At 40.6% G+C, this 52,996-nt stretch overlaps 2 protein-coding genes across 7 annotated transcripts; one reads left to right on the top strand and one right to left on the bottom strand.

The window, feature by feature from the left end:
- The first annotated feature begins 311 nt into the window (after window positions 1-311).
- POGZ (pogo transposable element derived with ZNF domain) lies at window positions 312-48,385 on the top strand. 6 transcript variants are annotated; one of them, XM_057551698.1, is made up of 19 exons: window positions 312-516; window positions 16,677-16,801; window positions 17,789-17,947; window positions 26,408-26,583; window positions 27,518-27,626; window positions 28,872-29,156; window positions 29,264-29,455; window positions 32,252-32,358; window positions 33,070-33,407; window positions 33,802-33,956; window positions 38,387-38,487; window positions 39,019-39,165; window positions 42,611-42,745; window positions 42,862-43,034; window positions 43,193-43,333; window positions 43,832-43,888; window positions 44,088-44,200; window positions 44,453-44,477; window positions 44,610-48,385. In XM_057551698.1, exons 2-19 carry the CDS (start codon window positions 16,678-16,680, stop codon window positions 46,279-46,281), a joined length of 4,209 nt encoding a protein of 1,402 aa, XP_057407681.1. In that variant the 5' UTR covers window positions 312-516; window position 16,677; the 3' UTR covers window positions 46,282-48,385. The 6 variants fall into 6 exon arrangements, with proteins under 6 accessions (XP_057407681.1, XP_057407690.1, XP_057407678.1 ...); XM_057551695.1 differs by having other exon boundaries at window positions 313-516; window positions 29,237-29,455; XM_057551707.1 differs by lacking the exon at window positions 17,789-17,947.
- Window positions 48,386-49,682: 1,297 nt separating this feature from the next.
- On the bottom strand, window positions 49,683-52,101 carry PSMB4 (proteasome 20S subunit beta 4). Its single transcript, XM_007178051.2, has 7 exons — window positions 51,920-52,101; window positions 51,466-51,672; window positions 51,056-51,202; window positions 50,808-50,889; window positions 50,290-50,406; window positions 49,999-50,087; window positions 49,683-49,801 (listed from the first exon to the last, which is right to left on the bottom strand). Exons 1-7 carry the CDS (start codon window positions 52,057-52,059, stop codon window positions 49,789-49,791), a joined length of 795 nt encoding a protein of 264 aa, XP_007178113.1. The 5' UTR covers window positions 52,060-52,101; the 3' UTR covers window positions 49,683-49,788.
- Window positions 52,102-52,996: the final 895 nt, after the last annotated feature.

Here is a 52,996-nt window from a genome sequence, read left to right as displayed (position 1 = left end):
ATTTTTCATTTCATTTTTAAAAATTATTTATTTATTTATTTATTTATTTGCAGGCCCAGACAAACTTGACTGGAAAAGAAGCCCGGGCAGGGGTTAGGATGAGCACATGACGTGCGACGCGCTCCAACCAATTGAAAAACCACGAAAGGGGGAGGGCGGAAGTGACGAGCCGTATCCCTCCGCGGGGCGAGAGGGTCGGTGGGGGGAGTCAGCGTCTCTCTCCCCCGCGCCAGCTCCCGTACACGGAGCCGCATTCCTTGGCCCCCCCGCCCCCCTCCCTCGGGGCCCCCCCGCCCCCCTCGGGAAAAAAATCCACCCCAAATCACTCGAACCCGAGGGAGGTTTCCTTTCACCCTCGGGGAGACGAGCTTTCAACGGTTCCCTCTTCTCCGTCTCCCCCCAAGCCCCCGTCCCCTCCCCTGCTCCCACCCCCTTCTGCCGGCGCCGGGTGCAAGGTCCCTTTAAGGCGACGGCGCCTTCCTCGGGTCAGACTACCGGCGGCGACGACCACGGGAGGTGAGTGAGCGAGCGAGCTTTCTCTCTCCCCACCCCCCTTCTCCCGGGGGTTCCGTTATCTTTTCGTTCGGCGAGGCGTTCCGAGGCGAGACAATGAGAGGGGGATGGGGCGGGAGCGCGAGGGGTGGGGGCGGGGGCCCGGTGGCGCGCGCCCCCGCCCCCCTCGCGTGGCGGCGCGGCCCGTGGCGGCGGCGGCGGGCGTGGGGTGCGGCGCGCGAGCGCGTGTGTGAGTGCGTGCACCCCGGGAGCCGCGCGGCGGGCCGGGCAGGCCCCTGTCTGCCTGCCGGTCGCCCCCGGCGCCCACAGCGGCGCGCGCGCGCGCACTCGCGGTCCACGGCCCCGCACACACCCGACGTCCACACGCACACCCGGCGCGAGGCGTCTCGGAGGAGTGGGCGGGCGCGGGCGCGGGCGGCGGCCCGCTGGGGAAGAGGCGGGGGCGCGGGCGGCGGCGAGACGGCGGGGCGCGGCGGGAGGGGAGGGCGAGGCCGCGCAGGGGAGGCGGGCGGGAGGGGCGGTGGGCCGACGTCCCCCGGGGGTGGGGATGGTGCTCGGCCGTCCCCGCGCCACCCCCGCCGGGGAACGAGTGGGGCGCTCTTTTTGAGCGCGAGGAGGGAAATGAGTGATTGCTTAGTCTCTCCCTTGCGTTATGTAATCCCCGCTCGGGCGTATAGTACACCCGAAGCCTTAGTGCACCGCAGTTTACAAAGTCTCCTCCCCCGGCTCTAAAATTTTGGGGTGGCGCCGTGATTTATAAAATGGGATGTGGCGGAAAAAAGCTTTATTTTCGTATGGTTATATCCTGCCGCGGTGGGCGCCATGTTTATCCCAGGGACTATTTTCTCTAGATTCTTAGCACCTTCTGAAAAAGAGTGATGTCGTTGATCCACCTGCTTTCTCTCCATTCTGCGAGTTGTCCTAATTTCCTCTTCTGTCAGACGCGGGATTCCCTCAAATTGTTAATAATACTGGACGTTTCTCTCATTGTCTTGGATGTTTTCAGCTCAGAAAAAGGTAGAGCTGGAAAGAGTAAGTCGTTTAGCCCAAATCTCTTTTTCGAGATGGAAATTGAGGTACAGGTGTCCTATCGGAACAGCCATCAGTCTGTTGCAGTCTGTGGCCCAGCCTTCTGCACTCTTTTAGAGACCTCCCACCGCAGCTCAAAACCCCACAGAAGTACAATTTCACTTTCAAAGGAATTTTCCCATCTAGATGAAGGGAAACGGCAGGGCCGGGGGGCTGCTTCTTGGCGAACGACATTGAATTTTGAGACCCCTTGCTTTTGGAACTGGGAATTGGGCTTTGAACTACTTAGCACAATCGTTCTTAACTTCGCGGTGCATAAAAAGTACCTTGAAGATCTCTAAAAGTGCGGTTTGGGGGGCCTCATCCCCAAGCTTTTTTGGATGGGATGGGGAGAGGGGTATCATCTCTACATTTTTAATCTGCAGTCCTTCAGCTGAGACTGATTAAGGTAACCACCATATTGAGAGTTATTGATCCAGCATAAAGGTGCTCAAACTATAATCTTTGAACACTTAAGTGGCAATCTATGCCCTTGATTTCCTTCCCCTTTCGTATATTATGGTTACAGTGTACCAGCTATGCTGATGTATCTCAAACTAAAGGAACTAACAGAATGAAGACTCTTGGGATGAACAGAATTTTGTTAGTTTCCACCCCCACCTTGAACCAGTGGTATAATCTAGAAAAGCAGTTCCCAAAATGTGGTCTGCTGACCCCTGGGGATCCCCTCAGGCCCATTCAGGAGAGCTTCGAGGTCATAACTGTTTTCAAAATAATACTGAGACACTTTATCTTTTTCACTGACATCTGCACTTATGATCCAAAAGCAACACTTAATAAAACGACTGCAGGAAACTCTATACTTACTTGAGAATGTCTTTGATGAAGCAGTAAAAATAATTAGTTTTATTAAATTTCAACCTTTTAGTACATGTCTTTTTAATTTATAAGAATCTATGACCATCCATGTACAATGCCTGGTGTCAGTCTATTTATCTCTTGTAAAAATAAAATACAGTGTGTGTGTGTGAAAAAAAAAAAGAGAATCTATGACCAAATGGGAAGTGTGCCTGAAGCACTTACACTGCTTGCTGAGGTAGGTCTTGGTCATAAGGAAAGGCATTTGTGAGATATAGTTCTGAGTTGCTTGTTTCCTGGAACAGCATTTTTACTTGAAAGAACGACTGATAAACTACAGTTTTTAACACTTAAGTGTTTGCGGATGTTTTCTTGAAAAAAGTGTGAGCTTGTCACTTCAAGGAAAACAATTGACAGTATTTGTTCCCAGTGATAAAAATTTGAGAGTGAAAATTAGAATTTTTAAAAAGTTGATATCTCAAGCTTAACTTCCTGGTACTTGACTTTTCTTATAACGTCAGTTTTAATGATTATGATTTTTTTTTTAATTTTGTATGATGAAATGTGTCAACAGTTGGAAGATAGGCGTAATTCAGTAAATCTGTATTTTCCAAATGACCATTGCATGATGTTTGAAAGTCACCATGAGTAAGAAATCATTTCAAAATTTAAGGTACATCAATGGATTTTAACATAACATTCATTGATAGGGTTTCAGATTCCAAGATGCAATTATCCTTTAAGAAACTATCATTTGTCTAGTTTTAGTACTATATCAATATACAAACTATCTGAAAAGGTTTTTAGGATACTTTTCCCTTTTTCTATCTGTGTGACAGCAGATCTTCGTTATATACTTAACCAAAACAACATAGAACCACAGACTCAATGCAGAAGCAGTTAGGAGAATCAAACTCTTCTATTAACCTAGACATGAAAGATTTGCAAAAACGTAAAACATTATTTCACTCTTTGGGGGAAAAATAGTAATTTTTAATTGAAAGTGTTATTTAGGTTAACATGTAATGGGTTTGTTTTTGAATATACTGATAAGTATTTACATTTTTTACGTTTTAATTTCTAATGTAAATATCAAAAGGTAAAGTCCACATAAAAAAAAGCTCTTTGGGATCCTTAATAATTTTAAGAATGTAAAGGGGTCCCGAGACCAAAAACTGGGTCTGTCCTATCCTTCTGCTCCTGAGATCATCCAAATCTGTCTCCGTATAGAAACTTCCGGAGAATTCAGAAATGTTGGACTTAATAATGGAAGAGGCAGTGACTTGGGGAAGAATTCCAGAGCAAAAAAAGCTTAGTAAATATCCCAGCCAGGATTCAAACCAGCTGTAACCTAGGGCAAGTTACTCTCTAAACCTCGTTTTGACCTCATCTGTAAAATGTATTACTTAGGGTATATAGTGAGAATTAATTGTAATAATGAATGTAAAGTGCATAATAATGCCTGTTACTATATCATAGTAAAATAAAGTGTATTCCAGATAATGTTTCAGTCTTTATTCTCCATATATATGTGTTTTTGTTGAAAGTGGAGATTTCTGATTTAAATTACAAACCCTAGAGCTGGTGGTATCTTTGTCATAATATCAGTATGGTAAGACTTTGATAGATTCTTTGGCAATCTGGTTTGTGATAATAAGCCATATTCACAAAAACGTATTTTTACATGTAACTCCGGAGGAGAGGAGAAAGGACTAATGTTTTGCTAGTATTTGGCAGAGTTAAATGAAATTGAGTAGAAATGGAATTTAGACAACATACAACTATCAGTGAAGAACTTTTCTTGGGAGAAGAACTGAATATTGTACCCTTTAAAAATAGGAAACTTAACTGCTCACTTTAGTTGTTTTAGTAAAGAGCCCATAATGAATATATTTGGGTCCTTCTTGATAGGAGATTTGCTGCCAGATAAGTGGAAAGTATTTTAAGTTTGCGAATTTTAGGCAGATTATTAAGACTACTTAAGAACCCATTGTGAATATTATATGTGAGGTTCTACAGCAGTTCCTGTGAGGGACAAAATGGGCCATGCGGAAGACTGGGGAAATAAACGCTTCTTATTACAAGTTTAACAATAATTAGTTTTATAGCCATACTAAGTATTCAGCCCTGTAGGTTTTCTGGAATTAATCCCTTTTAAAGTCAAAAATTGAAGTAACTTGAATACTGACTGTTTTGAGGATTATTATTGTTTATTTCTCACTCAGGAGCAAGAGAGTGGTATTCTTAAATTTTTTGTTTAAGACATTTTTTCTGTTTCAAATGTTCTTTTTATCTTGATTTATGGGTGGGTATGCGCTAGCAGTGAATTGAAAATGTTAGATACTGAATTCTTCATTCCTGGAGTTTACTTTAGAGCTATAAAAGAACCAGACAAATTAAAGGAATTCAATGCTTCAAGAGCCAAATCTGTCTGGAGAGTTTTGGTAGAAAACATGTTTTCCTAATCTTATTTGAGGTGAAGATAGGTAGACATTTCTGCCCATTAAATACTTCAGAAGTAGACTGACAGTTGTAACTGAGGGATTCTTTTTGCCGCTTTTAAATAAGATTGTATAAAGGGTCTCTTTGTATCTTGCTTTTCAGTTATGTAGGCTTTTACTGACTAGCTGATTTTATAGGACCTGAGTATAAGGTAGACTACCATATTTGCCGGCATTTAAGATACAATTCAGTCCTCCCTAGAACGGTATGTATCTGGTACACCCATATTATGGATGGAAAGATGAATGCCAAAGACTTAAAGACTGTGGGAATCACTAATAGTCCTGTGTGAGTTGCAGTGTTGAGTAAAACCTACTGAGTGCACGAAAATCATATTACCAGTGTAATTACTGCTACAAAATACAGAAACCAGATAGGTTACCAAGATGTCAGATAATCATGATGCGTTGATTAACGGAAGACGGCAGTGTTCATGTCATCTTACAGTACCTCCTTGGTAACCTGTATAACTCAACTTCGATTTATTTTTTCTAACATTTAATTATTGTGCAACATCTTTAGAAATGTGTATATATAATCTATGTGAAAATTGCTCCTAGAAATGAGAACGAGTTTACAGAAAATTCAACCCAAGAGGCTACCAGTTTGATTTGGTAAATGGCAAAAAGAAAATGGCAGAATATAGTAGAACAAAATATCACAACCAAGATATGAGTAGGTAGTTTTCCCCTGTTACTTTTTTCTTTTTTCTTTTTAAATTTCAGCGTTATTGAGGTGTAATTGACGTATAAAATTGTATAATGTTAAACTGTACATCATGGTGATTTCATATACATAAATATTGTGAAAGGATTCCCCCCATTCAGTTAATTAACACATCCATCACCTCACATATTTATCTTGTGTGTATGTGAACTCTACTCTTTTAGCAAATCTCAATTATAGTGTTATCAAGTATAGCCACCATACTTTATGTTAGATTCTCAGACCTTGTTCATCTGATCCCAACTTTTTATTTTAAGAAAATTTCATGCATGTAAAAAAGGTGAAAGAGTACTACAAGGAGTATCTACAATGAACCCACCACCTAGACACAATGATTTTTTTTTCATAAATTTATCCATTTATTTATTTTTGGCTGCGTTGGGTCTTCATTGCTGTGTGCGGGCTTTCTCTAGTTGTGGTGAGCGGGGGCTACTCTTCACTGCGGAGCTTGGGCTTCTCTTGTTGCGGAGCACAGGCTCTAGGCGCACGGGCTTCAGTACTTATGGCTCGTAGGCTCTAGAGCACAGACTCAGTAGTTGTGGTGCACTTGCTCCGCGGCATGTGGGATCTTTCCGGACCAGGGCTCCAACCCACATCCCCTGGATTGGCAGATGGATTCTTAACCACGGCGCCATCAGGGAAGTCCCGACACAACCTTTTTTTTTTTTTTTAATAAATTTATTTATTTATTTATTCATTTCTGGCTGTGTTGGGTCTTTGTTGCTGTGCGAGGGCTTTCTCTAGTTGTGGCAAGCGGGGGCCACTCTTCATCGCGGTGCGCGGGCCTCTCACTATCGCGGCCTCTCTTGTTGCGGAGCACAGGCTCCAGACGCGCAGGCTCAGTAATTGTGGCTCACGGGCCCAGTTGCTCCGCGGCATGTGGGATCTTCCCAGACCAGGGCTCGAACCCGCCTCCCCTGCATTGGCAGGCAGACTCTCAACCACTGCACCACCAGGGAAGCCCCCGACACAACCATTTTTAATGTTGGCATATTTGACGTCTGTAAGAAAACGCCAAAATATATATTTGCTGCACCACCTGAAAGTCACAGTCATGATACTTCCACTGAACACTTCATGCATTTGCTAAGAATAAATACGTTCTCCTACATAACTCTAATACCACTATTCTTTCTAAGAAAATTAAAAATCATTTCCAAATATCATCGTATCTAGTCTATATTCAAATGTTCCAGTTCTCCCCAATATGTCATTTATAGCTTTTTTATGAACCAGAATCCAGTAAAGGTTTACATGTTGCCTTTTGTTATATCGCTTTAGTTTCTTTCAGTCTGGTTTAGTCTTCTCACTCTGTGTGTGGGCATTCATGTATACATGTGTGTGTGAGATTGACATTTTTAAACTGTTAGTAGTTTTATAAAATATTCCATATTCTGTACTTGTCTGGTTATTTCCTTTTAGAATGTCCCACTTTTTGGATTTATCTCATTATTTCCTTGAGGTGCTACTTAACTTATTCCTCTACTGCTGTGTTTCCTAAAAACTGGAAGTTAAATTTAAGTGCTTGATTTGATTCAGGTTAAACATTATTGTCAATAGCTTTTGTTTGTTTGTTTACAAAAGAACAAGCCACAGACCAAACAGCTGATGACAGAGTTTGGATTATTGACTAACATTTTTCTATTTAAACTTATTACTGTCTTAACTTTTGGCTTTGAGACATAGAGCTACTTCCGTAATTTTAAGTTCAAGCATAACAATAGGACTTTGAGAAGGACCGCAGAAATAAGTTTGCATCGTGTCATTTTGGTTCACTGCTCTCTGGAAAGTTGAAGAGGCAATAAGAGCTGATATATTTAGCAAAAGCAACCCACAGAGGAATAGTAAAGGGCACAACCAGAAATTTTAGAAATGGAGATTTTGGGACTTTGGGAAATTATTTTCACAAAGATTATTTACCAGTTAATACTGATAGTAACCATAGATTTACAGAATTAACATCATAATGCTTAAGTTTTATAAGGAGAAATTACGTACTTAGGCAGCAACAAGTTTCACAGGTAGATCATTATAGGGTGAAACAAACTAGATGTATATGAGTTTTATAAAAATGTTTTTACTGTGTTAAGATGTAACCATTTGAACAATTCATAGGGATCTTGTTCTCATCTCTTCTGTTGCAGAGAGGATAAATTATTTTAAAAAGAAATGAGAAAATTAACATAACATTGTAAGTCAACTATACTTCAATTAAAAAAAAAAGAAATGAGAGTTCTTTATGCATAGAACGTGGGATGATTTTTAAAAAAAATTTTCCCCTTCAGAACATGGATTCAGTTTGATCAGGGTTTCTCAATCTTGGCACTATTAACATTTTGTGCCAGATAAGTCCCCATCTGTCTCATGCATTGTAGGATGTTTAGTAGCACCCCTGGCCACTTGCCACTAGATAGATGCCAGTAGCACCCTTCCCCAACCCCACTCCTAGTTATGACTACCGAAAATGTCTCCAGACATTGCTGTATGTCTTCTGGGGGCAGATTATCCCTGTTTGAGTATTACTGAGTTGGATAAAAGCCACTGGCATATGTGGATTCCTTAATGATCTAGGTTTCCCTTTATATAACCTATGTACAGCCGTGGAACACAGTTCCCTTCTGCAGATATGCTGCACAGCTTGGACTGTGCTTAGTATATGTTGGAGAACACTGGAATATGATGACATTTTTTAGCTCTATTGGAAATTTTATTGAAGCTAGAAATGAGCTCTTCATTTGTAAGGTGTAGGTCTTTTGCTTTATCTCATCCCCCTCCCACCTCCCAGTTTGCTTGGAAAAGAACCTTATTAGCTATGTGTTATGGGTAAAGTTTTTGTTAGGAGTAGTTGAGAAATTTGATACCTTTAAGGTGATCTGTTTATATCTTGGCATTCAAGAAAAGACAGTCTTTAAAAAAATAGTTACTGGGGACTATATTTAATATTTTGTAATAACCTGTAAGGGAAAAGAATCTGAAAAAGAATATATATATATTATACATATGTATATTACATACATATGTATTATATATTTTATATATATGTATGTATAACTGAATCACTTTACTGACACAACATTGTAAATCAGTTGTACTTCAGTTTAATAAATAAATAAGAAAGACATGGTTCCTGCCTTCTCAAATATTTCAGTCTAGTAGTTAAGGCAAGAATGTTAAATTGAGTATCTTATACGTTAGTTAAATATGAATGTTCCTGTTGTTTCAGAGTATCAACTGAGGGCCCCAAACTAGGAGTCATAGGAGCTAAGCAACCCTACATTATGAAGTATGTTACGGGGACTTCCCTGGCAGTCCAATGGTTAAGACTCCATGCTTCCAATGCAGAGGACGTGGGTTCGATCCCTGGTCAGGGAACTAAGATCTCGCATGCCCTGTGGCGTGGCAATAAATAGGTAGATAGATAGTAAGTTACAAGACCATCTCTGCAGGACTTGTAAATTGGGTAAGTCAGAAGCTACTTAGGCTAGTGTTTGGAAAATTCGCCATTTCTTTGGAAGTTAAACATACACTTACCCTATGGCCCAGAAATTCCTCTCCTAGTTATTTATCCAAAATAATGAAAACATATGCACATACAAAGACTTGTGCCCAAATGTTCATAGCAGGTTTATTCATAATAGCCTGAAAAATTGAAAACAACTATCTGTCAACATGTGGATGGATAGTTTATCCATAAATGGAGCACACTACTCAGTAATAAAAAATGAACAAACTACTGAAAAATGCAACAAAACATAGATGATTATGTTAAGGTAATGAAGGCAGCCTCAAAAAAAGTTACTTGCTAAAGGGCTTGGTTAAACTACATGTGTCCTCTTTGTTAATCTTTGATTGTTCTTAAAAAAATTTTTTTTAACTATATGTAAATTCTGCCAGTGAGGAAAATGATGTAGGCAACTTGTTAGGGGAAGGGAAAGGTTGGAAAAAGAGTGGAAGTAATGAGAATTAGTTAATAAAGTTTAAAAGATTGAAACATCTCAAGTAAGAATCTCAGGAGAAAATAGAAATTTGTTTTCAGTTTCTAAGACAAGTCTTATTTGTAGATTTGGAATTTTTCTGCCAAATGACATAGAAGTGAAATTGAAGGTAGCTGACTAATAGTTGGGGGTTGATATGGAGATAATTTTATGTTTAAAATGAGCAGAGGGACATCCCTGGTGGTCCAGTGGTTAAGAGTCCGCCTTCCGATGCATGGGACATGGGTTCGATCCCTGGTCTGGGAACTAAGATCCCACATGCTGCAGAGCAACTAAGCATGTGCACTCTAGAGCCTGCGTGCATCACAGCTAGAGAGCCCATGTGCCGCGGCTACTGAGCCCACACACTCTAGAGCCCGCGCGCCACAACTAGAGAGAAGCCCACGCACCGCAACGAAAGATCCCGCGTGCCGCAACTAAGACCCGATGCAGCCAAATAAATACATTTTTTTTTTTTTAAATGAGCAGAAAAGTCACTAGCATCTAGACTGCGATCTTGGAATGTCATTCCACACCAAAAGAAATCAGGGCTCCTTAGAGAAATGGCTGATTCTAGGTCTGGGGCAAGAATGTATGAGATGAGCCTAAAACTTATAGCCAGGATTTTATCAAACACAAGGGTTGTGTCAGAAGGACTCAGGAGCTAACTGAGAAGTTCCCAGTAGCCAAAATAGGACACTTTGAGTATCAATAAGGATAGCTGCAGTGGATCAAAACATATCAAATATGTTTAAATTGATATGTCATATGATGTGATATAATGATAGTTTAAGAACAAGCTTATTGGACTTCCCTGGTGGTGCAGTGGTTAAGAATCCGCCTGCCAATGCAGGGGACACGGGTTCAAGCCCTGGTCCGGGAGGATACCACATGCCACAGAGCAACTAAGCGCGTCTGCCACAACTACTGAGCCTGCATGCCACAGCTGCTGAAGCCTGTGTGCCTAGAGCCCGTGCTCTGCAACAAGAGAAGCCACCGCAAGAAGTCCGTGCACCATGACGAAGAGTAGCCCCGGCTCACCGCAACTAGAGAAAGCCGTGTGCAGCAACAAAGACCCAACATAGCCAAAAATAAAATTAATTAATTAATTAATTAATTATAAAAGAACAAGCTCATTGGTCACTTTGAGGAAATGCTAGTGAAACAGATCATTATTTTGAAAACTGGTAAATAAAGGGAAAGAAGCAAGATGGAAAGAGTCGAGACTTTTACTGTATGAACTGCACCACTGGGTAACCAAATAGTAGATACGTTTTGTTTTTTTTTTAAATCAAGGTGTTTCAGTTAATAAAAGGGAATGATAGATTTAGAATGACTAGTTCTAGGCATTGAGCCTGGATGGAAGGATTCCTGATGGAAGAAAATCCTGCCCTTGTGAGTAGTCTTGGGGGAGAAAAATGTTAAACCTGTATCTAATCATGTCTCTAGATACAGCTATCAATTTCAGGATATACAGAGGCCAGAGGCATATATTAAATGCCATGTGTATGTAATCAACAATATCCAGATTGTAGAAACTGCAAGAGGTGACCTGGTTCTTCAACAAATAAATTACAGGGGGGGGGGGAAGATGAAGGAAGATCTATAAATTAAAAGAGACCTAAGAAACTTATCAAATAATCATAATATGTGGACCTTATTTGAATCTAAACCAAACAAACTTTAAGAAATACGGTATTTAGTTAAGACATCGAAGCAACCTAAATGTCTATCAACAGAGGAATGGGTAAAGAAGATGTGGTACATATATACAATGGAATATTACTCAGCCATAAAAAAAGAACGAAATAATGCCATTTGCAGCAACATGCATGGACCTAGAGATTATCATACTAAGTGAAGTAAGACAGAGAAAGACAAATATGTGATATCACTTATTTGTGGAATCTAAAAAATGTTACAAATGAACTTATTTACAAAACAGAAGCAGACTCACAGACTTCAAGAACAAATTTTTGGTTACCAAAGGGGAAAGGTGGGGGGAGGGATAAATTAGGAGTTTGGGATTAACATATACACACTACTATATATAAAACAGATAATCAACAAAGACCTACTATATAGCACAGGAAACTCTACTCAGTATTCTGTAATAACCTATATGGGAAAAGAATCTGAAAAAAAATGGATATATGAATATGTATAACTGAATCACTGCTGTACACCTGAAACTAACACAGTATTGTAAATTAGCTATATTCCAATATAAAATAAATTTAAAAAGAAATATGGCGTTTGAGAGAATCTGAGATTTCAGTGTTGACTAGATATTTGATATTAAGAGACTATAAATCTTTTAGGCATATTAATGGTACTATGATTTATCTATTTATTTATTTTAAAATTTGGCCATGCAGCTTGTGGGATCTCAGTTCCCCAACCAGGGATCAGACCCAGCCCCAGCAGTGAAAGCACCGCGTCCTAACCACTGAATGACCAAGGAATTCTCTATGATTTTTTTTTTTTTTTTTTTGGCACATGATCTTTTCAAGTCCTTATCTTTTAGAGCTACATAATAAAATATTTATAAATATGATATTAGAGATTAGTTTCAAAATAATATGAAGGAGAGAGGGCATAGATGAAACAAGATTGGTTGATAATTTTTGAAGCTGGGTGATGGATACATGTCTACTCTTGTATATAATTTTTTCTTTTGGCCCCAATCAAGGATCAAACCCAGGCTCCCTGAAGTGGAAGCATGGAGTCCTAACCACTGGACTGCCAGGGAATTCCCTACTCTTGTATATAATTAAAATTGATATCTCATTTTAAGAATAGCAGAAAAGGAATCACTACAGTCTTGATTCAGAGATTCATAGTTGTAATATGATGAAAGTTTGCCCCTTTACTTGGTTACAGTATATGATTCTCAAATTTACTACCTGTGCAAGTTTTTCTCTTGATGTAGCATGGTGTTCCCTATGTGCTGGCCTTTAATTTCTGAAATTCAGGTTTTTACCTGGCACTTTTTCAGAAGAAATGAAAATGTCCCAAAATTGAGTAAGGATTGAAGCTCAATGTAAGTTTTTTGGTTTTGTTATTTATTTATTTTTTTATTTGGCTGCGTCTGGACTTAGTTGCAGTATGTGGGATCTTTCCTTGTGGCCTACAAGTTTCTCTCTAGTTGTGGTGTGCGGGCTCTAGAGTGTGCAGGCTCAGTAGTTGTGGCGCACGGGCTCTAGAGCATGCAGGCTTAGTAGTTGCAGCTGCGGGCTTAGTTGCCTTGTGGCATGTGGGATCTTAGTACCCTGACCAGGAATCGAACCCGCGTCCCCTACATTGGAAGGCGGATTCTTTTTTTTCTTTTTTATAAATTTATTTATTTTATTTTTGGCTGTGTTGGGTCTTCGTTGCTGCGTGTAGGCTTTCTCTAGTTGCTATGAGCGGGGGCTACTCTTCATTGCGGTGCGTGGGCTTCTCATTGCGGTGGCTTCTCTTGTTGCGGAGCACAGGCTTTAGGTACGCGGGCTTCAGTAGTTGTGGCACGCGGGCTCAGTAGTTGTGGCTCACGGGTTCTAGAGTGCAGGCTCAGTAGTTGTGGCGCACAGGCTTAGTTGCTCCGCGGCATGTGGGATCTTCCCGGACCAGGACCCGAACCCTGCATTGGCAGGCGGATTCTTAACCACTGGACCACCAGGGAAGTCACTGTTTGTTTTTGCATGTGAGATGTATTCCAAGCCCATGAGTACGTTTATCCTTTATAGCAAAATAATAGGGAAGAGAGGGGAAAATTCCAGAGTTTTTTTTTCTTGTGAGAAATTAAGTTGAAGGTTTGGTGTAGAAAGAAGTTAAACATGAGTAGACTGATAGTTTGGGAAGATTTATATACTTTAGTACTACATATTTAGTAATTCCTGTCTTCTTTGATCAAAAATAGTTGAAAGGTGGTTATAGGCCATGGATCACTTGGAATACCGCAGAGAATGATGGTGTTCCTTGAGCGTCTTGGTAGAGATATTAAATATAGCATTTCATTATATTAACGAAGAGTCCTTTTTTTAAATTAATTAATTTATTTATTTATTTATTCATGGCTGTGTTGGGTCTTCGTTTCTGTGCGAGGGCCCCCTCCAGTTGTGGCAAGTGGGGGCCACTCTTCATCGCGGTGCGCGGGCCTCTCATTATCGCGGCCTCTCTTGTTGCGGAGCACAAGCTCCAGACGCACAGGCTCAGTAGTTGTGGCTCACGGGCCCAGTTGCTCCGCGGCATGTGGGATCTTCCCAGACCAGGGCTCGAACCCGTCTCCCCTGCATTGGCAGGCAGTCAACCACTGCGCCACCAGGGAAGCCCGAAGATTCCTTTTTGATAGCTGGAAAACTACTGAAGGGTGCTAAATTTGCATTTTTCATTTTTAAAGTTTACAAGGAATTTAATTCAGGTTGATACCTCTATTGTGGCATGGCCCATCTTTTCAACAGAGTTAATTTTTCGACCCTGAGCTATAGATGCTGAAATGAAAGGAATGATCACATTCTGAGATAGAAGAGTCTAGATCAGAAATAAGGACTATTTGGAAAACTTGTTTTCAGTGTCTTTCAGAGATATTTTGGTGTGAGTCATAAAATATGCTGAGTCAGCCGATTCATTATTTTCTGAGTTGTCAGACCTTGTTGGTTAACTGTCTTCTCCCTTGTAAAAACCTTGAAAAATATTTTCTAAGTGTAATTTTCTTTCCATTTTGAATCTTTTAATTTACATTGGTTGTCTTGGCAGAGCTTATATCTGAGGAGTTACTTTTCTTTCTCACTTGGTAAAAAGTAGTTAGGACATAAACATTCTTCTTTGCCATTGTTTCACATCTGCCTTTTCCACTCTGTTTCTTAGAATACCTTGTTCATGGTAGGAATAACATAATTTGACTCCCGTCAGATGGAAGAATCTTTCATTATTAATCTTCATTGTTTGACAGGATAAAACATGAACTCAGTCTCTTATGATACTATAAATAGTTGAGGTAAAAGACCAGCCTTTGGATGTGCTATTAAAATATTCATAAGCGTGACATTGAAAACCACAATTTGCATTCAGATAGCTCTGCTTATTCCCAAGGAAAGTTTTCTACAGATTGCTCAACGTATGTATGGAGAGTTTGCTTGCAGCTGGTCACAGCTGAAAGAAGGTCCTTGAAAACCATCTGCAGAGGTTATCCACAGTTTATATTCATTCTGCTGGATGTTTGATAGTATGTATTAATTGTCTGTTGGCTGTGGGCTCTAAGAAAGTTACACAGCAAAGAACAATAGTATAAAATTAAGCAGTTAGAAAAGAGTTGTTTAGAATGTTACCTCTTTCAGTGGAACTAGACTGGAAAATACAAAAGTGTGTTGTGTAGTCTTTACTCAAAGAATGCCTTTGATATGGATTTGGCTTCTTTTTAATTTGGTTTCTGGCTAGCATTGTCTTTTGTATATGTAAATTAAATACGAAACTAAGAAAATTTAAGTTGACACTTCAGAGCTTTTTCTTACTCTGCTCATACCTTCTCTCCTTTGTGGTTTTGGTTTGGGAACACAGAAATAATTAAAATAGAATATTAAGAGACCAGTTAGAATCAAATGAAGCACTTTACCCATTAAACTGTGGGCACTTGACTAGCCAACTTACTGCGGCATTGCTGGAATATTTTAAATTTTCAAGGGGACAACGCCATCTGTTGGGCATCTTGCAAACTAATACTATCAAATTGTAGGGACCTAACTATTTAAACACAAAGGTTAGGTTGGTTGTTTTGTTTTGGTTTTGCTTTAGGGGTGTGGTGAAGAAATTTCTGAGATACTAAGGGCACCGAGAGTCCTTGCCTTAAAAGTTTTGTTTGAACATTGAGCAGTAATGCTACTCCCATTCCAAGACAAAGAAATTGACCTTTAGTCAACTAATACTGGAGAACAGCATAGTAATAATAACTTTGTTTGCATTGCAAAGATGAATGTAATTTAAGCAGTGTTTAAGCAGTGTTTTCAAATTAAAGGCTGACTCCCAAAATCATGGTGGAATTTAAGGTAGTAGTTGGGTTGGAATTAGATTGTGACAACTGAGGTTCTCACTTAAGTGCAAAAAGGCTCAGTAATCAAGATAAAATAGTATTTTAATGTATCATTTTTATGCTATTATTTTTATTTTATTTACATTTAAATTTCACCAAACATAGAGCTCAAGTATATCCTGGCCCTTTGTTCAGATTTTTGAAATAAAGATTAATGGACAGACAGCTTTAAGGATGCAATGTATTTAACATTGCACAATATATTACATGATTAGAGAAAATTTAGAGGGTGGTATAACTATATACCTTTATACATTTAGTAGCACAAATATAGGGACAAGCCATGCAGTTGAGGAAAAACCCATTAAGGACTGAACAGAGAGGTCTTGGTTGCTGACAGAATCTCCACTTGACTTCAGACTTGAGACAAACCAAGGAGTCTATCAGTATACGAAAACCACTGAGTTCAGAACGGTAAGAACAGGATAGATATTAAGGAACTGGCCCTTGCCAATTAGGATTGTGAGGGCCAGTCTGAAGCAAGCAGGGTTGGCTGGAGGCTGGAAATGTTGCAGCTCAAGTCCAGAATCAGTAGAACAGCAGTCTAGAGACAGAATGGTTAGCGCTTTCTTCAAAACTTCCCGGTTTTTCGAACAAGTTCCTAGGGTGCTTTCCTCAAACAGCAAATGTATCATTTTTTAAAGCTCAATATTAATGCAAAAAATTTCATAATGAGCAAAATATCAATTTTAAATAAAGCAGGATTTGACCCTCCACTTGCATGATTCGCCTCACCCTAATCCCAGCCCTGGGTATTATAGATTACATTTTTATAACCCTAATTATTAAATAATTTGCTGTGGACTCTTCCACATTAATTTTTTTTTTTTCAAGAATAAAAGTTATACTTCTGGAACCTTGGAAATGGGGGGAGGTTAGGGGAAATGGTAGAGGGAGCACAAGGGAGTAGGTTACCAATAGATTCAGGAATCTGATTCCATATTTTGTATAAAACTATTTCTCCCATTCTGAGGTCAATATCTTATTCAATCTTCTTTTTCTTTTAGCATGGCGGACACCGACCTCTTTATGGAATGTGAGGAGGAGGAGTTGGAGCCATGGCAGAAAATCAGTGATGTCATTGAGGATTCTGTAGTTGAGGATTATAATTCAGTGGATAAAACTACTACAGGTAACAAAAATTCTTTTGCTCTTAGATCATTGTTATATTGACTGAATTGAATGGCATTTTTGTTAAGAAAGTGTGAGGTGGAAGAAGACTTGAAGAATCCAGGGTTGCTTCACTGTGGCACTGGTGCTACCTTTTTCCCCCATGCTCTGGTCTGTAAGTGCTTTGGTTTCCTTGTACATAAAGCTAGAAACACTATATTTAATAAATTGAAAACATTGAGAATTGGATTAACCAATGTTTATCAAACACATAAGCAATCCTCTTACCAAATGATGTATGAACAAGAATGCAAAGGTGTGTGTCAGTGCTCATTTATATACCCAGTCAAAAACAGGTTCCCATAGTCTTGGGGAATTTTTTGTTTGTTTTACTTGAACTTGGTTTCCTTTGTGAGCTGAGCAGAATTTGCTTCGTGTCTGCCTCCATGGACAGTTTACAAACTTAGGCTTGTTAGCTTCTCTTTCAAAAAGGTGATGTTGCAGGGTCAAATTCTAGATTGCCCTGAATTCAGAAACTGAGTGGTAGTTCTTTTCCCCTCTAAATTGTATCTGTTGCTCTTTTTATTTTTTTATCTTTCCTGCCTTGAGAACTGAAGATGGCATTGGTTTGGGCTGAAACAGGACAGTTCAGGGTCTTGTGGACGGCTTACTAATGCATGGTTATGAATACCAGTAGTGGAGATAATAAGCCTTTGAGTTCTAGAGGTTTGCTTGTGCTATATAAGCAAAACAGTAAAATCCGGGTTCAGTGAGCTTGTAATCTAACTTAATTAACCAGGAAATGTGAGACAAAGAAGAAGGCATTGTGTCTAATTTGTGGTGTGAGGGACACATAGGAGAAATCAGATGAACAGTTGGATTTACGAATAAAGCAGGAAAGTTTTTGGGTATAGAGACCCACAGTAAGATGAAAAGAGAAGATTAGAACAGTATCCTTTAGTGTCATCTGTCCCTGTCTCCAAGTGACTGTGCCTCCCCTTCCCCACAGTTTCTGTGAGCCAGCAGCCTGTCTCGGCTCCAGTGCCCATCGCTGCCCATGCTTCTGTTGCTGGGCACCTGTCTACATCCACCACCGTTAGTAGCAGCGGGGCACAGAACAGCGACAGTACAAAGAAGACTCTTGTCACACTAATTGCCAACAACAATGGTAAGTGGGATTATTGGGAAATTCTTCCTGGGCTAGAGGGGTGAGAGACTAAAAAAGGTCTTAGGAACAGCTGTACCTGTTCAGTTTTAGGTACTGATGTGGTTCTGCTGGTGTTGGAGTGAATTTAGTACTGATTCTCTGATATGGAAGTAAGTGGTGCTGTTCCTTCTGAGTTAGTGCTGAATCGATGCTAGTGCTTCAAGTCAGAGGGCAGCTGATTCTTTTTGCTGATAACTTCTAGGAAAGAAAATGTAAGCCCCAAATTCCTAACTATTAAAGAGATGTGGGGGGGGGGGTTGTTTGATTGTTTATATTTTTTAATTAGAAGAGCCCCACTAGTCTGCTAAGAATTGTCCGAGAGCAGCCTTGTTCCATATTTTCTTTGGCAGATTCATTTGGTTATTGGTTCCTGGGTATGAAAAATAGGACAGCGTTGTTGTCTACCTGAAAGAATGGTGAAAGAGAAGTGTTTTTTAATGAGTTTATTGACTAGAGAAGTTTCGTAGTATTGGTTTCTGTTTCGTTTCTGATGACTGTTTCTACATTCTGAAAGTGAGTTACTGGCAAGTTATGACTCAAGATTCATGTGTAGAATAAGCACCTTCATAGAATCATTGCATTGCTATAAAAGACTTTTTTTTTTTTTTTTTTTTTTCCACACACACACACTGTATTTTATTTTTACAAGAGATAAATAGACTGACACCAAGCATTGTACATGGATGACCACAACAAAAGCAACAATGATTGCAATTACCAAACATGAAACACACTCATACTATGTAAAAGACTTATTTTTACGTATTTTATTTCCTTTAGCTTTATTAATACAAGGATAATATGTGCATTGTAGAAAAAGTGGACAGTAAAAAAAAAAAAAGAAAACAATTTTTAACTGTAATCTCACTACCTGGAGATAACTATTTGTAACTTACTCTGTACATATATGTACTATTATGTACATCTGTATGCTATGTGCAGTGATTCACTTTTTATAAAAATGGATCCATACAGATTGTACTTGCTTTTTTTCCTTAATATATAGTGAATATCTTCTCATTTTAATAAATCTTTTTGTAACATTTTGATGACTATCTCCCGTTGTTTGGTTAACTGTTATTAGCAATAGGTTGTAAAGGAGTGTACTATTACTTTAAAGGGCTATTGTGAACATCTCTGTCTCTCTTGTCTCTCTTGTCTTTTCTCACATCCATAGTTCTGAGAATACATTTCTAAGTGTCAAATTGTTGGATCAAAGGTTATCACAATTTTTAAGGATTTTGATCAATGTTTTTCCTGGATTGGCCATCTAGAAATGTTGTATCCATTTACATTTCCATTAGAAGTGTACCTGGTGTTCTTAGTGTTGGATGTAACCATTTACCTCCCTTATTGTTGGACATTTACTACAATCCCATTTTTTTGTGTTTACAGACAGTGCTGCAGTGAACATTCTCAGGCATTGTATCTGTGCCCGCTGTGTAAGCATATCTGTAATATAAAGTGAGATTGCTGGGTCAGGCATTTAAAATTTGTTAGTGTCAAATTGCCATAATAGATTGCTCTACATAAGTGGATACTGAAAAAATAAAATTTTTTAAATTAATTAATTAATTTATTTATTTATTTTGGCTGTGCTGGGTCTTTGTTGCAGCTCACGGGCTCTTCGGTGCGGTGTGCGGGTTTAGTTGCGGTATGTGGGAAGTTGTGGTGCACGGGCTCCCTAGTTGCCATGCGCAGGCTCTAGAGCACGTGGGCTCAGTAGTTGCAGCGCACAGGCTTAGTTGCAGTATGAGGGATCTTAGTTCCCCGACCAGGGACTGAACCCAGGCCCCCTGTATTGGGAGCTCAGAGTCTTAACCACTGGACTACCAGGGAAGTCCCTGAAAAAATAATTTTTATCACATGGAAAATCCTTAAAATTTTTTTAAACTTATAGTGACCCTCATATATATAAAGATGAGGAACCTCTATCTAGAGATTTTCTCATTTTTACAGATGTAGAAACCAAGGCGTGGAGAGTCTAAATAATGTACTTAAGGTCAAATAGTAAGTGACTAAACTGGATTTGAATTACTTAGACTGCAAAACTTGTGGCCTTCCCACCGTATTATACTACTTTCCTATGTTTCTCTTAAAATAAGCTGTCAAAGTGCTATTAGCAACCAGTTTAGCTAAATTTTTCTTTGATCCCCGTGTTCCAAGGCCCATGATGAGCATCTCATGACACACTGATGTGACCTACTCTCTTTGAATGGACCCTTGATTCCTGTGGCCTGTGTACAAAAATTTTTTGAAATATGAAAATGGATTTTATTTACTTTAGAAAGCTCTAGTATTCAAATTAAAATGTTAACCTGTATTCATGGTTTAAAAAAAAAAAAGGGTATAGACTGGTAACCACAGTTACGTATGTCTTGTGTGTTCATCCAAAAATTCTTTCATGCTGGGAGTTCCCCGGTGGTCAAGTGGTTAGGACTCCGTGCTTTCACTGCCGAGGGCCCGGGTTCAATCCCTGGTTAGGGAACTGAGATCTATAGGCCATGGGGTGCGGGCAAAAAAAAAAGGGGGCTCAAAACTTCTTTTATGCGTAGATAAGCACACAGTTGTGTGACTTTCTAAAATCAGATACTCTTGAAATGCCAGCGTTATTCATTATAGCCCAGAATTGGAAACAACCTAAGATGTTGAATGAATAAGCAAAATGTGGGACTTCCCTGGTGGCGCAGTAGTTAAGAATCTGCCTGCCAGTGCAAGCGACATGGGTTCGATCCCTAACTAAGCCCGTGCACCACAACTACTGAGCCTGCGCTCTAGAGCCCGAGAGCGACAACTACTGAGCCCGAGTGCCAGAACTACTGAAGCCTGTGCGCCCAGAGCCCGTGCTCCGCGACAAGAGAAGCCACCGCAATGAGAAGCCCGTGCACTGCAACGAAGAGTAGCCCCCGCTCGCCACAACTAAAGAAAGCCCGCGCGCAGCAACGAAGACCCAACGCAGCCAAAGATAGATAGATAGATAGATAGATATCAAATAGGCCACATATATGACCCCATTATTATGAAATGCCCATAATAGACAAATGTGTAGAGACAGAAAGTTAGATTGTTGGTTACCAGGGCTGGGGGGAGGAGAATGGGGAATAACTGCTAATGGGTATAAGGTTTCTTTTTGAGGTGATGAAAATGTTCTGGAATTAAATAGTGGTGATGATTGCACAAATCTTGTGAATATACTAAAAGCCTCTAAATTGTACACTTTAAATGGGTGATAAAATATGTGTGGTATGTGAATTATATCTCAATAAGGCTTTTTTCTTTTAACGAAGTGTTAGGAATAAAATTTTAGAACATTTTTACTATTATTTTTGCTGTTCTTCAGAATCTACCACTCAGCATTTAGAAATTATTCGTATGGTTCTGACTGATCATATGTTTGCATTGGAAAGGAACATTATGAAGTGAAATGAACCACTGCTTAATTCTGAGCTGTGAATGATATGAATTTAATGTTATAAATTTTTTACTGTAATTATGATTTTCAATTCCTGTTTGGTCCATTTCAACTCCATTTAGCCCTCTTATTTCTGGGGTTTAAGGCTGTGTAAGTGAACTTAAAAGAATGAAGAAAAAAAAATCAAGACCTTCAGATTTGTAAAACAAACAGAACATGTTGTGAGAGAAGCTGCTGAATCTTCTATTATTTAATCAGTTTATGGCTGTGGTACCTAGATTATTTGAGAGCAAACTTACAGGTAGGGGATTGGTCAGATAATTCTTTTAAAGGCTTTTTTAAGTCTCAGGGTTCTAACTGCCTCTTTCATTCTCTGGAAATGGAACTTCGTAAGACCTTTGAATTGTCAGAATTTCTTTTAGGAAAGACTTAATAAGAATGCAGAAATCATTAAAAACAACTCATTTGTTAGAATTGGAATTATTATAATTCATTAGAATTATTAGAATGAATTTATAGAATACATTAAATAAATATTTACTCAGTGTGACTTTAATTTATCCAGTGTGACTTGCCGTGTGCTAGTTTTTGCTTTCAATTGAATTGTAAACCTAGTCTAGGCTTAGAAACCTACTTTTTTATTTGCACTTTATTTTTGGAAAGGTCCTAACAATCCACCAAAATTCAAACATGACCCTGATGTCAGAGAGAATATTTGCAGAAAATGCTTATGTTAACATTCTTTATAGTAGTAGAGTATGTGTAGATTTCATGAACAAGGCCTGTCTTTTGAGACTTGCTAATGCTGGTTGATTTCACATAAATGCAAAAAATTTTCCATCCTTCCCTTCCTATATTTAGTTGAGATGTTGAGTCAGTGATTATCTTAAGAATTCTTAGGCTTAGATAAATAACAGATAATTTATTTTCTTTTACCCTAGCAGTTAAAATAGTGAATAGAAAATACGTGTTTTTGCTTAGTCAATATTTTTCAACCAGAAATTGCAAAGGAGTTAAAAAAGAGATGGATGGGGAACCTATAGATTAAAAGAGATTGAAGAGGTATGTCATCAGTTATACTTTATGAACCCTTTTGTAACCTAATTCAAACAAAAAAATGAAATTTTCAATTTGAATTCTAACTGGGTATTTGATATTAAAGAATTATTCATTCATTCATTCATTTATTGCCGCACAGTGCGGCATGTGGGGTCTTAGTTCCCCCACCAGGGATGGAACCCGTGCCCCCTGCAGTGGAAGCGCAAAGTCCTAACCACTGCCAAGGAAGTGCCAAGGAAGCTCCCAAGAATTGTTGTATATATTTAACTTTATTGAGGTATAATTGACAAATAAAATTGTAAGATATTTAATGTGTACATTGTGATTTGGTATATGTATGCATTGTGCAAGGATTCCCACTATCTAGTTAATTAACACATCCATCACCTCACATATTTATCCTTTTTTGGGGGTAGGGATAGGGGCTAGTGAGAACATTTAAGTTCTATTCTCTCAGCAAACTTCAATTATGTCATACAGTATTATCCACTATAGTTACAGAATTATTATAATATCTTTTAGGAGTGATAATGGTGTTGATATTTCCTCTTTTTTAAAGTCCTTATCTTTTAGAGATATATACTGAAATATTTATAGATGAAATGATATGATCCGAAGCTTGTATCAACATAATATGGGAGCTGGTAAGAGAATGGGAAGTATAGATGAAACAAGATTGGCCTTAAGTTGATAATTATTGAAGCAGGTATAGGTACATAGAGATTTATTATAGTGTTCTATTTTTATATGTATTTGAACATCTCCATAATAAAATATTTAAGTTAAAAATATATATACAGGGCTCCCCTGGTGACGCAGTGGTTGAGAATCTGCCTGCCAATGCAGGGGACACGGGTTCGAGCCCTGGTCTGGGAAGATCCCACATGCCGCGGAGCAACTAGGCCCGTGAGCCACAATTACTGAGCCTGCACGTCTGGAGCCTGTGCTCCGCAACAAGAGAGGCCGCGATAGTGAGAGGCCCGCGCACCGCGATGAAGAGTGGCCCCTGCTCGCTGCAACTAGAGAAAGCACTCGCACAGAAACGAAGACCCAACACAGCCATAAATAAATTTAAAAAAATATATATATAGGGCTTCCCTGGTGGCGCAGTGGATAAGAATCTGCCTGCCAATGCAGGGGACACAGGTTCGATCCCTGGTCCTGGAAGATCCCACATGCCATGGAGCAACTAAGCCCATGCGCCACAACTACTGAGCCTGCTTGTAGTGCCTGCAAGCCACAACTACTGAACACCGTGTGCCTAGAGCCCGTGCTCCGCAATAAGAGAAGCCACCGCAGTGAGAAGCCCGTGAACCACAACGAAGAGTAGCTCCTGCTCACCACAACTAGAGAAAGCCCACATGCAGCAACAAAGACCCAACACAGCCAAAAAAAAATTAAAAAAAAAAAAATTAAAAAAAAAAATATATATATATATAGAGAGAGAGAGTCAATAAATTGGCAGTATAATTAGCATAGCTAGAATTTGGAATTTTTTATCTGTCAACATCTATAATTACTAGTCTGCTGGCGCAGTAACTATGAGGGTCTAGTCCACTGATGGACTCTCAGTTTCTGGGAGAACATGGGACAATCCAAGGTTGGCCCATTAATAGCCACCTGTATACCCACTTTGGTGGTCTAGCTCTGTAGCTAACTGTAGTGACACCATTTGTCAAGTGGAACTTAAAGCTTCAGAGGAGTCCATCCCATTCTGGTGATTTGAGGTAAAAAGTTGCAGTTTTTGCTTGAATCTTTGATTTAGGTATTGGGTTGGCCAAAAAGTTCCTTTGGTTTTAAAATAAAAATAAAAGACACACTTTTCATTTTCACCAAGAACTTTATTGAACAACGTATTCACCGTTTTGTTCCACTACCTTCTGCCATTTTTCAGGCAACTTCATAATTCCATCTTCCCAAAACTTTTTATCTTTTTGAGCAAAGAACTGTTCCAGATGCCTTTTACAGTCTTCCAGGGAATTGAAATTTTTTCCATTAAGAGAATTTTGTAAAGACTGAAATAAATGGAAATCTGAAGGTGCAATGTCTGGTGAATACAGTGGATGAATCACAACTCCCCAGCCAAGCTGTAACAGTTTTTGCCTGGTCATCAAAGAAACATGCGGTCTTGTATTATCCTGATGGAAGATTATGCATTTTCTGTTGACTAATTGTGGACACTTTTTGTCGAGTGCTGCTGTCAGTTGGTCTGATTGGGAGCAGTACTTGTTGGAATTAATCGTTTGGATTTCCAGAAGGAGCTCATAACAGAGGACTCCTTTCCAATCCCACCATATACACAACATCACCTTCTTGAGATGAAGACCGGCCTTTGCTGTGGTTGGTGGTGGTTCCTTTCACTTGCCCCATGATCTCTTCCATTCCACATTATTGTACAATATCGACTTTTCATCGCCCATCACAATTTTTCAGTTTTAAAAACAAAATATTTTTGTTGCATTTAAGTAGAGAATCGCATGCAGAAATAAGGTCAAGAATTTTTTTCGCCTAACTTATGTGGAACCCAAACATCAAAGTGATTAACATAACCAAGCTGGTGCAAGTGAATTTCAGTGCTTGATTCAGATATTTTGAGTATGTCGGCTATCTCCCGCGTGGTATAACGTTGATTGTTCTCAGCTAATGTCTGGATTTGAACGCCGTCAACTTCAGCTGGGCTACACAGCCGTGGAGCATTGTCCAGCGAGAAATCTCCAGCACGAAACTTCGCGAACCACTTTTGACACGTTTGATCAGTCACGATACCTTCTCCATACACTGCACAAATCTTTTTTTGCATATCAGCGTTTTTACCTTTCTTGAAATAATAAAGCATAATATTGACAAAAATGTAAATTTTTTTCTTCCATCTTCAGTATTAAAATGACTACACAAAAAGTCAACAGTCTTGATAAGTTTTTTTTTTAATGCATGCTGATATGACAGCTGTCACAATACAGTCTAACAAAATTGTTTTGAATGAAGTTAAAGACAACTAAGTGCTACTAGAGCCATCTTACAGAAAAAAAGAACGTGCTTTTTGGCAAACCCAATATTTTGGCTCTCTGAAATAGAATTTCTGTTTTGGAGTATTCTTTGTAAATCAGGAAACTTAGTATAAATGATTTTTTAGCCAATTGTAGCAAATACAGGACTTAAAAACATTACAGAATTACTTTTAACACACATGAAAAAGAATTTAAAATATTTCAAAAAAATTAGCCAGTTTTTTAATATTTATGATATTTGTTACTATTTATTAATGAATGAATCTTCTTAAGTCATATCAGTTTTACTTGGTGTTGATTAGTTTTGGCCAGGTCTTTTCTTTATCAGTTCTGATGACATAAAGAAGGTAGCCTGTCAGTCTCTGTGTTCCCATACCTACAAAAGACAATGGATGTTTAGAGAATCTGTTACATTTCTGAGATTTGACGTGCTAGGAAGAGATCCCATTTTTTAGATTCTGTGTACTTGCTGAATTAATGTTTGTAGATGAATATTCCTCTTTTTAAAAGATAAGGTGGATTAGCTAACAACAAATTACATTCTGATAAAATAGGTTTTTACCTAGTTAAAATGTGGGGAAGGAACTTACATGTTACTTTGTTTTGCTGATTTGGTATGGGGAGATTATTTGTGGTCACTTAAATCATCAGAGTCAAAGTGATAGCCATATAGAAGTCTTACTGTGTGTGTTAAGACATCCCTAGTTAAGATATATGGGGAAGATTTTAGTGAACTTTCCCTTGCTGTGTATTTTTCTGTTAGTTGTAGCTTTGGGTGGAGCTTAAATATTTGGTAAGTTTGGTGACATTAAACCTGAGGTGAGTGACAGTCTTGGATATCTTGATATATGGGGACACCATTTCTTATCTAAGACCATTGTGTTGCTTATAATGGTGGGTTTGTTTTCTCTTACATTGTTTTTTTTTTCCTCTTCCTTTTAGCTGGCAATTCTTTGGTCCAACAAGGTGGACAGCCGCTCATCCTAACCCAGAATCCAACCCCAGGTCTGGGTACAATGGTTACTCAACCAGTATTGAGGCCTGTCCAGGTCATGCAGAATGCCAATCATGTGACTAGTTCCCCTGTGGCCTCACAACCAATATTCATCACTACACAGGTAAGTAGGACTCTGAATTCTACTGAATTCAGACATGGTAGAGGAGAGAAAGACTATGGGAACCTTTGAAGGCTCTGACTTAAGAGTCTTTAGCATCATTAGAAATGGTTCTAAGTCCTGTCTTTTGATTTGGCTTTCTCATTTGCTAGTTTTTAATTTGATGCTGACTTTAGTAGAAAGCCCAGCATAGCGTACAGCTGGGTAATCGCCTCTTTATACCCCTGGAGGGCTATTAAGTAATTTGATTGAGGTCTAGGCAGGAAAGAGTGGGAAGCTTGCATTAGGAAGCCTTAACACTTGGTCCTCAAGGGTTCTCACCCTTTACTTGGGCTATTTTTCTTAAAATGGGGTAAGTTAGTTGACTTATGGAGATATATATGCAAGATTGGTGAAGTGCAGGGAGATCTTTGGAAGAGAAGGAAGATGACTTATTTGATAAAAATGTGAATTGGAGTTGAAAGCCTAATGCTGGTGTGGAATGTAAAGGCAAATGCTTTTTTCTGCCTTGTCTAACAAATTTCCCAGAGGTATATGGCCTTTGAAGTGGACTTTGGGAACAGTTTCTTACAATTGTTTGTATGTTGAATCACTCCAGTGAATACTGTTAGTGTCATTTTTTTGCATTCTATGCCTTTAGCAATTGAGGGGCCAGTTTGTGGATGAGTTTTTTTAAGCTGAGGTTCTCTTAAGACAAGAAGTAGGTTTTCATTTTTGTTCGTATGTACCAAAGCTCATTCTCCAGTTTTAATATTTGCCACTCAAAAGTTTGCCAGAAGTCCAAAATTTCTCCATCTCAGTCATTTAAAAGTTCTAGTTCTAGAGGAGAGAATCATTAGGTAAGGGTGTGGGCATTTTTTTGGATATAGGTCTTAATGCAGTCTCTGCTAGTGTTAGCTGATCTCCATGTTAAAGATCATTTTGCTTTTTAATGCAGGGATTTCCTGTAAGAAATGTCCGGCCTGTACAAAATGCAATGAATCAGGTTGGGATTGTGCTGAACGTACAGCAAGGCCAAACAGTTAGACCAATTACACTAGTCCCAGGTAAGGAAAAATGTCTACTCATTTGGAATAAACTAGCATCCAGAAGACTTGTTTTTGTTGTCTCAAAATACTCAAGGTCATTTAAAAAGTGTATTTAAGGGAAATCTAAAACTACAAAAATCATATTGATTGAAGCCCCATTTTTAAAAAACTCTCTAACCTTTGGCCAGGGTGGTGGTTTTTATTTTTCTTTTTAACTTTTTACCACCCTTCACAAGGCAATAAAACAGGGTTTATATAGTTATTTTTCTGTTTCTGCTGTTTTATTCAGCTATTAAGTTTGTTATCCTGAAGAACTATTATTAATGCAAACTCCCAAATTCTGTATTCCTTATAAGTCTGCTCACTTACATGGTGGGATTATAAACTTATTTTGCTTTACTTTTATAGCATAGATTTGGAATATAAATTAAACAAATGGCATATCCTTTGAGGATAAATATTGCCAATGACTAGTTGTTTTTTTTTTAAGAAACCAAATTGAAAGATAATTTTTAAAAATCTTGTAATTTTCCCCCAGTTCTATATTTAGTGTCTATAAGCTTACTACAATTCAGACCAAAAAAGAGTATCTTGATTTAGTTGTAGTAAAGGTATCTCTGTAGCTTGTCTTCCTAAGTTTTTGTTGTTGTTCTCAGAGCCCATAGGGGTTTTTGGCCTTCAGTCTCATGAGCTTATCCTATCTAGTTCTGATATTTCTTAAATGTTTGCCAGTGAAATTGTCTATAGTTGAGCCAGGAGACTCACCTTTGGGACGTCCTAGTAGAATGGCATAGTCTGTCTTCTATTTGAATTTGTATAAGAGAATGAAAGACTCCTTTAGTATTCTGAGAAAGATCACTTTTTTCAGAACCAGCTCTGCCTCTGCCCTTTGGCCTGTATATACCCATACTGCTTCCCACTCTATACCTATTATTCTCTTCCAATAACAAAGGTCAAGCTACTCATTATTGTATTCTTGGAATAGAAAAGGCAGTGTGGTAAGGTGTTTTGGGAGGAGTTGATGGGACTCTTCTTTAACTTTAATGTTTTCAGGGCTGATTACTGAGGCTAACTTGTTTTATCAGTTTGTGATACCTGTTGTCTTAGACATTAGAATCTATGCTACCCTTGGGAACCTGACAGTCACCAATCAGTTTGGGGATATAATCTTTTCCTATTCCAGTATTTCCAGTAAAGACAGGGGGAATGTATTATAGGTGAGCTCGTTGACCAAGATTTGGTATTTTTGTCTCTCTTTTGAAGCCCCAGGTACCCAGTTTGTTAAGCCGACAGTTGGAGTCCCACAAGTGTTCTCTCAGATGACCCCTGTGAGGCCAGGCTCCACGATGCCTGTGCGGCCCACCACCAACACCTTCACCACCGTCATCCCAGCCACTCTCACCATTCGAAGCACCGTCCCACAGTCCCAGTCCCAGCAGACCAAGTCCACTCCCAGCACTTCTACCACTCCCACCGCCACACAGCCGACCTCATTGGGGCACCTTGCTGTTCAGCCTCCAGGCCAATCCAGCCAGAATCCCAAACTAGGTGAGGCTTGGGAAGAGGAGATGGCAGAGCTGGGATGGGTGGTGGGTGGAGAACAGATGATTATCACTTGGCCAACAAAGCTCCCTCCTTCCCTTCTCCACCTGCAGTGAGCATTGCCAGCTTTGTCACTGTGAAGCGACCTGGGGTTACAGGTGAAAATAGCAATGAAGTGGCCAAACTGGTGAATACCCTTAACACCATCCCTTCCCTGGGCCAGAGTCCTGGGCCAATGGTGGTATCCAACAACAGCTCTGCCCATGGCTCTCAGAGAACCAGCGGGCCTGAGTCTTCAATGAAAGGTACGATAACCAGAAAGACTCTGGGCAGCCAATCATTCAAAAACATTAATAAAGTATTTGTTGTATCAGAACTCTATACTATGAAATAGAGAAATAAAATAAGGTATAGTTGCTATAGTCTGTTCTCACAGAAACTTTAGTGTAGTAAAGAGGATTGCCACTTGTGAAAAGTGTAACTGAATCAGCCAGAAGGAATTTTGTGTTAATTGTTCTTTGGAGATTAGTAAAATGGATTGGTTGATCAGAGATCAGTGGGATAATCAAAAGATAGTTCATGGAGGAGGTGGATTTCTTAACAAGATTTTATTTTATTTTATTTTATTTTTTTTAATTTATTTATTTTTGGCCGCATTGGGTCTTCATTGCTGCGCACGGGCTTTCGCTAGGTGCGGCGAGTGGGGACTACTCTTCATTGCGGTGCACAGGCTTCTCATTGCAGTGGTTTCTCTTGTTGCGGAGCACGGGCTCTAGGCGCACGGGCTTCAGTAGTTGTGGCACGTGGGCTTAGTTGCTCCACGGCATGTGGGATATTCCCAGACCAGGGATCGAACCCGTGTCCCCTGCATTGGCAGGCAGATTCTTAACCACTGCGCCACCAGGGAAGTCCCTGAACAAGCTTTTAAGGTTGAGATTTGGTAGAGAGGTTTTCAGATGGAGAAGGATATGAGCATAAGGATTTTCAACGGTCTGGAGCAGGGCTTGACAAACTTTTTCTGTAAAGGACCAGATAGTAAATATTTTAGGTTTTATGTACAATATAGTCCCTGTCACAACTGCTTAACTCTGCCATTGTGGTACAAAAGCAGCCACAGACAATATGTAAATAATTGAGCTTGACTCTACTCCACTAAAACTATTTATGGATTCTGAATTTTGAATTTAATTTTCATGTGTCAGAAGATCATTTCTTTTGCTTTTATTTCAACCCTTTAAAAATGTGAAAACCTTTAACAAATGGTGTTGAGAAAACTGGATATCCCCATGCAAAAAAAATGAAGTTGAACCCTTTACCATACATCATATTACAAAAACTAACTCAATGAATTAAAGACCTAAACAAAAGAACTAAAACCATAAAACTCTTAGAAGAAAGCATAGGGGAAAAGCTTTATGACAGTGGGTTTGGCAATGCTTTCTTGCATATGATACCAAAAGCATAAGCAACAAAAGAAAAAATAGATAAATGGGACTACATCAAAATTTAAAACTAGGGCATCAAAGGATTAGCGTTAGGGAGAGTGAAAAGGCGACCCACTAAATGGGAGAAAATATCTTTAAATCATATATCTGATAAGGGCTTAATATCCAGAATATATAAAGAACTAATACAGCTCAACCAACAACAAAAGAACAAACAATCTAATTAAAAAATGGGCCAAGGAGCTGAATAGAGATTTCTCAAGATACACAGATGGCCATTAAGCACCCAAAAAGATGCTAAACATCACTCACTAATCATTACAGAAATGCACATCAAAATTACAATAAGATACCGCTTCACACCCATTAGGATAGCTCTTATCCAAAAAACCGAAAATAATAAGTGTTGGTGAGGATGCAGAGAAATTGGAACCCTCGTGCGTCGCTGGTGGGGATGTAAAATGGGGTGATGGTCCCTCCAAAAATGAGACATGAAATTACCATATGTTCCAGCATTCCACTTTGGAGTATATACCCAGAAGAATTGAAAATAGGGACCCAAACAGATATTTGTACCCCCATGTTCACAGCAACATTTTTCACAATAGCCTAAAGGTGGAAGCATCCCAGATGTCCACCAGCTGATGAATGGATAAACAAAATATGGTATATACATACAGTGGTATATTGTTCAGCCTTAAAAAGGAAAGAAATTCTGACACATGCTACAACACTGATTAACCTTGAGGACATTATGCTAAATGAAATAAGCCAGACACAAGAGGACAAATACTGTATGAGTCCACTTACATGAGGTACCTAGAGTAGTCAGACTCACAGAGACAAGAGAGAATGGCGGTTGCTAGGGTCTAGGAGGAGGGGACAATGCGGAATTATTTAATGGTGTAGAGTTTCAAGTTTTGCAAGATGAAAGGAGTTTTGGAGATTGCTTGCACAAAAATGTGAATGTCCTTAACTGAACACTTAAAAATGGTTGAGGAGGGACTTCCCTGGTGGCACAGTGGTTGAGGGTCCGCCTGCCAGTGCGGGGGACACGGGTTCGGGCCCTGGTCTGGGAAGATTCCACATGCCGTGGAGCAGCTGAGTCCGTGTGCCACAACTGCTGAGCCTGTGATCTGGAGCCCACGTGCCACAACTACTGAAGCCCTCGCGCCTGGAGCCCATGCTCCGCAACGGGAGAGGCCACTGCAGTGAGAGGCCTGCGCACCGCAACAAGGAGTAGCCTCCACTTGCCGCAACTGGAGAAAGCCCCACGCAGCAACGAAGACCCAACGCAGCCATAAATAAATAAATAAATTTAAAAAAAAAATGGTTGAGGAAACTTTTAAGTATCTATTACCACAATTAAAGAAAAATCTTATATAACCACCACAACAACAAAAAATGTAAAAGCCGTTCTTAGTTCATGAGCCAAACAGAAACTGGCAGCTGGCTGGATTTGGTCTACTAGCTGTGATTTGCTGTCCCCTGGCCTAGAGTTAGAAGAATGGTAGAAGGAATATGCCTCATAGCAATTTCTCATGCTTGCTTACCAACCTTAATATACCCCTCAGGAAGTGTTTAACCTTTTTCCAAAAGGCCAGTAGTCTTTTTCCAGTATCATCTTATTAATCTTATTGATGTTCTCACTTCCAGTGACCTCTTCCATCCCAGTGTTTGACCTCCAGGATGGTGGACGGAAGATATGTCCACGGTGTAATGCTCAATTCCGTGTTACTGAAGCTTTGAGAGGTCACATGTGTGTAAGTGATATCACCTGTGATGGAGATTCAGCTTAAATGGCTACCACTCACTGTATACCTCCTGTAGTGTAGTGTTGGGAGCTTGTGAAGCAAGGGCTCTGAAATGACTTGGAAGCTTTTTAAAGGGTTACTCTCTTTTGGCCTGTTTTAGAATGAGCTCAGAAATGTGATAGGATATATTTAAAGACCCTCAAATATATCAGAACATATGTGACCTTAATTCCATAGTTCGTAGATTTTGAACTGCACAGGAGGACAGGCCAAGTTGGCCTCAGTCCATTTTCTATTTATTGTGTCATCGGATGAATCAGGAGCTATTAACCAATTTCTAATTCTAGTCTTTTCATTTTTGATATTAGTCCAGATGCAAAAGTTGGGACTTCTTCCTACCAGGGAGCTCAGAGCCAGGTTATGCTAGTGAGTGGTTAAAGGATCTAAGACAGGAAGAAGTACAAAGTGTGGTGTTTGGAGTGGCATATGGCTGTAAACACACACACACACACACACACACACACACGCACGCACGCACACACACACACACACACACACAAAAGAGTGAAACCTGGAAGCATTTTAGAAAACTGCAGGGTGAAAGCTGGATGAGAATACCTAGAACCAAACAGTTACCAAGGAATGTTAGTGAAGTTGAGGAGTTAGCACATCTCAGCCCCCAGGAGAACCAGGATGATCAGATGTCTTCTTTCTTTATAGTACTGTTGCCCAGAAATGGTTGAATACCAGAAGAAAGGAAAGTCTCTGGATTCAGAACCCAGTGTCCCATCAGCAACAAAGCCCCCATCCCCTGAGAAAACAACTCCTGTTGCTTCCACTCCCTCTTCTACACCTATTCCTGCTCTGTCACCACCTACCAAAGTACCAGAGCCAAATGAGAATGTGGGTGATGCCGTCCAGACCAAGCTCATTATGCTAGTAGATGACTTCTACTATGGACGGGATGGTGGCAAAGTAGCCCAGCTCACAAACTTCCCTAAGGTCGCCACATCTTTCCGATGCCCACATTGTACCAAAAGGCTAAAAAACAACATTCGGTGAGTGTTGAAGAGCCTTGGAGCTCACCTTGGATAAGTGAAATCTGAAAGCTTCTTACATGTTTAAGTCTTTCTGTTTGGAGAATGGCCCTAATTATTATCCTTTCTTGCTAAGGATTATCATTAAATCAATAACTAGTACTATAGAAAGAGATATTGTGGTAATAAATAAAAGATAACTTTGGGTAGAGTGAGACCAGTGCATCTCCTTCCCCAGAAAAGTTTCGAGAACTATCTTAATTTCTGGGCTCAGAAGATGTCACAAAAAGAGGAAGTTGGGTGGGAGGGTGGAGGGGGAAACATGTAATGTCTGTTCTGTGATTCCGCTGGTACATTTCTCCAAGGCTTCTGATCTTTTATGTTGTCTGTACTTTTCCTTTGTGCCATGCTACAGATTTATGAACCATATGAAACATCACGTAGAACTTGATCAGCAGAACGGTGAGGTGGATGGTCATACTATCTGCCAGCACTGTTATCGTCAGTTTTCCACTCCCTTCCAGCTCCAGTGCCACTTGGAAAATGTTCATAGTCCCTATGAATCAACTAGTAAGTTTGGAAATTCTTAAACTCCAGGGGTATACTTAACTTTTCATTCAATGAATGGCACTGGGGGGAGCCCATTATGTTTATTTATATGTGGGTAACAGTGTCGAGGAAATTCTTTGCATATTCGTAGTCAGTTTCTTACTTCACTTACCCTATTATCTTACAAGCCTGACTTCTATTCTGTTCAAGCATGAGTCAAGTTCAGTGCTTGATTCTAAATTAAGGGGCTTTGGTTCAGGACCACTGTAGAGAGGTATATGTAAAGAGTTTATTACCTAGATCCTTTTATAGAAGAAGCAGGCACCTGTATTTGGGTCTCCATTTTAGTTAGTACCCTCATAGGCTTTATGAAGGATAAAAGATAATGTTACAGAGTACTTTACCATTAAGACAGTGCTTTCATGAAATATAAGATGAGTTGGAGTGTTAGCTACACTGTACATCTTACAGATGAGAAACACAGGCTGAATACAAGCCCAGAAACATTTAGTCATTTGCTTAAGAGCATACACTTCTAATATGGTGAAATTGTGAGGATTTGAGTCCAGTCTTCTAGAATATTTCCTTTGTCCTTTAAGGGATTTCTAGTTTTGTTGAAGAGACAAAAATTATTTAACTACAGGAAAATGTGAGAACAAGACAATATATTTGCTGTAATCATATGCATTGTATGATACCAGTGATAGGTGAAATAGTTCAGAGAAGGGAAAAGATCCTTGTGGATTTCACAGAAAGTAATGCATAAACTTTTAGGGTCTTTAAATACACGAAGGATTTAGATGGAAAGTAGTAAGAAAAGATTTTAGGTGATGGGAAACAGCATGAGGAAACACATAAAGACAGAAATTTTTGCTGCAAATTAAAAATCTTGACTGAAGATGGATTAAATGTTAAGGACATCTATTATTATATCATTTAACTGAAAAGACTCAAGGTGGAGTAAGCTTCAAGCCCAGAACGCGAGTCTTGTACTTTTCAACAGTTCTCTTGTCTCTGGCTCATAGCAGGATGGCTGTGTTAGTCTCAGGAATACAATCGGATGTAAAATTGTGCAGATGAAGAAGAGACCATATCTTCCTGTGTCTTTTCTAAGTCTGTTTCTTACAAGACAGAATTGTTTTCCCTTTATATCTCCTTAGCCTTGGTCATATTGTCAGGGGAAATGGGATTGCCATGAGTGGCTCAAACTAGTGCTGGTTCACAGAAATATAATGAGTTACATATGTAATTTTAAATTTTTAGTAGTCATTTGAAATAAAAATTTTTTAAAGGTGAAATTAATTTTAATAGTTATTTTATTTAACTCAAAATAGCCAAAATAAAATCATCTCAGCATGTAATCAGAATTTTTAAATTAATGAAATATTTACCTTTCTTTTTTTTTTCTTTTTTTTCTTTTTAAATCTGGTGTGTATATCACACCACAGCAAATCTCAGTTTGGGCTAACCACATTTCATGTCTTCACTAGCCACATGTTACTGGTGGTTACCATATTAGACCGTGGAACTTTGGGCTAATCATTTGTGAGTAGAGTAGATCCTGGAATCAAACATCATAACACTACAGTGTAGTGGCAGAGTAGCCAACTTGGTCTAGGTTAGGACCCAGAATTCTTCACTGTCAGTCATGGGAAGCCCAAATAACTCATCTGAATCTCCCAGTGAAAACATCTACTTTTGTACAGAATCTGGTGGGGTGTGTTTTTGTTATTCCACTTATATATGTACTGTACATAAAAAGATAAGTTTTTCCTAATGGGAAACAGTGCAGCACCTCATCAATCTTTTTCTCTTGGCTTACCACTCTTTTATCCTTGACTATATATGAGTGTCTTATGACTTAAAATTTACACTGATGAAAAACCTGAGAAATTGTTGATCCAAACAGGTAAATACCATTTCTGTACTTTAGTATATATCAATCTTATTCTTGGATTCTTTTATAATTCCCCCCCCCCTTTTTTTTTTTTTATAACTCCCTTTTTTGCATCCATGGCAGATCCTTCGTGAAAGTAACTTATTTTTTTGTGTTAATATTTTGAGACCAATTGTTTTCTTTTTAGTTTTGAAAATTTTTTTTCCTTTTATTTTCTGAAGTGTTTTTAAACTAAATTATAGACATAATGATATTTCACTCCTAAATACTTCATTATGTATCTCTGAAAAGTAAGGACATTTTAAAATACATAGCCATAGTATGTTTGTCAAGACATAACAGAACTCATCATAAATGTTTAATATCATGTATCTTCATTTTCAAGTTTCCTGAATTGTCTCCAAAACATCAATGGATTATTATATTTAATTATGGTAACAGTATAATTTTTAATAGCATTATGTCTTTCTTCACACTTGTTTAAGGACAATAAGGAAGAGGTAGGGTTGAGGGAAGGATACTTCAGGGTGATTAATCATGTTCAGGTGTCGGGAGGGTCCTACGTGGAAAAAGACTGAAGAAAGGGAGAACCACTTGCTTGATAAAGTCATGGGATACGTGGAATGATGAGATCGGATGAGCCTTAGAAAGGCATAAGGAATCTGTCCTTCCAAATTTGGAAAACAGGAAGCAGAAGCTGTAGTAGTTCATGCCTGTTTTCTCAAAGCAGGAGACTGTGGTAGGTGTTAGGGAGATGAGAGTGATAGTGCTGGGAGGGACAGTGTTAGGATAGCCACTTTGGAAAATCAGTTAATTCTTCCTCTTAGATCTTTTTTGACATCAACTCCAATAGGTATGAAAGGTTACTAGAGATCTCTTAAATCCACTGATGCCTTTGGTTCCTTTCTCACTGATTTTCTTTGTATGAGATAATACATATAAATCTTAGCATGGTGTTTATGCATTAAAAATTGCTTAATAAATGTTGTTATAATTGATGTGTGACACCTATAAGAATAGAGCGGATGTGTGGGTTGTAGGAAAAGCCTTTGAGGGTAAATGAGATCGCCCAGAGAAAACATAGAGAATAAGAAAAGGCTGGACAGAAGGTTGGGAAACACCAATGCTTAAAAGTGTTCTAGAAAAGAAAAAAAGATTAGCAAATTGAATTGAGAGGTAAGGGGGAAGAAAACAGGAGAAAATATTGTCATGCCACTAGTTACTGTTTCCCAAACATGCCATGCAGTACCATGCCTTTGCTCATGTTCTTCTCTTGTCTCCTCTGTCTGGCAAACCACTCTTCTTTCAAGGTTCAGCTCATATATCAGCTTTTCCTCATTCTAGGCAAAATTTTTTATTTCTTTATCTTGTTCTTGTACCTAATGTACCTCTGGGAAGTGGTCCTAAATGGGTTGCAGACACCTTTGAGAAATAAACACAAAACTTCCCAGAAAAATACACATTTTACTCTTTTGCAGATAATTTCAGGGGATACCTGGGTTCCCTGAGACCTCTTCCCTGGACCCAAGATTCAGACCCCTGGTTTTTGTTTTTTATTTCAGCTTCACTCATTTGGGGGTGCGGGGCAGGGGTTGGACATTGTCCAATAAATAAGCGCTTAGAGCTTCAAATTTACAATTTTCTTGTTTGCAAAAACTTGAAAATAATTCCAGTAATGGTAAGAAAAATACAAATAACTATATTTTGCCTGTATAATTCAAAATATGTAGCAATTAAAATTTTTGCCAAAAATTTAGAACTGCAGCCTTATAAAAGCTTGATAAAATGGCTAATTTTAAAGTTTAATTATCTCAAATTAGTTAATACTGAAATAACACAATAACTCATAAGAAGGCAAGAAGTTCTGTTCATATCATCAGTCTTTTGAGGACAAATCCTTATTTGTCCTCATTTAGTAAACGGTCAATAAATGTTGAATTATTCATAGGAGATAATCATTGTCTATCCTTGAGCAGAGGGATGAAGTAATGTAGTATTTTAAAAGAATTCGTTTGGCAATGGTATATAAAGAATAGATACGATACTGTATTTATTGGAGATATAGGAGGTATTAGACGCCAGCTAATTAGCAGTAGGAAATCATATGGGCTTCTACCAAGTTTCTGCCTGTGAGAATGCAGAAGTGACAATTCCTTGATGCATTTTGAAATAATGGTGACAGAACACGGGTTTGGAGTCAGATAATGACTAAGTTTTGAGCTCAGGAGGAGGTGGGATGTGAGAAGGGAAATGATGGGGAGCAGGAGGGTGCTGAATTAAGTTAGAGTAGATGGTAGAATATTATGTTTCGTAGAGAGTTCAAAATCTAGAATGGAATTTTGGTAAAGAAGTCTGAGCTAGAGACAGAAGGATAGTTTTAATCAGCAGCACAAATGTTGAGACAGAACCATTTTAAAGAAAGACTAGAAGAGACTTCATAATTTACTGACTATTGAAAATGAAGATATAGGAGTCAGAGAAAATAAAGATTATGAGTCAGCAGGACTTTGGTCTTATTTTCAGGTGGATTTATTGATTATTTTTCTTCTTACAGCCAAGTGCAAGATCTGTGAGTGGGCGTTTGAGAGTGAGCCACTGTTTCTCCAGCATATGAAGGATACTCATAAGCCTGGAGAGATGCCTTATGTTTGCCAGGTATTGCCTTTTTCTCCAGGGAGCTTTAGCCATTTTGCTCTCAGGCTAAATACAAAGAATCCACTAATGAACATTGCCTAGTACCTACTGCACACACTCAGTTTTAGGAACACTGAGGAAATACAGAAGAAATGTGAACACGGGTTCTATTTTCAGGGCTTCCCATGCAGGAGAAAAACATAAAGGAATATCTGCATGTACCCAGCCGAGGAACTCAGTCTGGGAACATATACCTGTACTAAGGGAGTGTCTGTCTCCTGAATGTGCCCTTTGGAGATAGAAAAAAACTCTACTCCTCTTTGTCAGAATATGGACTGTTCTCAGACTTTCCTGTCTCTCCCATTTTTATCTTATTTCACAGCTGAATTTATCACCAACATAGCCCTGCAATAAACGTCAGAAAAATAATTTGATTTCTATACATTTAGGAAAATTTTTTTTTCGTATCTTAACATTTTTGTTGCTACCTCTTTTTTAAGGCCTCAGTTGTTCACTTCACTCTTAGCTTATTTTCCTTCTTGTGTGACTCAGGTGTGTCAGTATCGCTCCTCACTCTACTCTGAGGTAGATGTCCATTTTCGGATGATCCATGAGGATACTCGGCACCTCCTCTGCCCTTATTGCCTGAAGGTCTTCAAAAATGGCAATGCATTCCAACAGCATTACATGAGGCACCAGGTACCAGGCACCAAGCAATTTCCGTGTTCTTATTTTTTAATTATGGATACAGGGGCCAGGACTGAGCTAAGCAAATAATTTTGGTAGAGAAGATAATATACATGGGTTTGAAAATTTTATTGAATTCCAATGATGTGTGCCAGGCACTGGGCTAGATGCTAGAGATTTAGTGGTTAAACAGGACAATTAAACAGTACAATAAAGCAAGAAGAATGTTGTGTTAGGGGAAATACAAGATGTAAAAAAGAATGTACCTATTCTGGGAGCCTAGTAAGGCTTCTAGGAAAAGGGGTGTTCAAGACCTGAAGGATGAGTAAGGATGAGCCAGATGAAGTGGGATAGAAGGACAGAATGCTCTCAAAGACAGGGAAATTCAAGGAGTTGAAGTTCAGTGTGGTTGGCACGTGTAAGGTACAGGGGGAAGTTGGAAGTTAGGGAACAGATCATGGAGAATCTTGTAAGCCATGAAAAAGGAATTTCAACTTTTATTATAATAAGTTGTTGGGAAGTCATTAAAGAGATTTTTAGTCCTGGAGTGATGTGTTCAAATTTGCTTTTAGTTATGATTGCACTGGCTGCTCTAAGGAGAATGAATTGAAGGAGGTTGAGACTAGAGTTAGGGAGACAAGCCAGAGGCTTTTTCAGTAGTTTAGATAAGAGATGATAGTGGCTATTGGCTTTTGAAATGAGGACAAAGAGGATAGAGTTGAGAGATATTGAGAAGATAAGTGATATCTATGATTTAGAAATGGATTTAGGTGAAGGTAGTGAGAGAGTAGTTAAGAATAGTGCCCAGGATTCTCTCTTCGGTAATTGGATGAATGGTGGGACTGTTTATTAAATTAGGAACACTGGAGAAAATAATTTTTTTTTTTTTTTTTTAAAGGTAGATTCCTATTTTTTTTTTTTTTAATTTATTTATTTACTTATGGCTGTGTTGGGTCCTCGTTTCTGTGCAAGGGCTTTCTCCAGTTGCAGCAAGTGGGGGCCACTCTTCATCGCGGTGCGCGGGCCTCTCACTATCGCGGCCTCTCTTGTTGCGGAGCACAGGCTCCAGACGCGCAGGCTCAGTAATTGTGGCTCACGGGCCTAGTTGCTCCGTGGCATGTGGGATCTTCCCGGACCAGGGCTCGAACCCGTGTCCCCTGCATTGGCAGGCAGACTCTCAACCGCTGCGCCACCAGGGAAGCCCCTGGAGAAAATAATTTTTGAGGAGAGGATTATAAGTTTGGATATTCTTTTTTATTACTATTATTTTTTAAATTTTTTGGCCATGCCATGTGGCACACGGGATCTTATTCATTCCTGACCAGGGATCGAACCCACACCCCCTGCAATGGAAGCAAGGAGTCTTAACCACTGGACCATCAGGGAAGTCCCAAGTTTGGATATTCTTGAGTTAGCAGTATCTATGGACATCAAGTATAACTGACTATTAAATAGGTAGTTGGATATACAGGTCTGAGGCCTGGGAGAAAAGCCTGGATTGTGAAAGGTACTTAGGAATCATCATTATATAAATCCAGTAGATTTTAAACTTGCAAGTGCTATGCTGCACCCCCATCCCCCACCCCCCAAATTGAGAATAAGGTGAAGGCTTAGGACCATTGAAGTCTCTATCCACAAAGCCAGGACCATAGTCCTGGAAGGAAAACAAGAAGAGTCTTGGTGTCAAGGAAGCTGAGGGGACAAAAGTATTTTGAAGAAAAGAGTGTGGTCAGGTGTTGCAGGAAGGTATCAGCAAGGTAGAAACTTTAGAGGCCAGCATTTAATTTAGCCGTTTTGTTGGTTAGCAGGGTGGAAGTCAAATTTCAGCTGGACAAATGATGAGAGGTAAGGAAATGGAGACAACTTACTTAAAGCAATTTGTTTATGAAAAAAATAAATTAAAAAATAAATTTGTTAGGGCTTCCCTGGTGGCGCAGTGGTTGAGAATCCGCCTGCCAATGCAGGGGACACGGGTTCGAGCCCTGGTCCGGGAAGATCCCACATGCTGCGGAGCAACTAAGCCCGTGTCCCACAACTACTGAGCCTGTACTCTGGAGCCCGCAAGCCACAACTACTGAGCTCGAGTGCTGCAACTACTGAAGCCCGCATGCCTAGAGCCCGTGCTCCACAATAAGAGAAGCCACCACAATGAGAAGCCCGCGCACCACAACGAAGAGTAGCCCCCGCTCGCCACAGTTAGAGAAAGCCCGTGCACAGCAACGAAGACCCAACACAGCCCAAAAAATAAATAAATAAATAAATAAATTTTTAAAAATATAAAAAAAAATAAATTTGTTTATGAAGAGGAGGACCAAGGGTGGTAGATCCAGGAAAAGAGGTAGCAAGGGAGAATTTGTTGTTGCTCTTGTGTTTTTTTTTTTTTAAGATGGAATAGGTATGCCTTTGTTTTAAAATACTGCAGGAAAGGAGCCACTGGAGGAGAAGAGTGAAGGTACATAGAGAGGGAACAGAAGAGAGAACAAGATGGGTGTACCTGTGCATAACATCCACGTGTGTGCACACGTGCCCTCACTCTTACTTGTAAGCAGGCACTTTCTTAGGCTCACACATAGTGACTGCTGATAATCCACCACTAATGCATTTCCATATAGTAGCATGGAAATTATCACCTGTAACTCAGCTGAGGTTACAGAGCCTTGCTATCCTAGGGAAGAAAATCATAGACGTGTCGTATTTCAATACTGGGCAGACTGAATCCTCAAAATGGCCTTGGAGGGAGGCATATCTGTATGCATTGATGTGTTCAGAGGAAAAAAACAGCACTGTGTAGAAAGGACTATCATTTTTGTTAAAGAAAGAGAAAGAAAAACAGGTGGTGATAGGAGACGTATGTGTTTGCTATATGGTTATATGCATAGACTATCTGTGAAAGAATACCCAAGAAACTTGGTAACAAGTTGTGTCTGTGGAGAGGGAATGAGGGTTGGAGTTGAAGGCATGCTTACCACATGAAGGAGTACAGAATAAAAGTATGATTTTTTTTTTTTTTTACCACGTACATATTTTATTTTTTAAAAAATAAGAATATCCAGAAGTAGTAGCACTGTCCATCCACACTGTAAAGATGAAGTAGTAAGTAGTAGGGGCAAGGAAAGCTTAAGCCACTCAGCCAAATTGTTAAAGCAAGTCAGCGGGAGATGGTTTGAGGACCTAGTTATCCTGACTTTGAGTCTGCCTTTCTCTGGGAGCATGGGAGGTGATGATTTTCACCACCCAATAATAGGTTTGTAACTTTACTTCAAAATAAATAAAGTTATATAAAAAGATTAAAAAATAAGAGGTTTGGTGTTATGTTGTATATTTCTCTTTTTTCCTCTGTTAAATTATCAACAGAAGGGTGGGAAGAATATGATTGGCAATGATGTACCTTCTCCTCAGGGAAGAAAATTCATTGGGAGCCTTTAAAGGATTCTGTCTCTTTTTATTCCCCCTTCAGAAGAGGAATGTTTATCATTGCAACAAATGCCGGCTGCAGTTTCTCTTTGCCAAGGACAAAATTGAACACAAGCTTCAGCACCATAAAACCTTCCGTAAACCCAAGCAGCTGGAAGGTTTGAAACCAGGCACCAAGGTAAAGGGTTTGTTGACATTCCCTTTACCAGATCCAAGAAGGGGAGGAATAGAGATTTTCCATATTCTGAGGTTTAACGTGGGTAGTGTCTAATTATCCCTTCCCTTGACTCACAGGTGACAATCCGGGCTTCCCGAGGGCAGCCACGCACTGTTCCTGTACCCTCCAGTGATGTCCCTCCGAGCACCTTGCAGGAGGCAGCACCACTGGCCTCCTCAGCGGACCCTCTGCCCGTCTTCCTTTATCCCCCTGTCCAGCGCAACGTCCAGAAGAGAGCTGTTAGGAAAATGTCAGTGCCTTCTTCTGGAGGCTGGGGGCCGGGTGGGCACAGTTATTCCTGATAGCTAGTGTAATCTGGTAGCCTTTTAGGTAGTATCTGTTGTCTAAATCCCCTACAATTTAGGAACCCCTGAGGCAGTAATAAGAATTTTCCTTGTTTCTTGACAGGAGTGTCATGGGCCGGCAGACATGTCTGGAGTGCAGCTTTGAGATCCCAGATTTCCCTAATCATTTCCCTACTTATGTTCACTGCTCTCTATGTCGCTATAGTACCTGCTGTTCTCGAGCTTATGCCAACCACATGATCAAGTAAGTCACGATTAAACCAATGTTCCTGTCTGGGATTTCAGGTTCTCCAGAACTCAGTGCGTTCCCTCCCCTGCTTCTGGGGTTTCCTCCTTCAACTTTTAGAGCTGTTTGTCCACCTGTCCTAGCAGGTTAAGAGGCCAGACCCGGCTTCATTTGGCTTTGATGGTCTGTGCTCTGATTCTGTAGGACCTTGCTACCCAAAATGTGGTCCAAGGACCAGCAGCACTAGTTGGGAGCTTCTTAGAAATGTAGCGTCTGACCCTGGTCACCACCACCCCACCCCCAACCAGAATGTGCCTTTTAATAGATTTCCCCCCACCCCATGATTCATTTGCATGTTAATAGGAAATATTAATGTGATAGGAAAACAGGCTTGGGTTGAGGTTAGGATTGAGTGAAGAGGCATTGCTCTTGTTGGGGCATTGTCAATCGCTGGTGATCTCTAGTTTAGCAAGCAGAACCACGTAACTCATACCACTTTTTGTTTGTCTTTCTCAGCAATCATGTTCCACGGAAGAGCCCCAAGTATTTGGCTTTGTTTAAAAATTCTGTGAGGTAACAAAAAACTTATTGATGGTCTGTTAATTTTTCAAGTTTTTATATTAAATCCCTTTTATTATTTTGGGGGGTGGATATATGAATTAATTTGAGAGAGAGGAGAAAGGAGGGACACTCTTTTATTAAGCCTCAAAGCTTAACTCTCTCTAGTGTCACTACTAAATTTGTCTCATATACTCTTGACTCTCTTTCTTAGTGGAATCAAGCTGGCCTGCACTTCATGTACCTTTGTTACTTCTGTGGGAGATGCCATGGCTAAGCATTTGGTATTCAACCCCTCTCACAGATCCAGTAGCATCCTGCCACGGGGTAAGTAGGAGAGTTGGGGGTTAGGGAAAAAAGCTAAGGATACAGGTCATACCATGAGTCTGGTGCATCTCTACCTGGCCTAACCCATTCACTGTTTAGATACACCACCAAATTGGAAGCATTCTAACCTGAAGTTTATATAAGACTGGGAAGGCAGTAGGTTTGCTTTTTTGGTTGAAATCTAAAGCACTGTCTTTGGAGGGTTTGTTTCTTCACTGAGCTAACATTTTTTTATTGTCTTATTTCCCATAGGACTCACTTGGATAGCTCACTCAAGGTAACAGAAACTCGCTTGATGGTTTAATTTCTATTTTATAGTATGTTTGGTCTTTATTATTACTACTACTACTATTATTTCATTCTTCTAGTTTAACTGAGCTTTTTCCTCCTCTCGTTGCTAACCCTTTAGGCATGGCCAGACTCGTGACCGAGTGCACGACCGGAACTTGAAGAATTTGTACCCTCCTCCTTCCTTCCCCTCTATTAAAGCTGCCACTGTGAAATCTGCGGGCGCCACCCCAGCTGAGCCTGAAGAGCTACCAGCTCCCATGGCCCAGGCACTCCCGTCACCAGCCTCAACTGCAACCCCACCACCAACCCCCACTCATCCCCAGCCTTTAGCCCTTCCACCCTTGGCTACGGAGGGGGCCGAATGTCTGAATGTCGATGACCAGGATGAAGGGAGCCCAGTCACCCAGGAGCCTGAGCCAGCATCAGGGGGTGGTAGTAGCAGTGTGATTGGCAAGAAGGAGCAGCTTTCTGTGAAGAAGCTCCGAGTGGTACTGTTTGCCCTGTGCTGCAATACGGAACAGGCAGCTGAACACTTCCGAAACCCCCAACGACGCATCCGGCGTTGGCTTCGGCGCTTCCAGGCCTCACAGGGGGAGAATCTGGAGGGCAAATATCTGAGCTTAGAGGCAGAAGAGAAACTGGCTGAGTGGGTGCTGACCCAACGAGAGCAACAGCTACCTGTAAATGAGGAGACCTTGTTCCAGAAGGCCACCAAAATAGGACGTTCTTTGGAGGGGGGGTTTAAGATCTCTTATGAGTGGGCTGTGCGTTTCATGCTACGGCACCACCTGACTCCGCACGCTCGGCGAGCTGTGGCCCACACTCTACCTAAGGATGTGGCAGAGAATGCAGGACTCTTCATTGAATTTGTACAACGGCAGATTCACAACCAGGACTTACCCTTGTCTATGATTGTGGCTATTGATGAGGTCTCCTTGTTCCTGGATACGGAGGTACTGAGCAGTGACGACCGAAAGGAGAATGCCCTGCAGACAGTGGGCACAGGGGAGCCTTGGTGTGATGTGGTGCTGGCCATTCTGGCAGATGGCACTGTCCTCCCTACCCTGGTTTTCTACCGAGGACAGATGGATCAGCCTGCTAATGTGCCAGACTCTATCTTGCTAGAGGCGAAGGAGAGTGGCTACAGTGACGACGAGATCATGGAGCTGTGGTCAGCCCGAGTGTGGCAGAAGCACACCGCTTGCCAGCGCAGCAGAGGCATGCTTGTGATGGACTGTCATCGCACTCACCTGTCAGAAGAGGTGCTGGCCATGCTTAGTGCCTCTAGCACTTTGCCTGCAGTTGTCCCAGCAGGCTGTAGCTCCAAAATCCAGCCATTAGATGTGTGCATCAAACGAACTGTCAAGAACTTCCTGCACAAAAAGTGGAAGGAGCAGGCTCGGGAAATGGCAGATAGTGCATGTGATTCTGATGTCCTGCTTCAACTGGTTCTGGTCTGGCTGGCTGAGGTGCTTGGTGTCATTGGGGACTGTCCAGAGCTAGTTCAGCGGTCCTTCCTTGTGGCCAGCGTTCTGCCTGGCCCTGATGGCAACATTAACTCACCTACAAGAAATGCTGACATGCAGGAGGAGCTAATTGCCTCCCTAGAGGAGCAACTGAAGCTGAGTGGGGAACAGTCTGAGGAGGCCTCAGCTTCCACTCCCCGACCCAGGTCATCTCCTGAAGAGACAGTTGAGCCTGAAAGCCTTCACCAGCTCTTTGAGGGTGAAAGCGAGACCGAGTCCTTCTATGGCTTTGAAGAAGCTGACCTAGATCTGATGGAGATTTAAGTGTTGGGGTCATGAGGGGGTGTGGAGTGGGGGTGGGAAAGCGTTAGGGAGGGTAGAGGTAAAGGGGGTATACCAGGTGGGGGTATTTGGGTTATATTTTTTAATTTTATGCCACCACTCCCCCCTGACGTTGACTTATACATCCTTGTGGATTTGTGGATTATTAGGAAAACCGATAGTGATCACGTCTGAGCCGATGAGCTGGCCCTGGCCCCGGCCCCGCTGGTCATTCACTTCTGCTAAAAACAGGTTTTTGTGACTTTTTTTTAAATTTAAAGCACTGTGCTTGGTATTTTTCTGACAAAATCAAGAAAAAGGAAAAAAAAATCTTTCGTGGGCGAATGTTAAATCTTTTGTTTCCCCTTTTACCTCAACTGTATCATAGTACATCTGGGTTTTGTTTGTTTTACTGTGTGGCCAGTGTCTTTGGGCATGATGCTATCCAACCATTGTCAATGTGAGAACATTTCTGAAGATGGGAAAGACAAAAATTGTAGCTCACAAACTGGTTTATTATATATATATATGGATAAAAACGTTTTTTCATTGTGGTCTTAACACTTTTATATAAAAATGAAAATGGAAAAAAAAATCCCACTGAACTCTCTCTTCCTTCTCCTTTCTTTCCTTCCCTCTCCAGAGATGTTGGTTTCTACAGCAACTCTAAATATAAAATTGTGGCTTTAAAAATGCATGACACCACCTTTAATCGTCCAGAATGATGAGTAGATTTTTTTCCTCACCACCCTCCCTCCAACAAAAACACAACAAAACCAATATTCTTTGCACCTGTGATCCTTGGCCCCCTTCCCCATTCTCACACCGTCACTCTGGACAAAGGATCATACATGGGTCATTAGCAAGCAAGAGGTACTGAGGTGATCACACAGAACCTTAGGGTGGAAGCCATTCCCAGTGTACGGGTCTTCATCCTGCAATCCATGGGGGCAGTCCCTGCTTTGTTCAACTTCCTCCTGTTAAGTGGACAGCATACCTGTTCAAGGGATCACATGTCCGCCAGCCAGCAGCTAACTGTGCAAGAAGTTGTATTGAACTTTAAAAAGACCACTTGTTGAAATTCTGCTTACCCTGTGGCTTTCCCCTATTTCTCTTAATGCTTAGAGAAGAATCTGACATGAAGAAGAAACACATAGGGGTGTGCACAAAGAAAAAGACATGAATCTTTATTTTTCACTGCCAGCTTCAAGGAAAGAAAATTTTTTCTACAATTTGCATGAGGGAATTTTTTTTTTAATTGTATGTACTCAATGGCTATAAACTGAAACGTACTGTAACACACAGAGAAAAGGAGCAAAAATCCAGGTCTACCTTTCCCACAACTATACTATACTTCTGTACATCCTGAGGCTTTCTGCAATGTATCCCTCCTGTGAGCCAAGGAGGCAACCTGCACAGGCTTGTAAATGGTTCATCTTTAAAATGTACATAAGTGGAACATTTAAAAAAATGAGGGGAAATGGATTTATAAACAATGTGGTTTTTTTCTAGGTGACCCTATTTGAGCAGGCTTTCACAGACTGGGAGATTCTCAAGATGTGATGGGCCTGGTGGTACAGGTGTGACATTTGTTACCACCTGTTTCTCCTCATCCGTTTTTTTTCTGTTTTTTAACTCCCAGCACACTATAATATAGTGAACTGGAGTATTCCCTTCCATAAACAGCTTGGCCAGCTTTGTGAACCCATGGCATCTGAAAACTGAACTGAGGATCCACCTGGGCTTCTCTTCCCCAGCTTTTTGCCTGATGCCATTTTGACAGAATATGGACTTTTGAGTCAAAACTTTGCCTTTCAGAAAGTTCAAGAACTATGGTCAACTCTATCTGCAGTGACTTAATCCTTCTCTTTGGTAGTCTCCGCAGCAGCCCCAGATTTAGTAGAGCTGGGTTCCTGGCCTCTGCACACTGTATGACTTTCTCAATGGGTAATTTTTTTAAGGCCATAATACCAACAGTGGATCAGCTGGGTTTTGGCCAGGAAGTTACCTTTGTGGATTCTGCCTGCATGGCTTCGTAGTATAGGAAGTTTTTTTTGTTTTGTTTTTTATAATTCAGTTTAATCAATAAACAAGTATTTATTGACTACTTTGTGTTGAGACTGAATGTGTGGAAGATGCAAATTGAAAGCTGATAGTTTTCTTTTGCTTGAATTTTCTAGTTGTAATCATGGGTAATACAAGTGGAGGGGTTTTGATTTCTCTCTCAGCTCTCACCTCACTGAATTTCTATACAGGCATACCTTGGAGATACTGTAGGTTGGGGTCCAGACCACTGCAGTGAAGCAACTATCACAGCAAAGCGAGTCACAGTGTTCTTGGTTTTCCAGTGCATGTAAGTTTATACTATAGTATATTAAATGTGCAATAACGCTATGTCTAAAAAATTATATACCTTAATTTAAAAATAGTTTATTGCCAAAAATGCTGACCACCCCGAGCCTTCAGCAAGTTGTTATCTTTTTTGCAGTAGTAACGTCAAAGATCACTGCTGATCACCATATCAGATAAAATAATGAAAAAGTCTGAAATATTGCAAGAATCGCCAAATGTGACATAGACACAAAGTAAGCAAACGCTACTGGAAATACGGCACCAAGACTTTCTCAGTGCAGGGTTACCGCAGACCTTCAGTTTGTAAAACACTGCAGTATCTGCAAAGCATAAAAAACAAGATATGCCTGTAATGGTTTTGGGGTTTACTGCCTATACTAGTTTCTCAAAAAGAGGTTTGGAGAGGATATGCATCAGAATCACCCAGGGTGTTTTTTAAAATTTGGGTTTAACGCCATCCTGGTGATGGAACTGGCTAATAACCCGAAATGATGTGACTCACCACTACACCTAGGACTTAGTGAACACAATACTTGTAAGAGGTCTTCTGACAGTGCTAGAAATTAGTAGTAGACTTAGCTTAAATGTCGAAATTACTTAGTATTCCCCGTGAAGGGTGAGGAGGTTGGACGGGTGTGGGATCAAGGCTGTTAGTTCCAGTTTGGGAGTAACCTTATACAGCTCTACTAGATGTTACATTTCCATCTTTGAAATGATGTTTTAACTAAAATCACATAATAGAGCCAACATGAACCAGAAAGTCTGTATTTTAGACTAGTGCATGGGTAAAAACGTTGAAGAAAAATGTTAAACACAAAAGCTAATTATGTTACTACACAAAGATTAAGTCTCACTTCTATACAAAGCAGCCTGCCATACAGACCCAAATGAAGACAGTAATGGGTCTTCGGTATTATCATGAAGACCATTCTGTATATATGCTACCAGAACCAAGAACCAAAGGGTTTTCTGACCAGGGAGGGAGATGGCACACGCAGTACTTAGCAGTTTCACTCTTGGTGTGACCTAGTCAAACAGTACAACCACTCAGCAAGTGTTTCAAAGGATTTATTTTACAAAAGAATAGTACCTTTGAACCAGCCAAGTTCAAAGTTAGAAGAAGGGTACAACTTCAGTTCTGGATAATGCCTCTGTATTTCATTCAAAGCCACTAAAAAGGAAGAGATCATAATAAAATTGTGAAGCCATAGAGTGAGGAATCAATTCGTAAAAGCAGCTCTATCCTCAGCCCAAACCCTTGCCACCCAGAGAATTTTTTGGTTGAGACCTCCAGAAAAACCAAGCTTACTGCAACCAAGGGATCTCCCAATTATCTTTTCTACTGTAATTTTAATTTCAATCAATCACCTGATCATGTGGGCAATATCCCAGCTGGTCTCTGCAGACAGGGGTCCCTCTATTTCAACACCTTTCTCAGTTACAGTGGCGATTTGAAACTGAAAGAAAGCAGAGCTCTTCAATGAAAATGCCAACCCTTATGTGAAAGAAGTCCCTGGTCAAAGGTCAAGTTGAGGGTCTTTCCCAAATGTGAAAACAGGAGACACAGAAATGGGGCACTCTGTTCTTCAAAGTTTAGAGACTCGGGGATTGCAAAGCCTGCCAATTAGATCTGCATCACTTATTATTCACACTGCTCACCCGGTTGTAAGAACGGGCATCTCGATAGTACAGCACTCGCATGCAGCGTTCCACTAGCTCTTGGGCCTCAGTCTGGCTCAGCACTGGCTTCTTCTCCAGAACTTCTCGCAGCAGAGGCTAGGGATATCGGGGGAAAAAACATGGGAGATATCACGAGCTGAATACCAGGCGATAGGCGATATGTCGCAAATCCACGGTGTGAAAAGAATCATAAATGGGTGAAAAGGCGACATTCCACCTATTGCCTCAGCAAAATGAACTCTGCTTACTTGTGCTAAGACCCACTTGAAGGGGAAATTCTAGGGTGTCCTCTCTTTGCACATGTATACTGACTCCCTCCAGGACATACCCCACCTTGTCATTATGGCCTCTGGACCAAAAAGAAAACCATCCGCCCAGCAGTACAGATCCTAGCCTGTTCCTCATGTCAGAATTTCAAGGGTAGAACAAGCAGACAACCACTAACCCCCACCGCCTTCTGTCTTCTCCTATCCCTCGTCCCTCAACTGGCTACTTACCTGAGCCAAGTATGCACCATAACCAGTGGCCACCGAAGGGGCTTCATAGGCTACACCAAGCATGTCCACGTAACCCAGGAAGCTAACAGGACACAATAGGTCATCTTAGGTTTCTGTATCTTAGCTGAAGGATGGGACCATGGGGTCTGAGGTAGAAGTGGGAGTCACTCAGGGGGAAGAGACAGACACTACACAGGCACTAGAGATTGGGTAGGTCAAGGAAATGAGTTATTTGTATTCAAGTCAACCTCTCTCCATCAGCATAGCCTCCAATGACCATGGTGTTCCACAGGGGGTTCATCTTGGAGCGCCGGCTGTACGTAGCCCTGGTCAGCCATGAATGAATAGCTTTAGGGCTATAGCTGTGTCCATCTCCCAACAGCTCCTCATCGATCCTTAAAAAGAATTGGTTGTGAAAAAAGGGAAGAACAGAAGTCGGGGTTTCCATCCACCCCCAAAAGATGTTACCACAATCTTCCCCATTTAAACCCACTAAAATAAACTACTTATTTGCAAACATTCTCACATCTTCCACGCCAAGTCTCCCTGTCCTCTGCTGCAGTTTCAAGTTTCTCCACCCTAGAATTTCTTGAGGGGATAAAAAACAGTGGATTCTCCTCCCCACTTGGAAACTACTCCTATTCTCGAGATGACTTACACCATTTGGCCGAGAACTTGCTTCAAATATTGGAAATCAGCGTAATCTCCGGAAGCACCCAGCATGGTGCTGTTGTTGACTCGCATAATGCGAGAGATGTTGCGGAAACGAGCCAAGGAACCGTAGGAGCCCAGCATGTCTGCTGCAATCACCACTCCGCCCTCAAACTTGACGCCCAGGACCGAGGTCCCGGTCACCATGGGGTTCCTGGAGAGAGAGGGTGGTCTGGCGAGGGGCGACGCGGGGGGAGAGCCTGAGCCCGCTTCCCACGTTGTGGGTTCCGCCTCTGACTTTCCACGGCTCCTTTCATTCTCCGGGACCCTCCTCCCCGAGCTCCCCCGCTGTTAGTGCGCCCCGGGGTGCCTCCCTCGCCTTCCCCGGCTCCCAGAACCTGCCGGCCGCAACAGGCCCCACGGTCCCTCCCCATGCGCAGGCTAAGGCGCCGAGAGCTTACTGGGTGCGCGTAATCGGACCCCCGTAGAGCGCGGACGCCGGGTCCACAGAGGAACCGGGAGTGGGCGGGATGCGGTAAAACTGCCCAGGGGCCGGAATGCCGGCCCAAAGTCCGCACCGCGACTCCAAAAGCGCTTCCATCTTAGTCACGGTAGCACGAGAAACGAAAGCGTTGGGGCCGACGGAAGCGGAAGTGATCCTTCAGTGCCACACCTTTCTTCTTCCTGCAAGCCACTTCCAGCTGCCATGTTGATAAGGTCAGAACCGACCGTACCAGCGTCCTGGGAGGCGACCAAAACCCAGAGATGTGGAGTTGCCAGACGTCGTATCACATCGCGGTAGAGTCTGGACTAGAACAGTATTCTGACGCACAAATTCAAGGAAGAAGGGGTGGGTGGTGTGGGAGATGGGTATGGGTCGGGGGTGGATGGGGGGCGGGGCACTTCAAGACGCTGCCGCTGAGCGAGGAAGCAGAAATTCTCCTTTCCTTTTTGGATCCTTATCAAAAACAAAAACAAAAAACCCACACGAAGCTAACAGTGAACCCAGGATCATGTGGCATGTTCGACCCATTTTATAGATAAGAAACCGAGACTTGTGTAGTGATTTACCCGATCACACAGCAAGTAGTAGAAGATCTGAGTCTTCAAACTCAGAATTAAAAAAGGAATCATACAGTTGCGCGTATCTTGGGGTGTATGATATCTCAGATGGATCACTCACTCTGTAGGACCTTGGACAAATCTCTGAAAGTTTCCTAATTGTCAAAGGCTCTTGCCTACCTCTTAAACATCAGAAAAATTCCATTGACTGTGGGAGTGTAACTAAATTACAGGCGTTCCCTTCTCAATGTGGTTCTGTAGCAAGGGCTGGAAGCAGTGTCTAGAATCAAACAGTGAACCTAAAACCACTACTTTGCCACAACTCCCTTCACAACTAGTTTTAAAATTTTTCACTCAGCAGGAAACCAAATCAGTTTTGTTTTTTAAAATTCCCTGAGTTAATTTGAACCAAAGCAATGCATAAAATTTTAGCCTAATTGAAATAAAATATTTTATTAGGTCATGAAACCTTGGAA

Source organism: Balaenoptera acutorostrata, chromosome 1 (genome assembly GCF_949987535.1).
Source record: "Balaenoptera acutorostrata chromosome 1, mBalAcu1.1, whole genome shotgun sequence".
Classification (NCBI taxonomy): domain Eukaryota; kingdom Metazoa; phylum Chordata; class Mammalia; order Artiodactyla; family Balaenopteridae; genus Balaenoptera; species Balaenoptera acutorostrata.
This window is presented reverse-complemented; position numbering and strand designations above follow the sequence as displayed.

Coding starts and splice junctions, on each gene's coding strand:
- POGZ (XM_057551695.1), top strand. CDS start 16,678: ATGGCGGACACCGACCTCTTTATGGAATGTGAGGAGGAGGAGTTGGAG. Junction 26,584..27,517: donor CAATATTCATCACTACACAG/GTAAGTAGGACT, acceptor TTTTTAATGCAG/GGATTTCCTGTAAGAAATGT. Junction 42,746..42,861: donor GTTTGAAACCAGGCACCAAG/GTAAAGGGTTTG, acceptor CTTGACTCACAG/GTGACAATCCGGGCTTCCCG.
- PSMB4 (XM_007178051.2), bottom strand. CDS start 52,059: ATGGAAGCGCTTTTGGAGTCGCGGTGCGGACTTTGGGCCGGCATTCCG. Junction 51,673..51,919: donor GGTCCGATTACGCGCACCCA/GTAAGCTCTCGG, acceptor CTCTCTCTCCAG/GAACCCCATGGTGACCGGGA. Junction 51,203..51,465: donor CAAGTTCTCGGCCAAATGGT/GTAAGTCATCTC, acceptor ATTCTTTTTAAG/GATCGATGAGGAGCTGTTGG.